Consider the following 70,203-nt stretch of genomic DNA (forward strand, 5'->3'; position numbering starts at 1 on the left):
CAAAGCAGATGACAAAGGAGAACATAAAGGACATGTATAACAAAGATTTAATATCATGCTTTTTTATATTTAAGAATAACTAAGGCATTGCAATTAATTTTAAACTAACTGATACCCGCATGTTATGTTGTAATATTTTATCAATTTTTTTAACCAACGTAGATAATCAACACATATGACGTGAATTATTATAAGAGTAAATTCCAATGACAACTCCTAAAGTCATGAGAAAAGATGACAACACCCCATGCTCTTAAAATGTAGACATAAGACCCCTATTTTTGTTTAGGTGGCAATGAAACTATCACATTGAATACTATCATTTGATAATCTATTGAACCTTAGACAAGATTTGTATTAGGGATACATAGAGTTATATAAAAGTAGCTAAATGTCTTTTTTCTTACTAAATATAGTACGTTGTAGATCCTTTTCTTGATATAGCTCTTAATGGAAGTAAATAGCATGAATATTCCTAATTAATATTTCACTTCTTCCTATGTAAGGAGTCCTTGAATTAAGTATACTTAAATAGATTGATAACTTTATATACATTTTTTTAATTTTTATTTAAAAAAATTTATCAATATAGCGAAACTAATTTCAAGTTATCTCTTAAAAGAAACCACATTTAATCAGGACTTTTTTTTATTCTTTTTTCTTATTCCAAAAGTTATTAAAAATAGAATTATTATTTTTCCTACCATGCACAATTTTATATTTTTAATGTTTGGTTTATTAACTGATACCATCTTAATCTTCGCTCACCTCATTCTACATTTATTCTCATATCTATCTTTAAGAAGTGGCCTCAAAAGTCAAAAAAGAAGAAAAGTAATATTTTCGGCTGTAAGAATATTTTAGAACTTTTATTATTTATTGACCTTCTCGATCAACATATATATATGATCAAATAAAAACTTATAAAATTTGCATCCATATATAAGATAAAAATATAAAAACTGTGGCTCTTGTGCACTAGTTTTTATTATATATATTCTCTTACCGTCCACATGCAAGTATTGAGGCAACAAATGGGGCAACAATTCCGCTGCCAATTTCGTCTAAGGATATTGCTAAGTAGATACCCTCTCCTGTGCTGCCAATTCAAATGAGGCAACTCATGTGCTGATGCTGGGGCCAAGTTTGGTGGCGAACAGTGCAGCCCGTGCCTCAGTCGATCTGCAGACTCCTCCATCTTTTTTGTTTGATCTCTTATATAGAGATGTTACGGGATCTGCATTTCCCGGATGGATTGTAACGGACCCTGGTTAAGATTTTAACATATGCGACATCACTTTTTCTACCCAAAAAAAGAAAAGATAAGATAACCTCTCCAAATCACAGCACATGACTGGTGATGATCAGAAGAAGTTTCCTCCCTAAGGATTCTTTGTTATACATTATTATTATTATTTATTATCTTGCATTGTATAATATGTATATACATGTGCTAAACGAAGATGAAGAAAGAACATACACAAGCATGTGGTCTGCAAGCACGTGTGTTATCATCATAATTTTAATTCCTTTATCCATTCTTTATTATCTTGCCTTGTATAATTTGTTTCCATATGAATGACACGTACGCAAGCTTGAGCCAAATCAGGTGTTAAGTCAACTTCTTGTCACATTTATTATTGAAAGTTGATAGTATGGTGAAAATAAAAGGAATTTCATTAAAGAAATTAAAGCATAGTGTATTATATTGTAAAAAAAAGTAAAAAAAAATTGAATTATGTATTGTAATTTTCCCTTTATATTAACAAGATTTTGTGAATGTCTATATAGTTCAACTCTGACTTTATCATAAAATTCATTAAATGATACACACATATATTATACAAACTATAGTACCCAATAGTGTTTAAAATATATATATATATAGCACCCAATTCACGTAAACTAATTCATACAATCTTGACACGTGATTTTCATACTTATATTAAATTAAAATGATTAAATTTTGGATATATACAACCCTAAGTCAAATAGTATATACTTAATATAAATGGAAAAATATAGATTTGGCCTTCTAGGTTTGAGCACTTTTCAATACTTTTTCTATCATTTTTCTGTTTTTATCTTTTACCTTTAAAAATGTTTTTATTTTAATCCTTCCGTTGCAAAAATTGTTAAATGTGGCTGAGTTGGAGCCACATATGCCGCCACATGTACAACACATTCCACATCAATAGTAAAAAAACAAAAAAAGGAAAACTCGATAGTCAAGTCGTTCGGCTTCTTGCCTTCTTCTTCCGATCAAAAAAAAAAAAAAAGTTTCTTGAGCTCTGCAATTTGAAGAGCCTAAATACTATCCCTGAAATCTCCACCAAGCAATGCCTTCCTTCCACGACGAAGCATCGGGCGGGGCCGAAGGAGGGGGGTCGGTGGTGGAATCAGGGACGAAGTGGAGGGCGGTGAGCAGGACATGATATTCCAGAAAATGGTCCCATCGAGACGGATTGGAAAGGTCATCGGCAAGGAAGACTGACGGATATTGAAGATTCGAGAAGACGCCAAGGCCACTATCAAAAAAAAAAATGACGTACTAGGCCACTATCAAAATTGTTGCAGCCATTGTTCAGTTCTCTCCCTCTCTCTCTCCTCCTCTTCTCTCTCTCGCTTTATGTGTCTTCCCTCCCCCACCAATTACGACTCAATTCCTCTTCGATAAAATAGCATTTTATAGGAAGCTTATGATGAGATGGGGAGTGTGAATCAGAGTAAACTAAGCTGGGCTTAACTTCAAACTTTGTTATCAAGATCAAGGCACTGAAATTAGGGGATTTTCCGGCATTTAGTGTTGAATTGTTTAGATATTGGTGAGTTGTTCTCCAATTGAAGCTGCGAAGGATATCTATTGGATATATCCTCTGGCTTGGAATCGTCGATTGTGTTGGAGCCGAAGAGAAGAAAACACTAGGTGTGTTCGTTTTTGGGCTCTAGTGCTTCCAAAGCTCCATATGTGGCTGAGGTGAAGAATCCAATCAATTCTTCTTCGAATGTCAGCAAAAGAAAGTTCAATGTCGGAGCTGAAGAAGAAAAAGAGGACGTTGTTAGTGTTTGGGTTCTTGGTCCTGCCTTCCCCCAAGAAGTCAATTTATTTTCCATCATTGACTTTTCTTTTTCTTTCCCCTAATATTGACATGGAATGTGTTGCACGCGTGGCGACTGATGTGGCTTCAACTCAGCCACATTTAATGGTTTTTGTAACGGAAGGATTTAAATAGAACATTGTTCAAAGGTAATGGATGGAAATAGAAAAATAATTAAAAAAATGATGAAAATAGAAAAATGCTTAAATCTAGAGAACCAAATCTATACTTTTCCATAATATAAACAATGATATAACACATAATGCGATAGATTTGTTAATTTTACTTAATGACTAAATCAAATTACTATTGACATGCAGAAATTACATCCACCATCCATATTACTTTATGTTTACGCTATATATGATACGTTTACCATTAATATTTATCTAAATTAACTCTTCAAGCCTATAAATTTCCTTTCACATTCTAAAAGGAAAACCATAATATTATGAATGGCCAATACCTCTATTTTGGCATGATATTTAGATAATACTAGGCAGAATATCCACAGTTTCCGACAAAAACATTTATCTATTGATTGAACCTTAATTAATATGAACATAACCTATCATATAAAGTACGATATGAGATAACTAAAATAAATGGTACATTGGCTAAATATAAAGATAGTAGAAATTTTATGATATATGGAAATGGTTATAGTATTCTCAAGTATAACGATAGTACTCTCAATTTTTCAAATACAAAAAGACACGTATAATTTTTAAAGGAATGATGATATTAGTTAAGTTAAAAATTTTAATTGATTTAATAAAATGATCTTTCTTTGCTTAGATATTTATCATAAAATTCATTACACCGGCAAGGTCACCCACACCACATCAGAGAGAGCCATCTCTATTTTTCTTTTTTCTTTGCTTAGATATAACAAAAGTACTCTCAATTTTGCAAATATAGAAAGACATGTAAAATTTTAAAGGAATGATGATATTAGTTAAGTTAAAAATTTTAATTGATTTAATAAAATGATCTTTCTTTGCGTAGATATTTATCATAAAATTCATTACATTGACGAGGTGGTCTCCCAGACCACATCAGAGAGAGCCATTTATGTTTTTCTTCTTTCTTTGCTTAGATATAATGAAAGTACTCTCAATTTTTCAAATACAAAAAGACATGTAAAATTTTTAAAGGAATGATGATAGTAGTTAAGTTAAAAATTTTAATTGATTTAAGGGTAAATTACATTGGTGATCCAAAATTTTTTACAAATGTTTCAATATGGTAAAAAAAAATATGTTACTTGATGGTACAAAATGTTTCAAAGTTGTTTCAATATAGTACAAACCGTCATCTCGCCATTGACGCCGTCAAGCCGACGCTGATGGTGCAAAACCGGTTTTTGTGGGACGTTACATGATAGTGCAAAATATTTTGAAGTTGTAACTTAATAGTACAAAATGTTTTACGTAAGTTACATGATGGTGCAAAATTTATAGTCTTGTAAAAAACGGTTTGACGGCGTCAATGGCGAGATAACGGTTTGTACTATACTGAAATAACTTTGAAATATTTTATACCATCAAGTAGCAAAAAAACATTTTGTACCATATTGAAATATTTGTAAAACTTTTTAAACTACCAGTGCAATTTACCCTTGATTTAATAAAATGATCTTTCTTTGTGTAGATATTTATCATAAAATTCATTACACCGGCGAGGTGGTCTCCCAGTCCACATCGGAGAGAGCCATCTCTGTTTTTCTTCTTTTAACAATTAAATTCTAGATTCCTTTTGGAAAAAAAAAATTATTGGTGAAATATCATGTTAGTAAACTAGTCCATATGGCACCTTGTAACCTGCCATGTCAGTAAGGGCAGGGTAGTAAGCATTCATTTTAAAAGTAGAGGGTGTCGTTGTCTTTTCTCGAATACTCATGGATGTCGTTGGAATTTATATAAATAGAAAATAAAGGCTTGTCCCGAATAGATATATTAACTATGAATTATGAGTGAAAGATGAAGAAGTGAAAATTATGTTGGTAAATAAATACATACTCTAATCTGATAAAAAATGCAAATAACATATATATATATATGTATGTATATAGTAAAGCAGCGTATAATATGTATAGAGAAATATCGTGCAGGAGTAAATGTGCAGAAAAAACTAAAACAAATAGATGATATGTATAAAATAAATATTCACTTCAACTATTTATAGGATATTTAGTGCAATGAATTTGAAATAAAAATAACGTATCTCAAAGAGTTCTTGTAAAAGTATTAAGAAGATTTCTAATTTTTCAAGAAGGCACTTAATTTTCATACAAATAATATAGACATATTTATAACTCGTTGAATCTAATAAAATTAAAATAGAGTAAAAATTCATTTAACTGAATGTTAAAGGACACTTAATTGTATATCAATTTATACAAATAGTATAAAGGTTTTATGATTTGGAATTTGCTTTTATATATTGTAATTGTTGTTGGGAACTGGTGTATACACAAAAAAATGATTATTTATTATTTTATTCAACACTGTAATAGAAGACCTTGTATGTTCCATAACTTAATAGTTTCATGCCACGTCGCATAATAATATTATGTCATTTTTCACATTGTGATTTGTGAAATCTTCATGAACTACTCAACCATAAGTTTCATGCATATTCTTTTTTTGATTATATATATGGACACCATGAGTCTAGTGTCACGGGCTTGCTATTTTATCTAGCGTTCCCTACCCGTGCGACCCTAGAATCGGTTTTCTAGGTAGCCTTCCCCTTCACAGAACTTCTAGAGAGAGAAACTAGAGAGAGAAGCTCTGGAGAATGATACTTGTATTGCTTTTTCAAGTGTGTGTACAAATGAGAAGGCGAGGTCCTTATATAGGCATTTGGTATTTAATGTACATCCAACTACTTCTACCATCTACCGGTATAAATGCAATTATCCTAACTACCGATATTAATTACAGAAGACTCGGGAGACTTCTAGAAGGTTTGGGGACCGAGGCTCTCTAGAAGACTCCATCGCACGCATCCCCTGGCAAACCTCAACAACTTCGGGCTCCCTCGATCATCTTCGATGTTAGGAAGGTCTATTCGTAACATTCTTCCCCACCTATTCTAGCGACGCCCTCGTCGCATTCTCTGCATAAAAAGCCTCAATCTGCTTTGTGAACTGCCACAAGTCTTCTGCGGGTTCCCAACTTGCCTCACTCTCGGGTAACCCCTTCCATTTGATGAGGTACTCACGCTTTGGCTTGCACCAACGTTTCCTCACAACTCGATCAACCAAGATTTACTCGACATCCTGGTCTTATGCCGCCTTAGCCCCAATTGGTGCACGCGAGGACTTGGCTCTGCTTGGATCTTCCTTGTCCTCCTGGAACGGCTTTAGCATACTCACATGGAATACCGAGTGGAGCTTTAGCTTCTTAGGGAGTTCCACCTTGTACGCCACGTTACCTACACGCTGGAGGACTTGGAATGGGCCCTTGTATCTCCGTGTAAGGCCCTTGTACACGTCCTTGTGTCGGAGAATGTTGTGTAGCTTCACCAACACAAGGTCGCCCACACTATACTCGACGTGGCGACGCTTCTTATCGGCCCAATTCTTCATTCGCTTCGTCGCCCTGTTGAGGCAAGATCGTGCCAAGTCCGCCTCTTCTTGCCAATTCTTGGCGAGCTTGTATGCCGCTGGGCTATTCCCCTTGTAGCCCGATGCCACCGTACTTGGGGTTGATGGCTGCTGGCCCGTCACAATCTCGAAGGGACTTTTGTCGGTGGACTCGCTCCTTTGTAGGTATAAGAGAATTGTGCTGCATCGATCATCGTCGCCCAATCCTTTTGCGTTGTGCTCACGTAGTGTCGTAGGTACAACTCCAAGAGTGCATTCACCCTCTCCGTTTGGCCGTCGGTTTGAGGATGGAGACTTGTAGAGAAGTTCAAGCTCGTGCCCAAAAGCTTGAAGAGCTCAGTCCAGAATCGCCCCGTGAATCGAGGATCACGATCGCTCACTATCGTGGTCGGCACGCCCCAATACTTGACCACGTGCTTCATGAAGAGTCGGGCTGCCTCTTTCGCTAGGCAGTCCTTCTTGGCCGGGATGAACGTCGCATACTTCGAGAATCGATCAACCACGACCATCAACGTTTGACATCCCTCCGACTTCGGAAGGTTGACTATGAAATCCATCGAAACACTCTCCCAAGGATGCTCTGGAATGGGGAGAGGCTCGAAGAGTCCTGCGGGCGACTTTTGCTCTGTCTTGTCCTGTTGGCACACAAGACAAGTCTTCACGAAAGTCTCCACATCATCCCGCAGTTGGGGCCAATAGTACCGCTTTTCGACGAGTGCCAAAATGCGGTGAATCCCTGGGTGACCAGCCCACTTTGAGTCATGGCACTCCCGTAGAATCTCCCGCCTGAGGTTGTCATAGGGCGGCACGTAGACTCGACGACCCTTGGTGTAAACAAGGTCGTCCTCGCACCAAAATTGCCATGACTTCCCTTTGCAAGCGAGCTCCAAGAGAATGCGGGCTTTAGCGTCATGCTGCAGCCCTTCCTTGATCCGACCCAACAATGGACTCTCAAGTCGGCTGATCGCGGCGAGCTCCACCGGTCGACTCAATGCATCAACCACGGCATTGGTCCTCCCTGGCTTATACTCCATCACGAAATCGAACTCGGCTAGGAAATCTTGCCAACGAGCTTGCTTCGGGGATAACTTCTTTTGCGTCTGGAAGTAACTCGTGGCAATATTGTCCGTCCTCACAACGAACTTTGAGCCCAAGAGATAGTGCCTCCAAGTCCGGAGATAATGCACCACTGCCGTCATTTCCTTCTCTTGGACCGTATACCGCCGCTCCACGTCACTAAGCTTGCGGGACTCAAACGCGATGGGGTGGCCATCTTGCATCAGCACCCCGCCGATAGCGAAATCCGAGGCATCCGTCTCCACCTCGAACGGCTTCTCATAACAAGGCAACGCGAGAACGGGCTCATCCGTGATAACCCGCTTCAAGCGATCAAAAGTTGCTTGACATTCGTTTGTCCACTCCCAGGCTCGAGCCTTCTTCAAGAGGTCCGTGAGTAGCACGGTGATGCTTGAGTAGCGCTTTATGAACCGTCGATAATAGTTGGCGAGACCTAGGAACGATCGCAACTCTGTCAACTTGGTTGGCGATTCCCACTTCATGATCGAGGCCACCTTCGATGGATCCATTCGGACCCGACCCCCACCAACGATGTGGCCGAGGAAAGGGACTTCCCTCTTAGCGAATGCACACTTCTCCCTCTTCACGTACAAGGGGTTCTCCCGAAGCACCTTGAACACCTGTCTCAAGTCCTCAACGTGGTCCTCGAGTGACCGGCTATACACAACGATATCATCAAGATAAACCACCACAAATCGATCAAGGAACGGGTGGAGTACCTTATTCATGTGGGTGCAAAAAGTGGCCGGTGCATTAGTCAGCCCAAAAGGCAAGACGAGGAACTCGTAGGAACCGTATCGCGTTACGCATGCGGTCTTAGGCTCGTCCTCTTCCGCGATCCGCACTTGGTAGTACCCCGACCGCAGATCCAACTTAGAGAACCACTAAGCTTCCCCAAGTTGGTCAAAGAGATCTGCAATCAACGGTATAGGGTACTTGTTCTTGACCGTTAGCTTGTTCAGTGCCCGGTAGTCTATACACATCCGTAGAGATCCGTCGTGCTTCTTTTGGAAGAGCACCGGGGCACCGAACAGGGCCTTCGAAGGTCGGACATAGCTAGCATCAAGCAACTCCTTAAGCTGCCTCCTCAATTCCGCCAACTCTGGCGGTGCCATCCGGTAAGGAGCCATGGCGGTGGCTTAGCATCGGGCACCAACTCGATCCGGTGATCCACCTCCCTCTTAGGTGGAAGCTTCTTCGGAAGTTCCGTCAGCATCACATCCTTGAAGGAATCGAGGACTTGGGCGACCTCCGCTGGTACGTCATCTCCCGAGGCCGCATCCTCATCTACCTTCAAGGCCGCAAGGTACGTGACTTTTTCTTTCTGGATCCCTCGCTTCAGTTGCATGGCCGACAAGGTCTTTTGCCCATTTTTCATCGACCGCTTGACCGGCACCACGCATTGACACTTAGCATCCAACACAGAGATGCAATCAGCGAATGGGACGAGTAGTGCATCGATCATGTCGAGGAAATCCATCCCAATAACAAAGTCGTAGTCATCAAGAGGGATTACCTCAATAGTTTCCTTTCCACTCCACTGCCCGATCCGGACATCCACGTCCTTAGCAACTCCACATGTCGGGACTTCTTCGAAATTCACCGTCTTGAGCCGCCCCCTTGTCCTTTCAACGCGAAGTCCCAGTTTCTTCGCGCCTTCTTCAGAGATGAAGAGGTTAGATGCTCTTGTGTCAACGAGAGCACTAAATGCCTTCCCATCAATTTCAACATCCGCGAACATGAGCCCCTTCGACCGATTGGCCTTCCTGGTTGTAATGGAGCTAAGGATACGCAGCGAGCCCAACCACGTCTCCTCTTCATTTTCCTCATCGGCTTTCACCAACGCCGCGAGCTTGGCTTTGGTAGGGCATTCTCGAGCCATGTGCGGACCATCGCATAAGAAACACTTGAGCATCCGCTCATCCTTCCCCTTTGGCTTGCTCGACCCCGCCTTGTCCTTGAAAGTTGACTTGGTCGTTTTGCCACCATCGAATCGGTAGGACTTCTCTTTATCTCCCCCACCTTTGGGCTTGCCCTTCTCTTTCGAGTCGGACTTGCTTGATGAGCGGAATTCCACCAGCGACTCCGCCGTCGACATAGTCTTGTGCAGATCTTGCACACCGTGGCGTTGCAGCTCTTGCTTAGCCCACGGTTTTAGCCCATCCATGAACTGGAAGAAGGCTTCTTTGTCAGTCAGCGACGGAATCTGAAGCATGAGTTCCGTGAACTGCCGCACATACTTCCGAAGTTCACCCTTATGCTCCAAGCGTCGAAGCTTGGCGCGAGCTTCATCCTCCGCATACTCAGGGTAGAACTGTTGGTGGAATTAAGCCTTGAACTCCTCCCAAGTGTTGACCGTGTTGCCACTTCGATTGTCGCACCTCCGACGCCACCATAGCAAAGCGACATCCACAAGGTACATGGAAACCATCCCCACACGGACAGCTTCGTCCTCTACTCTCGTCGCACGGAAGTAGGTCCCCATATTCCATATGAAGTTGTCCACGTCCTTGGCCACCCTAGTTCCCTTGAACTCCTTGGGCCTCGGGACATCTGGACGCGCGCTAAATTGACCCATGCCACCCCCATTGACACGAGTCCTCCGCACTTGCACGAGCTCGGCCCTGAGCTCATCGATCTCAGCACGCGTGGCCGAGACAAGGGCTTCAGCGTCTCGTCCAGCTTGGTCAGCTCGTCCACTGCAGTGTTCAAGGCGCCCTGCATACCCTCTTGAAGCTCCTCCAAGTTCGAGCGAAGCTCTTCTATGCCCTTGGACGCGTCCTCGGTCTTGCCTTGGACGTCCGCCATGACAACCTCCATCTTTGTCATGCGGCCCTCAAACGAACTTAGTGGATCCCTCGAGTTTTCCCGCTACTTCTTGGACTTTGCCCTCGTCTCATCGATCACCACCTCCGATTGGTTAGAGGTTGTCATCGCCTTAGACCTTCGCTCTGATACCACTTGTCACGGACTTGCTATTTTATCTAGCGTTCCCTACCCGTGCGGCCCTAGAATCGCTTTTCTAGGCAGCCTTTCCCTTCACAGAACTTCTAGAGAGAGAAACTAGAGAGAGAAGCTCTGGAGAATGATACTTGTATTGCTTTTTCAAGTGTGTGTACAAATGAGAAGGTGAGGCCCTTATATAGGCACTCGCTATTTAATGTACATCCAACTACTTCTACCATCTACCGGTATAAATACAATTATCCTAACTACCGATATTAATTACAGAAGACTCGGGAGACTTCTAGAAGGTTCGGGGACCGAGGCTCTCTAGAAGACTCCATCGCATGCATTCCCTGGCAAACCTCAACAACTTCGGACTCTCTCGATCATCTTCGATGTTAGAAAGGTCCGTTCGTAACACTAGCAAAACAAAATAAAAATTGGGTCTGTTTAGCAATAAAAATTTTTTTTACTCTAGTTTATTCTAACGGGGTAAAGACAAAGCCCCCGGTCAACGTTTTTTTTATGGGCCCCAATTGTTTGAAAATTATTTTTTGTTTTTCTCTTTGCTTCACCAAATTATTACCGTTGGGTAAGGGCTCCCTGCCCAAGTGTCATCGCCCGAGTTCTCCCTTCCCCCACCTTTCCTCTTTCTGGTTCATCTCCAGATCAAGCAGTCGATTCATGGGGCCCACAAAAGAGGCATCCGGTAGCTTGTCGCCTGGCGTTTTTGCAAACACATGGGCCCCACCAAAAAAAAAACTAACATGGAGTTTTGCCTTTTGCTAGTTAAAATCAAGCATAGTGAAAAAGTTTTTTGAAATCACACATGGCAAGCGGATATCAGTTAGTTCAAAATTAATTGCAACCCCTCAGTTATTCTTACAAAAAAAAACATGATTTTAAATCTTTGTTATACATGTCCTTTATGTTCTCCTTTGTCATCTGCTTCGCTTAACTTCTATTCTTCAAATTTGGATTTTTAAAGAGCCGAGTGGCTCACTAATGACTCCGACTTCTATTGATGTCACCATTGATAGTTATTGCCATTAGTAAACATTATCAGACTCTTTTTATAAGGACTCATTTTATAAATTACAACGGTGATGTAATAGGAATTTCGGAAAAATATTGTAGTTTTCATATTATTTTAATACTTTAACTGTTTTCTGTCACTACAGTTTTGGGAAAATGGAGTAAGCGTCGTTAAAAATAACAATTCTCCATCGAGATAAATAAGTTGGCCATAACCATTGAATCTATTTCACAGTTATCCTATTATTACGATATTTTGTGCATATTAGGAAAATTAGCAAATGGGCCGTCATTATGGCAATTATATTACGCTGCAACGTACGTGAAAATGCATGAGACTAGACCATGTACGTAATCATTGTTGCCGTGTATAATTTACTGCAGTTTGTCGATAAAATAAGCCTTTTTTATGTTTCTTTTTTTTTGGTGAAACGCAATGGACTTTCCAGCAATAATGTTGATAATATGATAGGTATATTACACTGATAGTCTAAAAAATTTTATAAATATTTTAATAAGATATAAAAAGTTTTTTTGCTATTTGATGGTACAAAATGTTTCAAAGTTATTTCAGTATAGTACAAACCGTCATCTCACCATTGACGCCGTCAAGCCGTCCTTTACAAGATCTGTAAATTTTGCACCATCATGTAACTTAAGTAAAACATTTTGTACTATTAAGTTACAACTTCAAAATTTTTTACACCATCATGTAATGTCTCACAAAATTCGATTTTGTACCATCAGTGTCGATTTGACGGCTTCAATAGCGAGATAACTTTGAAACATTTTGTACTATACTAAAATAACTTTGAAACATTTTGTACTATCAAGTAGCAAAAAAAATATTTTGTACCATATTAAAATATTTGTAAAATTTTGTAGATCACCAGTGTAATTTACCATATGATGCTTCCATTATCAATTATAATATATAAAATCAGATGGTATGTCTTTCATGTAGTTATTACATACATATATGAAAACCATATAAAAGTAGCGAAACCTCTATAATACAATCCTGAAAAGATAGGAGGGAGGGGGGAGAGAGACACGCAGAGACAAAGCAACAATGGCGGGAGAGGTGGAGGAGGAGAAGAAGCTGAGCCACGTCGGAAGAGCGATTCCGGGGATAGCGGCGTTGAACCCGAAGCCGAGCAAAGGCTTCACTTCGAAGGCCATTGACTACATCGAGGAGCTCATAGTGAAGCTCATGTACGGCCCTCCCCGGCCCCTTCACTATCTCTCCGGTAACTTCGGCCCGGTTCCTACAGAGACTCCTCCAGTCACGGACCTCCCCATCACAGGCCACCTCCCTGTAAGTCTTTCATCAAAAACCCGACTTCCTTATCTTTTCTTGGGATTTCTCTATGATGGCGGCAAAAGGGGGACGTTTTTTACGTTGTTGTCGTTGTTGCTGCAGGAATGCTTGAATGGAGAATTTGTGAGGGTCGGTCCCAACGCCAAGTTCGCCCCTGTGGCCGGCTACCATTGGTATAGATGATTTTTGAACTGAACTTACCCACTTGACGATTTAAGATTTTCCCCTTTTTTTGTGAAAAGGGTAAAACCTTCATTGATCCTTTGCTGCTGCCTGATGCAGGTTTGATGGAGATGGGTTTGTATCCCCTGCTTTTGCGATCCAATGCTGTACCGAGAAGCTACTACATCTATTTCATAAATTGCTTGCACACATTGAATTAACACTCTGGATTTTATTTGTGACTGCAGGATGATTCACGGACTTCGCATCAAGAAGGGGAAGGCAACTTACGTATCCCGCTTTGCGAAGACATCGAAACTTAAGCAGGAGGAGTTCTTTGGGGGTGCTAAATTTGTAAAGGTATGTGTGACCAAGAGAAGAACAAGGGGCCCCGTGTTGGATATATAGCTGGTCAGCTTTTGGAACTCGTACTTATGGATCGTCATGAATTCGTTAATAAATCATATCGTATAAAAGCTCTCCCTCCGTGGCTTCACAGGTCGAATGTGGTTTAGAGCTTTGATATATCTCAATTAACTTTATAATTTGCAGCTTTTCCTATTCGCCTTCCCCCGTTAATAGCATAATCTGAGCCTCTGAAGCCTAATTAGGATGAGAACCAAAATTGGTGTTTCCGTGATATTGGAATAAACTTCAATAGCCGACTTGCTGGTTCAGAGTCCTCATAGCAATGCCCCTTCTGCAGATAGGAGACCTCAAGGGGTTGTTTGGGTTGCTTATGATCAAGTTGCAAATATTGAGAGCGAAACTGAAAGTCTTAGATGTTTCGTATGGAACTGGGACAGGTAGGTGTTCGGAATTTTTCATGTCAAGCACCATCAAGAAAGAGTTTTTACACTATCATCCCGATTTGTCCAATTTAATAGCTATATGATATGATACAATATCTTTCGCAGCTAACACTGCTCTGGTATATCACCATGGGAAACTTCTGGCTTTGCAAGAGCTTGATAAACCTTGTAAGGAATTCTGTTCCCTTACATTTCCCCGCTAATAGATGAGTTCCTAAAAGTACAACTAACGGATCGATGGGAAGTAAATTTTCCTCTATCGGGACATCGTGCAGATGCTCTTAAGGTTTTGGAAGATGGAGACCTGGAAACTCTTGGGATGATGGATTACGACAAGAGACTGGTGCATGCTTTCAGTGCACATCCCAAAGTTGACCCGGTAACAGGTAATATATATCTCATCAAACGTTTTAAGCGTGAACATTATCATGGTTAGAACAAAGTTTTGATGCATAAGGCCTTTAGCGCAGGTGAAATGTTTACTTTCGGTCATGCACAGACGCCCCCATATGTCACGTACCGTGTCATTTCGAAGGATGGTTTCATGCATGACCCGGTACCGATTACTATACCAGAGTCCATCTTGATGCATGACTTTGCCATCACTGAGAATTATGCCATTTTCATGGATCTTCCGTTATGTTTCAGGCCCAAGGTATGGCTACCTTATTTTGCAAGCAATTTCATGAGACTTACATGTATATTTGTACTTCAAAGATGAAATGAAGAGGGAAGAACATGAGTTGGGACTGTGGGAGAAGAATCAAAAGATTTACACACTTTAAGTTTCAAGACAAGAACAAGATATATTAATATTTATATCTTTTTCAGTCAATGGTGAAAGAAAATAAGTTGGCCTTCGCTTTTGATGCTACAAAGAAAGCACGGTTTGGTGTACTTCCACGTTATGCAAAGAACGAGCTCCAGATCAGATGGTTCGAGCTTCCAAATTGCTTCATATTTCACAATGGTTCATCATTTACACTCTCCTTTTTATATTTACTCCAAAGAAAGCTTTCTTATACCTACTTTTGATATAATTGAAATGCAGATTTGTTCATTTCTTCTAATTTCTGTTTGACAAAATTCCTTGACTTTACTAGCCAATGCATGGGAGGAGGAAGATGAAGTTGTTCTCATCACATGCCGTGTTCTGGATCCAGATCTAGAAATGCTTAATAACTCTATCAACGAAAAAGTCAAGCATTACCAAACTGAACTGTACGGGCACCGATTATTATTCCATGTTAGCTAAGCTTTCCATTTTCTAGAGTAGGGACTGATAACATTACTCTTCTTTCGTATCAGGTACGAGATGAGATTCAACATGAAAACAGGTCTAGCATCGCAAAAGAAGTTATCCGGATCTGCCGTTGAGTTCCCCAGGATAAACGATACCTACACTGGCAGGTGCCGCCCCGATGCTTTCTTGGCCATTCATGACTATTATTGATCATATTCTAGTACCTTTACTGCATTGTATGAATTTCTTTGATATTCAGGAAACAGAGATATGTCTATGGGACAGTCTTCGACAGCATTGCAAAGATTACTGGGATCGTAAAGTTTGATCTACATGCGGAACCAGTGGAAGGAAAAGACAAGATTGAAGTTGGAGGGAATGTTAAAGGGATCTTCAAATTGGGAGAAGGTAGATTCGGTTCGGAAGCTGTTTTTGTCCCTCGAGAGGATGGCATTGCTCTCGAAGAAGATGATGGATACTTGATATTCTTTGTGCATGATGAGAAAACCGGGTAATTTCTCTATACCTTGCGGGCCTAGTTATTGAGAGAGCCAGTCACCTGGAAGAGTATATAATGAGTATCCGAACTTCTTTTGACTTTGCAGAAAATCATATGTAAACGTAATTGATGCAAAAACAATGTCAGCTGATCCCGTTGCTGTGGTAGATTTGCCGAGTAGGGTTCCATATGGGTTCCATGCATTGTTTGTGACCGAGGTACGAACAAATTTAATACTTCCGGTATTTGCTTTCAATGAACTCCTTTCTGCTGTCAGTATTGCGTTCACTATTTTCACGCAATCCTTACTGGTGTTTACTATTTTCACTCGATCCTTTAGTTGACGCAAAGGATGATCCTTTAAACGATTAGGGCCATTAATCTCTGTTCGCCTCATATGCGGTTCTTCAAAGTCTCCCATCAGGAAAAAGTTACATGCGATCAATCATTTCATAATTCCATCTATTCTAGTTTGCTGTCTTAATGTTTGCTAAAAAACTAGACCATCTTCTGTAACAGGAACAACTTTTAGAGCAAGCAAAACTTTGATCTGCTGCTCGTGTGCAAGGGCGTGTTCAAAGTTGATCTCTCGTGTTGACTATGCTCTATTTTCTTACCCACCTTCCACGAAAGACGATTTCCCTCTTGTTGATGTAGCTGTGCATCGTATTATATGTTGTTAGCACCAGGTAGTGGGTGCCATTGATATATAACTTGTAAAAGCAAGTGTTAAAAGTACCTTAGCATTGTATCTTTCTCTTCTAATATATATGCAAACCTTTTTTCTTTAATTATTTCTCTTTATGTTTTTGTGGAGGGGGAAAAAAATTAGAGATGAGAAAAATTCCAACCCGGAACTGAAGTATGGGCTTTTGAAAATTTTAACGATAATTTTTTCGAAATATTACCTCCACACCTATGATTGATGGAAAATATATTCCCTTCTGTTAGTATCTTAATAAAAATTAAACCGAACTGTTGGATGGACCACCCCCAGCCATCACCAGACCATCGTCGGCTCCATCCTCCAAGCTCCAACAACGGTAGGGTGGTCGAAGGGGATGGATGCAACCGAGGCTAATGGGACTTACATCCGGTTGCGGTTAATTTTCATTGTGGAGGGGGCAGGTTTTACCCTAATCACAGTTGAGGTGGCCTTTATATTCCAAAAAGTTAGTTTAGGTGATAAAACTTTACCGAGACTACAGTTTAGGTGAAAACTAGTTGGCTTTGTTTGGTTTTGAATTTTTTTTTTTACTCTACTCCACTTAACTTCACTTATCTTCAATTTAACAATACAATTATTACTTTTCTCTTTTTCTTCAATTTTTTTATCTTAACTATCATTCAATTCAATTTTTAATACTAAATTTTTTCAACTATTCATTATTTTTTTTCACAATTCAACAACATGATTATTACATTTTCTCAACTATTCATTATATTTTTCCACATTTTTTCATTAATTCAATAATACAATCATTACTTTTTTTATTTCATCATATCCACCTTATTATTGCAATCCCAATTAAATATATATATATATATATATATATATATATATACACACTTATAGTTGGAATGAAGTGGAATTAACTCAACTCCACTTCCAAACAACCCCGCATTTCTGACAAGCATGGGCCTGAACTTTGTTTAGACAGTTCACTCGGGCCTCAGCAAGGGCTTTAGAAAGTGTGGCCAATCTCGGCCCCATCCTAGGATGACGTCCAATTAAAAAAATAATAAAAGCCCAACCACCCATCCCAAATACGATAATGGGGATAACCACTAATCTATATAGTGGTAATCTATTTTGAAGTAATCTACACATAACCACAAGAAATATTACTAGTAATTCACCAGACGGGTTCCATAGCTAATGACTATCATAAGCCATCTTTGAAGCAGCCTGGTCGGTTTCCCAGTACGGGTGTAGCTGGATGTTGAGTGCCATTTCGATCTCGGCTATGGCTATGTTGGTTTCCATATTCTCGACTTGCTTTATGTTCAACTTCTGCAGACCTTTAGACAGGCCTTCATGCAAAGAGTCATTTCATCCGTTGCACGAGGTTGTCATCTGTAACCGAATTCTATAATATTTGATTACTTATATTGGTTTTGAAAAATACTAATTCGTTGATGATGATTGCTAAAATTTTCTCTTTAGTAATCTTCATGTTAACTATCAACAAAAAAATATTAAATTCTATCAAAGACGATGTAACACAGTGATGCACATTTTTGCCTTGTAATAAAGAAATTCCATGTTCGATATTCGTCATAGAACTATCTGTGACTCTTTTTTAGTTATTAGGATTTTATTCTCTTGTATTAGGCCAATGGGCATGCCTTATAATCGAAGAAAGAAAATATTAGTTGAGTTAGCACTGTTAAAATACTTTTTTATATGTTTGCCAAAGAGAAATATTTATATAAAAAATACTGAATCTCTATATTTTTATAAATAAGATTAGCAAAGTCAAATGAGTAAAATAATTAAATCAAAATTAAGATGACAAATAAATTCTTTTATATATATATATATATATATCTAAAAGGACTGTTTTAAATTTTAATATCAAAATTATAAAAGATACTTTGATTTTTGGAATCCATATTTTCTAAACAATAATAGATTATTCCTAAAATTTAGAGATTTCAACTTAAAGAATTATATTTTTAGCATTTTTGTTAAATTTAGTTAATATTTTATAAATACTTGTGATATAAATTTATTAATTATTAAACTAGTAATTTTAGATGCTTTAGAAACAAATAAAATCCAAATGAGAGGCATATATTGTATTTGTCTCAAAATAAGAAGTTTAGAGACAAATGTTATAATTGCCTCTACTTCTTATCTATTATATTTAAAGAAAAACTTTATTCTATAACTGCCATTATTTACCATAAAGTTAAACCTTACTACCAAAAAATAATAATGGAATATCTCCTAGTATATTTCTTCTTTGAACCTTCATTCGATCTTTTAATAAATATTATCTTTTAATTGAATCAGCCATGGAAAAAAAATTCCGACGGATTGTGTCGAGTCTTGTGTTTTTCAATATACTTTTATGCCTGTGCAATGGAAAGCCAGAGTCTAGAAAAACTTTCCAGGGTTGCACGTATAGTTACACTAGACCACTTTAACCCCACTAGATGTCCAACTTTCATTTTCGTTATAAATTAATGGATGCTACAGAGAAAAATCGAATTTCACCGATATCCATATTTTTATAATTAGACACTTATCACCATTTTTTTTTTTTTGCTGAGTGACACTTATCACCATTATTTCTGCTTTCGTGTTAGAATGTTAGGCACCGCAGGAGCACATATTTGAGGGCTGGCGATTGAGGGCGACATTGACTGCCTCTATATCTGCGGAGGTAGTCTCCTGAGTCCTCACCATATAAAAATGTTCTACATGCTTATTACGCTGTTTGGTGATTGAGAGACCAGGCACATAGATATCATTACATATTCATTAAAAAAAAAATTATCTCATTGTTTGGTAAAATAAAAAGAGAACCATGGGTATGTCGCTAAAACAAAAGGAAGAAAATATAGCAATTGATAGTTAGATAGACGGGCTTACTATCACATAAGGAAAAATACATCATAGCACAACTTTTTTACTTTTGTGTAAATTTATCACAATTTTTTAAAATTATACTATATAGCACGTCGTTAAGAATGTACTGTCAATCATAGTACAACATTTTGCTTTTTATATCAATTTTATCACAACCTTTTAAAATTACAATATATAGCACATCATATAGAGTGCAAGGTCAATTATGGCATGACGTCAAATTTTTCATGAAAAATTAAACATAAGATAATGTGACGCACCCGAGGATGAATAGTGGATCTAGACTCTTACCACATGTGAAATAACTCATATTCCGACCCGCTCGGTGCCCTTTCACCCACTTGACTCCCTCACCATCAATACTTGAATCTCATTGTTGCTTCTTCACACACCTCCCACCTCACTGCAACCTCAAATTTCTCTTCGGTTCAGCGCTTTACTCTTTCTCCCTCTCTTCACCCACGAGCTTGCCAGTCTCTCTCTTCAAACTTCTGCCTCTTTTGTTCCTATAGAAGAAAACGAATTAAGGTTTGTATTTCATTTGACAGGTATGAGCTTCCCTTTTTCTTTCTAATAATTTTTCATCCCTTATTCACTATATGAACCGCAATAAGTTCAATATGTGATTTTTTTTATTATTATATTGAAGGCTTGGTTGCTTTCAGAAGGAGTAACTATGTATGTGAAGAGGCGGGAATGAGTTTCGAGTATTGATAGTGAGGGAGTCAGGTGGGTAAAAGAGCACCGGGCAGGTCGGAATATGGGTTATTCCGCATTTGGCAAGAGTCTAGGCCCATTATTCATCTACATGTGCCCCACATTGGCTGTCTATTTAATTTTGATGAAAAATTTAACGTCAAACCATAATTGATATTACATCCTAAACGTTGTACAATATAATAAAATTTTAAAAGGTTGTAATAAAATTGACACAAAAATAAAAAGTTGTGCTATGATATATATTTTTCCCATCACGTAAGGAGTGCTATTAAACATACACACAAATGACTGATTTTATAGTTTTTAATTAATTATTCTCTGATGATATTCCGTTTACATTGAACATGCGATAGATTTGTTAATTTTACTTAATGACTAAATCAAATTACTATTGACATGCAGAAATTAAATCCACCATCCATATTACTTTATGTTTCTGCTATATATGATACGTTTACCATTAATATTTATCTAAATTAACTCTTCAAGCCTATAAATTTCCTCACATTCTAAAAGGAAAACCATAATATTATGAATGGCCAATACCTCTATTTTGGCATGATATTTAGATAATACTAGGCAGAATATCCACAGTTTCCGACAAAAAATTTTATCTATTGATTGAACCTTGATTAATATGAACATAACCTATCATATAAAGTACGATATGAGATAACTAAAATAAATGGTACATTGGCTAAATATAAAGATAGTAGAAATTTTATAATATATGGAAATGGTTATAGTATTCTCAAGTATAATGAAAGTACTCTTAATTTTTCAAATACAAAAAGACACGTAGAATTTTTAAAGGAATGATGATATTAGTGAAGTTAAAAATTTTAATTGATTTAATAAAATGATCTTTCTTTGCTTAGACATTTATCATAAAATTCATTACACCGGCGAGGTGGTCTCTCAGATCACATCAGAGAGAGCCATCTCTGTTTTTCTTCTTTCTTTGCTTAGATATAACGAAAGTACTCTCAATTTTTCAAATAAAAAAAGACATGTAAAATTTTTAAAGGAATGATGATATTAGTTAAGTTAAAATTTTTAATTGATTTAATAAAATGATCTTTCTTTGCGTAGATATTTATCATAAAATTCATTACACCGGCGAGGTGGTCTCCCAGTCCACATTAGAGAGAGCCATCTTTGTTTTTCTTCTTTCTTTGCTTAGATATAATGAAAGTACTCTCAATTTTTCAAATACAAAAAGACATGTAAATTTTTAAAGGAATGATGATATTAGTTAAGTTAAAAATTTTAATTGATTTAATAAAATGATCTTTCTTTGCATAGATATTTATCATAAAATTCATTACATTGGCGAGGTGGTCTCCCAGACCACATCAGAGAGAGTCATCTCTGTTTTTCTTATTTCTTTGCTTAGATATAATGAAAGTACTCTCAATTTTTCAAATACAAAAAGACATGTAAAATTTTTAAAGGAATGATGATATTAGTTAAGTTAAAAATTTTAATTGATTTAATAAAATGATCTTTCTTTGCGTAGATATTTATCATAAAATTCATTACATCGGCGAGGTGGTCTCCCAAACCACATCAGAGAGAGCCATCTCTATTTTTCTTCTTTCTTTGCTTAGATATAATGAAAGTACTCTCAATTTTTCAAATACAAAAAGACATGTAAAATTTTTAAAGGAATGATGATAGTAGTTAAGTTAAAAATTTTAATTGATTTAAGGGTAAATTACACTGGTGATCATAAAAGTTTTACAAATGTTTCAATATGGTAAAAACAAATATGTTACTTGATGGTACAAAATGTTTCAAAATTGTTTCAATATAGTACAAACCGCCGTCTCGCTATTGACGCCGTGAAGCAAACGCTGATGGTGCAAAATCAGTTTTTGTGATACGTTACATGATGGTACAAAATATTTTGAAGTTGTAACTTAATAGTACAAAATGTTTTACGTAAGTTACATGATGGTGCAAAATTTACAGTCTTGTAAAGAACGGTTTGACGGCGTCAATGGCGAGATGACGGTTTGTACTATACTGAATAACATTGAAATATTTTGTACTATCAAGTAGCAAAAAAAACTTTTATACCATATTGAAATATTTGTAAAACTTTTTGAACCACCAGTACAATTTATCCTTAATTTAATAAAATGATCTTTCCTTGCGTAGATATTTATCATAAAATTCATTACACCGGCGAAGTGGTCTCCCAGTCCACATCAGAGAGAGCCATCTCTATTTTTCTTCTTTTAACAAATAAATTCTAGATTCCTTTTGGAAAAAAAAATTATTGGTGAAATGTCATGTTAGTAAACTAGTCCATGTGGCGCCTTGTAACCTGCCATGTCAGTAAGGGCAGGGGTAGTAAGCGTTCATTTTAAAAGTAGAGGGTGTCGTTGTCTTTTCTCGAATACTCATGGATGTCGTTGGAATTTATATAAATAGAAAATAAAGGCTTGTACCAAATAGATATATTAACTATGAATTATGAGTGAAAGATGAAGAAGTGAAAATTATGTTGGTAAATAAATACTTACTCTAATCCGATAAAAAATGCAAATAATATATATATATATATATGTATATAGTAAAGCAGCCTATAATATGTATAGAGAAATATCTAACAGGAGTAAAAGGCAGGAAAAACTAAAACAAATAGATGATATGTATAAAATAAATATTCACATCAACTATTTATAGGATATTTAGTGCAATGTATTTGAAATAAAAATACCGTATCTCAAAGAGTTCTTGTAAAAGTATTAAGAAGATTTCTACTTTTTCAAGAAGGCACTTAATTTTCATACAAATAATATAGACATATTTATAACTTGTTGAATCAAATAAAATTAAAATAGAGTAAAAATTCATTTAATTAAATGTTAAAGGACAGTTAATTGTATATCGATTTATACAAATAGTATAGAGGTTTTATGATTTGGAATTTGCCTTTATATATTGTAATTATTGTTGGGAACTGGTGTATACACAAAAAATGATTATTTGTTATTTTATTCAACATTATAATAGAAGACCTTGTATGTTATTTTTCACATTGTGATTTGTGAAATCTATATGAACCACTCAACCATAAGTTACATGCATATTCTTTTTTTGATTATATATATGGACACCGATGAGTCTAGCATAACAAAATAAAAATTGGATCAGTTTAGGAATAAAAAATGTTTTTACTCTACTTTATTCTAACGGGGTAAAGACAAAGCTCCCTGTCAACGTTTTTTTTATGGGTCCCAATTGTTTGAAAATTATTTTTTGTTTTTCTCTTTGCTTCACCCAATTATTACCGTTGGCCTGCCCATGTGTCTTCGCCCGAGTTCTCCCTTCCCCGACCTTTCCTCTTTCTGGTTCATCTCCAGTTCAAGCAGTCGACTCATGGGGCCCATCAGGAAACTTGTCGCCTGGCCATTTTGCAAACACATATGACAATAGCGAGATGACGGTTTGTAATATATTGAAATAATTTTAAAATATTTTATATTATTAAGTAGCAAAAATATTTTTTGTACCATATTAAAATATTTGTAAAATTTTTTGGACAATCAGTGTAATTTACCATAATATTATGAATGATAAGAAAATATATGATACTTCCATTATCAATTATGATATATAAAATCAGATGGTATGTCTTTCATGTAGTTGTTACATACATATATGAAAACCATATAAAAGTAGCGAAACCTCTTATAATACAATCCTGGAAAGATAGGAGGGAGGGGGGAGAGAGACACGCAGAGACAAAGCATCAATGGCGGGAGAGGTGGAGGAGGAGAAGAAGCTGAGCCACGACGGAAGAGCGATTCCGGGGATAGTGGCATTGAACCCGAAGCCGAGCAAAGGCTTCACTTCGAAGGCCATTGACTACATCGAGGAGCTCATAGTGAAGCTCATGTACGGCCCTCCCCGGCCCCTTCACTATCTCTCCGGTAACTTCGGCCCGGTTCCTACCGAGACTCCTCCAGTCACGGACCTCCCCATCACAGGCCACCTCCCTGTAAGTCTTTCATCAAAAACCCGACTTCCTTATCTTTTCTTGGGATTTCTCTATGATGGCAGCAAAAAGGGGACCTTTTTTACGTTGTTGTCGTTGTTGCTGCAGGAGTGCTTGAATGGAGAATTTGTGAGGGTCGGTCCCAACGCCAAGTTCGCCCCTGTGGCCGGCTACCATTGGTATAGATGATTTTTGAACTGAACTTACCCACTTGACGATTTAAGATTTTCCCCTTTTTTTGTGAAAAGGGTAAAACCTTCATTGATCCTTTGCTGCTGCCTGATGCAGGTTTGATGGAGATGGGTTTGTATCCCCTGCTTTTGCGATCCAATGCTGTACCGAGAAGCTACTACATCTATTTCATAAATTGCTTGCACACATTGAATTAACACTCTGGATTTTATTTGTGACTGCAGGATGATTCACGGACTTCGCATCAAGAAGGGGAAGGCAACTTACGTATCCCGCTTTGCGAAGACATCGAAACTTAAGCAGGAGGAGTTCTTTGGGGGTGCTAAATTTGTAAAGGTATGTGTGACAAAGAGAAGAACAAGGGGCCCCGTGTTGGATATATAGCTGGTCAGCTTTTGGAACTCGTACTTATGGATCGTCATGAATTTGTTAAGAAATCATATCGTATAAAAGCTCTCCCTCCGTGGCTTCACGGGTCGATTGTGGTTTAGAGCTTTGATATATCTCAATTAACTTTATAATTTGCAGCTTTTCCTATTCGCCTTCCCCCGTTAATAGCATAATCTGAGCCTCTGAAGCCTAATTAGGATGAGAACCAAAATTGGTGTTTCCGTGATATTGGAATAAACTTCAATAGCCGACTTGCTGGTTCAGAGTCCTCATAGCAATGCCCCTTCTGCGGACAGGAGACCTCAAGGGGTTGTTTGGGTTGCTTATGATCAAGTTGCAAATATTGAGAGCGAAACTGAAAGTCTTAGATGTTTCGTATGGAACTGGGAAAGGTAGGTGTTCGGAATTTTTCATGTCAAGCACCATCAAGAAAGAGTTTTTACACTATCATCCCGATTTGCCCAATTTAATAGCTATATGATATGATACAATATCTTTCGCAGCTAACACTGCTCTGGTATATCACCATGGGAAACTTCTGGCTTTGCAAGAGCTTGATAAACCTTGTAAGGAATTCCGTTCCCTTACATTTCCCCGCTAATAGATGAGTTCCTAAAAGTACAACTAACGGATCGATGGGAAGTAAATTTTCCTCTATCGGGACATCGTGCAGATGCTCTTAAGGTTTTGGAAGATGGAGACCTGGAAACTCTCGGGATGATGGATTACGACAAGAGACTGGTGCATGCTTTCAGTGCACATCCCAAAGTTGACCCAGTAACAGGTAATATATTTCTCATCAAACGTTTTAAGCGTGAACATTATCATGGTTAGAACAAAGTTTTGATGCATAAGGCCTTTAGCGCAGGTGAAATGTTTACTTTCGGTCGTGCAAAGACGCCCCCATATGTCACGTACCGTGTCATTTCGAAGGAAGGTTTCATGCATGATCCGGTACCGATTACTATACCAGAGTCCGTCTTGATGCATGACTTTGCCATCACTGAGAATTATGCCATTTTCATGGATCTTCCGTTATGTTTCAGGCCCAAGGTATGGCTACCTTATTTTGCAAGCAATTTCGTGAGACTTACATGTATATTTGAACTTCAAAGATGAAATGAAGAGGGAAGAACATGAGTTGGGACTGTGGGAGAAGAATCAAAAGATTTACACACTATTTAAGTTTCAAGACAAGAACAAGATATATTAATATTTATATCTTTTTCAGTCAATGGTGAAAGAAAATAAGCTGGCCTACGCTTTTGATGCTACAAAGAAAGCACGGTTTGGCGTACTCCCACGTTATGCAAAGAACGAGCTCCAGATCAGATGGTTCGAGCTTCCAAATTGCTTCATATTTCACAATGGTTCATCATTTACACTCTCCTTTTTATATTTACTCCAAAGAAAGCTTTCTTATACCCACTTTTGATAAAATTGAAATACAGATTTGTTCATTTCTTCTAATTTCTGTTTGACAAAATTCCTTGACTTTACTAGCCAATGCATGGGAGGAGGAAGATGAAGTTGTTCTCATCACATGCCGTATTCAGGATCCAGATCTAGAAATGCTTAATAACTCTATCAACGAAAAAGTCAAGCATTACCAAACTGAACTGTACGGGCACCGATTATTATTCCATGTTAGCTAAGCTTTCCATTTGCTAGAGTAGGGACTGATAACATTACTCTTCTTTTGTATCAGGTACGAGATGAGATTCAACATGAAAACAGGTCTAGCATCGCAAAAGAAGTTATCCGAATCTGCCGTTGAGTTCCCCAGGATAAACGAGACCTACACTGGCAGGTGCCGTCCCAATGCTTTCTTGGCCATTCATGACTATTATTGATCATATTCTAGTAGCTTTACTGCATTGATATTTGATCGTTAATCTAGACCTCTAGAAGAATCCATGTCGGCTTTTATGGTGATATCGATATGTCATCCTGAAACAGTTTTTTTGGATTTGATCATCACACGGGGTTGTCTAAGTCCAAGTTATATTCTAAATCGAGAACTTTGGCATTAATATAAAAACTCAGCCATTCTAGCGTAAGATTGCCTAGTCTAGCAAACTTCTTAGAGGTACTACATGCTTGTAAGTGTGAGCCGATGGTCGTATGTATTGTATTTTCTGTAATATCATTATCATTTTCTTCGTAGATCAGTCCTTCCGATCAACTGCAACCTTGTTTTCCTTGTTCTTTGTCATTCCAATTTTATCTCATTGTATGAATTTCTTTGATATTCAGGAAACAGAGATATGTCTATGGGACAGTCATCGACAGCATTGCAAAGATTACTAGGATTGTAAAGTTTGATCTACATGCCGAACCAGTGGAAGGAAAAGACAAGATTGAAGTTGGAGGGAATGTTAAAGGGATCTTCAAATTGGGAGAAGGTAGATTTAGTTCGGAAGCCGTTTTTGTCCCTCAAGAGGATGGCATTGCTCTCGTAGAAGATGATGGATACTTATTATTCTTTGTGCATGATGAGAAAACCGGGTAATTTCTCTATACCTTGCGGGCCTAGTTATTGAGAGAGCCAGTCACCTGGAAGAGTATATAATGAGTATCCGAACTTCTTTTGACTTTGCAGAAAATCATATGTAAACGTAATTGATGCAAAAACAATGTCAGCTGATCCCGTTGCTGTGGTAGATTTGCCAAGTAGGGTTCCATATGGGTTCCATGCATTGTTTGTGACTGAGGTACGAACAAATTTAATACTTCTGGTATTTGCTTTCAATGAACTCCTTTCTGCTGTCAGTATTGCTTTCACTATTTTCATGCTATCCTTACTGGTGTTTACTATTTTCACTCGATCCTTTAGTTGACGCAAAGGATTATCCTTTAAAAGATTAGGGCCATTAATCTCTGTTCGCCTCATACGCAGTTCTTCAAAGTCTCCCATCAGGAAAAAGTTATATGCGATCTATCATTTCATAATTCCATCTATTCTAGTTTGCTGTCTTAATGTTTGCTAAAAAACTAGACCATCTTCTGTAACAGGAACAACTTTTAGAGCAAGCAAAACTTTGATCTGCTGCTCGTGTGCAAGGGCGTGTTCAAAGTCGATCTCTCGTGTTGAATATGTTCTATTTTCTTACCCACCTTCCACGAAGACGATTTCCCTCTTGTTGATGTAGCTGTGCATTGTATTATATGTTGTTAGCACCAGGTAGTGTGTGCCATTGATATATAACTTGTAAAAGCATGTGTTAAAAGTACCTTAGCGTTGTATCTTTCTCTTCTAATATATATATGCAAACCTTTTTTCTTTAATTATTTCTCTTTATGTTTTTGTGGAGGGGGGACAAAATAAAGATGAGAAAAGTTCCAACCCGGAACTAAACTATGGGCTTTTGAAAATTTTAAAGATAATTTTTTGAAATATTACCTCGACACCTATGATTGATGGAAAATATATTCCCTTCTGTTAGCATCTTAATAAAAATTAAACTGAACTGTTAGCATCTTAATCACCATACCATCGTCGGCTCCATCCTCCAAGCTCCAACAATGGTAGGGTGGTCGAAGGGGATGGACACAACCGTGGCGAATGTGACTTACATCCGGTTGCGGTTAATTTTCATTGTGGAGGGGGCAGGTGCTACCCTAATCACTGTTGAGGTGGCCTTTATATTCCAAAAAGTTAGTTTAGGAGATAATACTTTCCCGAGACTACAGTTTAGGTGAAAAAGGTGTTTCACGTAAACAGATCAAAAATTGTTAAATCCTCTTAAACTCTGTGTCTAATTATCATCCTATACATACTCGCCTATGCACGATAAAGCCCTTGGATGGTAGGGAAATTAAAACAAGCGCCAATATGACTATATGAGTGGCTATAACGAAGTTCAAAACGAGGCTTTGTTTGGTTTTGAATTTTTTTTAGTCTACTTCACTTATCTTCAATTTAACAATGCAATTATTACTTTTCTCTTTTTCTTCAATTTTTTTTATCTTAACTATCATTCAATTCAATTTTTAATATTAAATTCTCTCAACTATTCATTTTTTTTACAATTTAACAACACAATCATTACTTTTTCTCAACTATTCATTACATTTTTTCACATTTTTTCATAATTTAATAATACAATGATTACTTTTTTTTTTATTTCATCATATCCACCTTATTATTGCAACCTCAATTAAATATATACACACACAGTTGGAATGGAGTGGAATTAACTCAACTCCACCTCCAAACAACCCTGCATTTCTGGCAAGCATGGACCTAGGATGACGTCCAATTAAAAAAAAATAAAAAGCCCAACCATCCATCCCAAATACTATAATGGGGATAACCACTAATCTATATAGTGGTAATCTATTTTGAAGTAATCTACACATAACCACAAGAAATATTACTAGTAATTCACCAGACGGGTTCCATGGCTAATGACTATCATCAGCCATCTTTGAAAAAGCCTGGTCGGTTTCCCGGTATGGGCGTAGCTGGATGTTGAGTGCCATTTCGATCTCAGCTATGGCTATGTTGGTTTCCATATTCTCGACTTGCTTTATGTTCAACTTCTGCAGACCTTCATGCAACTAGTCATTTCATCCGTTGCACGAGGTTGTTATCTGTAACTGAATTCTAGAATATTTGATCACTTATATTGGTTTTCAAAAATACTAATTCGTTGATGATGATTGCTAAAATTTTCCCTTTAGTAATCTTCATGTTAACTATGAACAAAAAAATATTAAATTCTATCAAAGATGATGTAACACAGTGATGCACGTTTTCGCCTTGTAATAAATATATTACAGGTTCGATATTCGTCATGGAACTATCTGTGCATTTTTATTAATTATTATGATTTTATTCTCTTGTAATAGGCCCATGAGCCTGCCTTATAACCAAAGAAAGAAAATATTAGTTGAGTTAGCACCGTTAAAGTACTTTTTTATATGTTTGCCAAAAAAAATATTTATATGGAAAATACTGAATCTCTATATTTTATAAATAAGATTAGCAAAGTCAAATGAGTAAAATAATTAATTCAAAATTAAGATGACAAATAAATTCTTATATATATTCTGAAAGGACTGTTTTAAATTTTAATATCAAAATTATAAAAGATACTTTGATTTTTGGAATCCATATTTTCTAAACAATAATAGATTATTCCTAAAATTTAGAAATTTCAACTTAAAGAATTATATTTTTAGCATTTTTGTTAAATTTAGTTAATATTTTATACCATGTATTACACGGTTCACTTACTTCTTATCTATTATATTTAAAGAAAATTTTTATTCTATAACTGCTATTATTTACCATAAAGTTAAACCTTACTGTCAAAAAATAATAATGGAATATCTCATAGTATATTTTTTCTTTGAACCTTCATTCGATCTTTTAATAAATATTATCTTTTAATTGAATCAGCCATGGAAAAAAAATTCTGACTGATTGTGTCGAGTCTTGTGTTTTTCGATATACTTTTATCCTGTGCAATGGAAAGCCAGAGTCTAGAAAAACTTTCAAGGGTTGCACGTATAGTTACACTAGACCAATTTAACCACACTAGATGTCCAACTTTCTTTTTCGTTATAAATTAATGGATGCTATAGAGAAAAATCAAATTTCACCGATATCCCTATTTTTAAAATTAGACACTTATCACCATTTTTTTTTTTTGCTGAGTGACTCTTATCACCATTATTTTCTGCTGTCGTGGTAGAATGTTAGGCACCGCAGGAGCACATATTTGAGGGTTGGCGATTGAGGACGACCTTGCTGCCTCTATATCTGCGGAGGTAGTCTCCTGAGTTCTCACCATATAAAAATGTTGCACGTGCTTATTACGCTCTTTGGTAACTGAGGGCAAATAGATATCATTACATATTCATTAAAAAAAATAAAAATGATCTCATTGTTTGGTAAAATAAAAAGAGAACCACAGTATGTCGCTGAAACAAAAGGAAGAAAATATAGCAATTGATAGATAGATGGGCTTACTATGTCATAGCATAACTTTTTATTTTTGTGTAAATTTATCACAATCTTTTAAAAATACACTATATAGCACATCATTAGAGTGTAATGTCAATTATGGCATGACGTCCAATTTTTCGTGAAAAATTAAACAGAAGACTAATGTGACGCACCCGAGAATAAATAGTGGATCCAGACTCTTACCACATGCGAAATAACCCAGATTCCGACCCGTTCGATGCCCTTTTACCCACTCGACTCTCTCACTATCAATACCCGAATCTCATTCTCACTTCTTCACACACCTCCCACCCCATTGCAGTCTCAAATTTCTCTTCAGTTCAGCGTTTCGCTTTTTCTGCCTCTCTTCACCCACGAGATTGCCAGTCTCCCTCTTCACACTTCTCCCTCTTTTGTTTCCATAGAAGAAAACGAATTAAGGTTTGTATTTCATTTGACAGGTATGAGCTTCCCTTTTCTTTTTAATAATTTTTCATCTCTTATTCACTATATGAACCGCAATAAGTTCAATATATGATTTTTTTTAATTCTATTGAAGGCTTGGTTGTTTTCAAAAAGAGTAACTATGTTTGTGAAGAGGCGGAAATGGGTTTCGAGTATTGATAGCAAGGGAGTCAGGTGGGTAAAATGGCACCGAGCGGGTCGGAATATAGGTTATTCCGCATTTGACAAGAGTCTCCACTATTCATCTACATGTGCCACGCATCGGCCGTCTGTTTAATTTTGATGAAAAATTTAACGTCATGCCATAATTGATACTACATCCTAAACGCTGCGCTATATAGTAAAATTTTAAAAGGTTGTGATAAAATTGACACAAAAGTAAAATGTTGTGCTATAATATATATTTTCCCATCACATAAGGAGTGCTATTAAACATACTGACTAATTTTATAGTTTTTAATTAATTATTCTCTGTTGATATTCCGTTTACATTAATACACACAAATGACTAATTTTATAGTTTTTAATTAATTATTCTCTTATGATATTCCGTTTACATTAATACACGGACTATTTGATAATACGACTAATTATAAAAAAATTTCAGTGTGAACCCTAATATCCGGAAGCCAAATTAGGCCCCGACTAATCTAGTCGAGCCGAGTCGACCCACTAAAAGGTAAAGTCCTCCCAACGTGGATATTCTGCATTCACAATGACTCGAATACGAGACCTTGTTTAAGCAGAATAAGTGTTGAACCATTTAAATCAACCTACGTTGGTACTAATTATAAAATTTTAAAGGATGATGATATAATTTCTCTGACTCGAGTATATAAATAAGGGAATTAAAAATTGCAGTTTTTTAGCAGATGATGTCCATATCGAAGGGGATGACAATGGCCGCTGAAACCAGTTCAAGTTGATATAAAATAAGACAATGAATCTGAATTAATAATTTATATAGTGGTAGTTGCACGCGCCTGTTTACTAGATAAAATCTCCATCATAGGGGGGGAGAAGAGTGTGCCTGTGCAGCAACAATGGCGGAAGAGGTGGAGGAGGAGGAGAAGAAGAAGCTGCTGGGCCATGACGGAAGAGCGTGGCCGGGAATAGTGGCAGTGAACCCGAAGCCGAGCAAAGGCTTCACTTCAAAGGCCATTGACTATGCTGAGAAGCTTATAGTGAAGCTCACGTACGGCCCTTCCCAGCCTCTTCACTATCTCTCCGGTGACTTTGGCCCGGTTCCTGAGACGACTCCTGTCTCTAACCTACCCATCACAGGCCACCTCCCCGTGAGTCTTTTGATCGATCAATCAATCAAATCCAACGTTTCTGCAACTATGATGACTTCCGTATCTATTTTGTGGAAGTTCTCTGTGATGGCGCCAAAAAGGAAATGTTTCTGATGTTGTTGTTGTTTTTTCAGGACTGCTTGAATGGAGAGTTTGTCAGGGTTGGTCCCAACGCCAAGTTTGCCCCCATCGCTGGCTACCATTTGTATGGATGATTCAAACTTTATTTACTCAATGGTTTAAGCTTCTTCGATTTTGATAGAACAGTAGCAGTTAAAGGCTCTAATACACAGGGTTCTTTCTCTTGATAAGAAGAGTTTTCCCCGATTGTTATCGTACATAGGAAATGGTGAAGTTTCACTGATCCTTTTGGTGCTTCCTGATGCAGGTTTGATGGAGATGGGTCTGTAATCCCCCGCCTCATCTAAATTTCCTACTCGCTAATATATTTTTGAAGCAACACTCTGGATTCGGATGATTGCAGGATGATTCACGGACTGCGCATTAAGAATGGGAAGGCAACTTACGTCTCCCGCTTCGTGAAGACTTCGAAACTTAAGCAGGAGGAGTTCTTCGGGAGCTCTAAATTTGCCAAGGTATATGACCAAGGGATGAGATGAACGAACAAACTCATATCTAATATAATATAGGCTGTTGGGATCCTCCATTACTGTCATGCATCGAATGTGGTTTAGAGCATTGTTTCATCTCGGTTAACTTCATCCTTTGCACCTTATCTTATTTCCCTTTCCCCGTTAGTAGCATGATCCTAGTCTCTGATGACTGATAAATACGGAAATAAAATTGAGGCGTTTATGATAATAGGATAAACTTCAATGGCTAATTCGCTGGTTCAGAGTTTTCATGATCGTGCCCCTTTCTGCAGATCGGAGACCTCAAGGGGCTATTTGGGTTACTTATGGTTGGTGTGCAAATATTGAGAGCAAAACTAAAAGTGCTAGATGTTTCATATGGAACTGGAACAGGTGGATTTATACACTGTTTCTTGTCAAATTACGATCAAGAATTTTGCTCATCGAGCCGATTTTCCCTAATTAAACGGCTATCTGGTATCTTCTTTAGGTAACACCGCTCTTGTATATCACCACGGGAAACTTCTATCATTGCACGAGTTTGATAAACCTTGTAAGATTTCTGTTCTCCTACGCTTTCAGTTCCTAAAAGACCAAATAACAGCTTCATGGGGAGTTCAATTTTTCTCTTCGAGGGGCATCCTGCAGATGTGATTAAGGTTTTGGAAGATGGGGACCTCCAAACTCTTGGGATGATGGATTATGACAAGAGACTTCTGCATCCTTTCACTGCACATCCCAAAGTCGACCCTGTCACTGGTAATGTCCGTCTTATGAAACAGCCTGAAGATCAAATTCATCATAGGAAGAACAAGGTCTGATGTTAATCCCCTTAGCGCAGGCGAAATGTTTACTTTTGGCTATTCACAGATGCCCCCCTACGTCACATATCGTGTCATTTCAAAGGATGGTTTCATGCATGACCCGGTACCGATTACCATACCAGAGTCCGTCATGATGCATGACTTTGCTATCACTGAGAGTTACGCCATTTTCATGGATCTTCCATTTTATTTCAGGCCCACGGTATGGCTAATCTATTCTTTAAGCAATTTATGGAACCTAACATTCAAAAAAAAAAAATTTGCATTCTGTGATGGCTTTGCTAGTCCAAAGAATTGTGAAGTAGGAGAACATAATAAAAATGGAGGACGAACGTGAGATGGAATGACAATAGACAAAGGATAGTTTCAGTTTAATGTTGAACATTTAATGTACAAACCATAAGCCCTTTTTTTCTTTGGTAAAATAAGATGATACTGATTGATGTTTCAATTTCAGGCAATGGTGAAAGGAAATAAGCTGCCCCTTGTTTTTGATGCTACAAAGAAAGCACGATTTGGTGTACTCCCGCGTTATGCAAAGACCGAACTCCAGATCAGATGGTTTGAGCTTCCAAATTGCTTCATATTTCACAATGGTTCATCTCTGTCACTCTCCTTCGTATATTTGCTCTAAAACGAAGCATTCCTATACTTACCCTGATAAAGTCGTAAATGCAGAGTTTTTTTTTTCCTTTAATTTTCATTTTATTTTTGTTTTTCTAATATTGCTTCACTTTGCTAGCCAATGCATGGGAAGAGGAAGATGAAGTTGTTCTCGTTACTTGCCGCGTCGAGAATCCAGATCTAGAAATGCTTAATGGAGCTGTCAAAGAAACTGCTGAGAGTTTCCGAACTGAACTGTACGGGAGCATTAGTTATAACCCCTCGTTAGCTAAACTTTTCATATACTTGGGAGGAGACCAATAACAATCCCTCTTATTTTGTATCAGGCACGAGATGAGATTCAACATGAACACAGGTCTAGCTTCACAAAGGAAGTTATCGGAATCTACTGTTGATTTCCCCAGGATAAACGAGGCCTACACTGGCAGGTGAGGGCCCCTATACTTTCTATGCCGTTCATGACAATTGTTGATCGAATTCGAGAACCTTTACTGCAACGGATATTTGAACTTTAGCTCTAGACATTTCGAAGTATCGCTGTTGACGGTAATATTGATCTTGAAATCTAATCTCGAAACGGTCTTCTTTGGGATTGATCATTTGAGGTTGTTTAAGTATGAATTGTGTTCCAATTGAGGGCTTCGGCGTTAACATAAAACTCAGACAATCATTTCTATGATACAATTATATTTTTGTCCATAATGAGTCTTATGACTTGTTTTCCCCGTTGATCTGCGCTCCGGTTTCATATCATATGATTTTCTTTGATTTGCAGGAAACAGAGATATGTTTACGGGGCGCTCATAGAAAGCATGGCAAAGGTTGCTGGGATTGTGAAGTTTGATCTACAAGCAGAACCAGTGGAAGGAAAAGAGAAGATTGAACTTGGAGGGAATGTTAAAGGGATCTTCAGATTGGGAGCTGGAAGATTCGGCTCGGAGGCCGTCTTTGTCCCTCGAGAACCTGGCATTGCTATCGAAGAAGACGACGGATATTTGATACTCTTTGTGCATGATGAGAAAACCGGGTAATTTCTCTCCCTTTCAGCCAATTCATTCAGAGAGCCACTTAACTGAAAACAGTATATAATGAGAATTCCAGCTTTGTATGACTTTGCAGAAAATCATCTGTAAACGTGATTGACGCGAAAACGATGTCAGCTGATCCCGTCGCCGTGGTAGATTTGCCGAGGAGGGTTCCGTATGGGTTCCACGCATTGTTTGTTACCGAGGTCTGTACCACTTCAACAGATTCCATATTCGCTTTATTTGATTTCGTTTCTGCTGCTAGTATTTGCGTTCACGGGTTTTACTCGATCCTTTCCGATGTTCACTAGGTTTTATCTGATCCTCTTCACCTATACTCAGAGCGAAGAATGAACTTCGATCGAATTACTCTATTTTCGCCTCTTCATTCAATTGCTTCTTTATTCCTTCTGGGAAAATTAAAAGCGTTCATTCATAGTTCACATCTGTTCTAGTTTCCTGTTTTATGTTTCCTGAGAAACTACATTGTCTTTTGTAACAGGAACAACTTCGACTGCAGGCGCATGTTTGATGTGCTGCTCATGTTAATGTTTTTACGTGAATTTATCTCCCTCGTCGAATATGTACCATTACTCGCCCATGTTCCAGGCAAGCTGTTTCCTCCCTCTAGGGGTCTTCGTGGCTGGTGGAGTCGACCATGCGACCTCTTATTGAAGCATGTCAAGTTGACGTTTACAGTAAAAGTCAGGGCATACTTGCGGAAATCGAACATACGAATATCTTCTTTGTGGCATTTTGGCGAAGTTTATATCTGATTCAGATTTCCGAGCCATTAAACAGGTTTTACATTTTAAGGAATAAGCTAATAGGATTGATAACCTTACATGTGCGCCTTTCCAGTCTTGGACTCGAAGCCATTCGATTGACGGTTATTTATCCCGGAGACATGTAAATGCGAATACTTTTCGCAATTAAAAGGAGCCTACTACTTCTTTTATAGCCTGTTTGAATGGCAAGGTCCATGAGCTTCTTTTAAATCTATTGGTGCTCTAGGACACGTTGCCATACCCGGATCTGATCCACAATGGCGAGCTTAATTACGTGGGAGACGATTGCTCGAATGCCAGAGGATTAAGATCAAATAAGTGAACCATTCAGGGTCAAGATAAATCGTCACATTAACAATCTTTGAATGGAACAGGAACGCATTGAAAATAATCCCAATAGCCTTTTTGAACTACCAATACGTAGCCGACCATTTTACTAAATCCTTGCCCAAGTAAGATATTCCTTCAAATCAAACCAATCGATGATTGTATGATTTGCATTAGTGAGGCACGGCTCATGAGAAGAGAATGCGCTCTCGGCATAAAGCCAAATCGTACGTCCCGTATCGGTAATTTTTTGCATACAAGCAAAATTGTCGATTCTTAGACCAGTAGATGTTGGTTAAACCATGCACAAAAAAAAAGTGCAGTGGTACGCAATGAGAAGAAAAATCAGAAGATATGAATGGCTGAAAATACTTCTTTTCAGTGGTATAAATCCCTCAGAATGCCTAGTATCTACCGCACATGGAATAAGAACCAATTGGTTCCTCAACCTCTGCAAAATAGAGAGGGAGCACCAGTCATTTTGGTTCACAAAAATTCCACGCAGATGTTCAGATTACTAAATAGTTCCTCATAGGGATAATTCCGGTTCAAGAACTCGAATCAAGCCCGGGAAAAGCAGAATCATCTGGTGGCTCAGTTGGGTTTCAAGAACCAACAGAAACAAGCACATGCTTGGAGGTGAAATAACACGGCAAATGAATGAAACAGACATTCCTGGATGGACAACATCAACTAGTTCAAATTGTATGATAATGAGAAATGTTTAAATAAACAAAACTTGCGGCGGATGGCAAATCCATATAAAACTGTTTAGAACCCTCTAGTACTGAGGACAACTGAATGAAAAAACCCAAACAGAACTGAAATGCCATGCGGGGACAAGTTCTCAAGCAACAATACCAAAATTCGACTACGACCTGAAATAGAGATGCTCCTTGGAGAAAAATTACGCCTTGAGGCGGCCATAGAATTTCTGCTTCTCCTGGGTGGTCTGGAAGCGGCCATGCCCAAACTTGGAGGAGGTGTCGATGAACTTGAGCTTGATCTCCTCGAGAGCCACCCTAGATGTCTGCTTGAGGAGGGACTGGCGGAGGGTGACGACCCTCTTCTTGGGCCCCACACAACATCCCTTGATCAGGAGATAGTCTTCATTCACCACACCATAGTGAGGGAACCCACCCATGGGAGTAATGTCCTTCTCGGTCCTATTCAACCAAAGTGTGTTAAAAACTTCAAATTCATAAACAGGAAACAGGAGAACCTTTGGTTTTACAAATGACTTTAAGCATGGATTTTTGGTGTCAAGAAAAGATGATCTTACCGGTCAAACTCAGTGATGGCAGTGTGTGACTCCTGCCCAGCCTTTCCAATCTTGTAAACCTTCTTGTTCATCTCAGTCCTGTGGTGATAACCATTTTGACCAGCCCTAGCGACTGTGAAGGAGACTCTTGCAGGGTGCCAGGCACCGATACAAGCCACCTTCCTCAGACCCCTGTGGGTCTTACGGGGAAGGCGAGTGACTCCCCAACGGGTCACAACACCCTCATAACCCTTACCCTTAGTCACACCGATGATATCAATCATCTCATCCTTCTGGAAGACAGCATCAATAGGGACTTGCTTCTCGAAGAAGCCATAAGCAAAGTCCACCTTCTGGGCAATGGTTCCACCATTCACTTGGATCTCCATCAGATGAGCTTTCTTCTGCTTCAATCCCTTCATCTTCCTAATCTGCAACACATTAATTACCAGGAAATATCAGTTTTTAATTTAATGGAGCTGTAATATAGACGAAAAGAAGCAAGTGCAAGCAGACTGTACAATTCAAAAGGATGCATACCTGGGTGTGAGCAAGAACCCTGATGACAGTAGCATACTTCTTCAACTTCTCGAGCTGGGCTTGGATGTTCTTCTTTCCCTCATCAGTCTCGAACTTCTTGGAGTACTTGATGAAGGCCTTCTTCTTGGATTTGCACCAGTTCTTGTAGAACCTACGCCTCACCTCCTCGCTCAGGTGCTGTGCCCACACGGTGTTCAATGAGCGAAGACCCTTGGGGGTCTTAATATAACCCACGACACCAACAATCACCATCGGAGGTGTCTCAACAATGGTAACAGCCTCACAAGTTTCCTTCTTGTGAAGCTCTGCACAGGGAGAGAGAGAGAGAGTGATCAGAGTTTCATCATGAAAGCTTCAAAGGTTCAAAAGATAGGCCATAATTTCATGTATAAGTTCAATCTATCTGCCCAACCCAATACAACTATGCTGCAATAGATATGTAATAGTAGGCCTAAAAGTGAAAATTTGATAAACAAATTTCACCAGAGAAGGCCCCCTATGCATTTCTTTTGGTGGACCTACTGACCATTCACACAGAACAACAGCCATGAAGACTAACATGTGATTGGCTAATTGGCCACCGAAAGGAAAAAGAAGCATGCAGTTATAATGTAAAGCTAGCCGACGAGAAACCTTGAAATTATACTAAATTATTTGGCAAGGAGCGTATGTTCACTACATTGTCACTTGCAGTGGAACCCAGACAATTTAATTTAGGACCATGGAGAAACAGTAAAAATAGGCTTATGCAGAAGAATGCTTACTTGATCCAGGCTTTTCGACCTCTCTGACAATGTGAGTCATCCCGGCCTTGTAGCCCAAGAAAGCAGTAAGCTTGCAGGGCTTGGTCGGGTCATCCTTGGGGAAAGCCTTCACTGCATAAGTCCAAAGAACACCAACACATCCATTCAATCAAACTGTCAATTGAACAACGCAAAGGAACAAGCTTTGAATATCATGTAGGTGAGAGATGAGAAAAGGGCAATCCGTACCTTTTCCCCTGTGGCGGGAAGCCCTCTTCCTTGGAAGGAATCCAAGGGACCCGTGCCTCGGATGCTCAAACTTCCGGTGAGACATACTTCTCCTCCTGCACACAGTCGCATCAACATAATCCAATCAAGCTCCCCAAGAGAAACATGCGAATGAAGAAGAACATACACAAGAGTTCCTATCACAGTTCCAATCTACGAATACCAATTCGAAGTACAATGATCTATTGCAAATGCAGCAGCTCAGACAAAATCAAAGCAACGCAGGGATTATAGATCTATTTTTTTTTCCCAACTCTCTCTCAAAGCATCAGAAGTGGCGGCGGACAGTGAGACTGACGACGCTCAAAGCTCCATTTTCCCTCCCAAGCTGCTGCAACCTCTGGCAATAACCTCCGGCAGAGAGGGCTAGAGAGAGAATGAGAGCCAGCAAGCGAGAGAGAGAGAGAGAGAGAGAGAGTACCTCGGCTGCTGCTGCCTGCGATACGAAGAGAGAGCAGGGAAAGGCTCGAACTTCGAATTTATACCCTTCTCTCTGTCTTCGGTGACGCCAAAACCCTAGCTTAGGGTTTGGAGGTCCGCTCCTAGGCTTGGGCCTGAGTTTTGGGCCGACTTCTATGGTGGGCCAACTGTGTGGTCTTGGGCCGGATTTTGGGCCAGCGGGTGGAGTTGTCAGATGATGGCATCGTAGCGGGAATTGCCGTTGAATTCGAAATTTGAACCTTTAAATTGAACCGCTCCTCCCCGAAAGGGCAGTCTTTTCGCCTGAACGGAGATATGTGAAGCGATTCATTTCTATCGAGAAGATCGTAGCTCTGATCTCTGATTCAGGTGAGTGTATGTTGATGAGTTAAAGCTACCGATTCGATCTTCTCCATCTCCGTTTCCGATCCAATTTCCTCACCCAAGTTCTGGTCTTTGAGTCTTCAGGAGATGGATTTTCACGGAATGAAGAGGAAGCAGTTGCAGAGCCTCTGCAAGAAGCATGGGATCCCCGCAAATCTGAAGAATTCGGAGATGGCGGATCGGTTGTCCTCCATTTTTAAGGTGCCCGCTAGTTAATTTTTGTTTGGCAGTTGGATTTTTTTCGGCCAACCATTTCTCGATTTAGGAGAGGTGCTTTAAGCTATACCTTTTCCGTGCAGGAAATTGAGAAGCCGGAGGGCGGGGAACGATCCTCCCTGAGCGATGTGCAGGAGATTGCTCGTGAAACCGATTCGAAAGACATGCCCCAGCGAGCAAAGAAGGTCAGGTTTAGTCCCGAGGATGAAACTTTTATATTTATCAGTTCAGATGTAGAAAGCACTGTGGTAAAGAAACGGTCGGGAAGGAGGAAGTACGGCAAGAAACTAAACCAATCAGCTTTGGTTCCTGAGAGTTCCAAAGAAACTGAAGATTCAGTCGGAAACACTCGAGTTCAAGCAGCTCGTACTAGGAGAACAAGAGCAGGAAGGGCAGCTGGAGTTAATAGAGATGCAACTGAGATTATTGATCTTCCTGACGACGCAACTGCAGTCGGTGAATCCAGCAGTGGCAGGGAGCCAACCGGCAGGCAGCAGAGGCGTGGGGGACGGGCGATGGTAGAAAAGAATATGGAAGTTGGTTTGGAGAAGAATTCAAGAAAGAGATATTTGGAAAAGGATGAAGGTTGCAATGGCAATGACAATGGCACTAAAAGGCTCACAAGGCAATCAAAACCAAGTGTGGTGAAGAGTAAACTCGAAAGTACTGGGAGAGCCACTCGATCGAGGGCTTGGTCTCTGGAGAAAGCTCCTGCCATGGAAGGGGGCAATGAGGATGTTCGAGTTCAGGCAGAGAGTGAAACTGGACATGTTCTCCAACTTGGGGAACGTCCGGGAGGTTTAGCACGAAAGACACGGAATTCTATTGCATTGTACAAGGATTTAGACACAGTTTTGGTTTCTGATGCAGTAACATGTAGGAAATCCTTACCCCTGAGCATCTCCAGAAAACGGGAGGATGCTCCTGTTGCTGCTGCTCTAATAGGTGAGAAAGTAAATGGACTTGCAGTGGAGAAGAACGTTAAGGAAAGGTTGAAAAATTCTGTTACTGAAGAAGGAAGCTCGGAAAATACACTTGGTTGCAATCCTGTTAGCAGGGAAGTACTTCCAAGGAGATCGAGAAGACAAAGTGTAATGTCTCGTCTTCTCATTAATGGAGAGTTTTCAGTTGAGAAAATAGCCTATTCTTTGAAACAGCACGACCCAGTTGCGAAAGAAAGTACTCGTGCCAATCCAAACGAACCTTCAGGCAAAGCACACATGAGAGGGTCCAAAAGAAATTCTCCAAAAGTTTCATCCCTTGTGCCTAGGAAGAAGATATTAAGAGCAACCACCAAAAAGCAGAAGAGAGTTTCCAGAATGGAATCAGTCGAAGAAGTTGCCGAGCCTGAGTCTGAAAGCACAGTAGCCCCCATTGAGCATATGAATCTCGATGTCAAGTTGAATGTACCAGAGACAGAACTTGGAGAAGAAGTCACTGATGTCACTCAGGCTTGTCAGATCGAAGCTAGTGCTATTAAAGAAGTTAGTTTTATGGATGTCAGTGCTCAAAAAGCAGAGGAAGAACGGGTTGCTTCTGAATCAGATAAATCTCTGGTAACAGAACATGTGGAATCAAAGACAGCTTGTGGTGAAAATAATGAAGATGAGGAATTGCTTATGGATAATAGTGAAGATTACTCAAATGAAGTCGGCAGTCTTCGTAAATGCAACTTGGCTAAAGTTAGTGATGCTGTTTGTTACAAACCTGCAAGTCACATGAATAGCTGGCGTAAGCACGTCATTCACTTTGGTATTCTTGAATAACTTTGTTATTGGGTTTAGCTAATTGTCGGTTAAAATGCTTGATATTTTGCAGGTGAACTTTCGTCTGCTACTTTCGGCTCTGAGAGGGGATTAGGAACTGAACCTTTTATTGTAGAGCAAGAAATCTGTGAGGATACTATTGAGGTAGATGATCACTTAGTTACGGGTTCTAGTAATCATGTCCGAGGGAATGGACAAAATTTCCAGTCTCAGGAACTAGTTCTTGCGGAACAGAAAGATGAACTCAGAGAGAACAAAAGCTCAGGAAGAAATTCTGAAGAGGTGATCAAGCCAACTGAGGACAGAGGTTATCTCGATTGTAACAAAGCAGAGGAAAGTAGCATTAGTGAGCTAGAGGACATTAATTCAGGGCTTCCACCTGCAGTCCCTGAATCTGCAAAAGGTACATGACATAGTCTACCCTTTTCCAAAGAATTTGCTGTTAAAATAATCTATGTGTTTCCTAAAATTTTTTACTTTGCAGAATCAAAAGTGACAATTTATCGTAGCATGTCCTGCTCCTCTATGCTCGGAGCAAAAATGCATATCGAAGAATTTGAATGTGCCAGTCTTGAGACTGAACTGCCACAGGAAATTCCATGTGGGGCGAAGATTGACTTAAATAATGCAGTGGAAGTAATGAATGCAGGGGATGAGTTGCCAAATGTTCAAGCATCGGTAGCTGCTGAGGAGCCTGTTGATAAGGGTGGAGAGTATGAAGTTATAGAGGAAAATGGGGAGAAGGCTCCTGTTGAGAATTCCAGGGAACCTGAAGATAGAAGGATGGTCAGGAGCCCTCATGAGAACGTCGAAAATATTACAGATTCTGTTCTTTCAAAGCAATATGAAGGTAAATAACAAATTCTCAATTTGCCTTGTCTTTTTGCCTATGTAGCTGTTTTGTTTTAATTTAGGTGTTGCCCTTTAAATAAATTTATGCTTAAATGATGTTATTTGGTAAAAGTTTCCTCTTAATAAGTCCTTATCAACTTTAGATACAGGGGTAATGCTCTATTTTACTTGCTGTGTTTCTCAATTTTTGAGTCACAGATGATAAGTTGAATAGAGAGATTGGAGGAATTTGATTTTCTAGAATAACGGTCAGTTTTAGAATAACTGTTTGACTAAATTCACTGATATGGTCTTAGAAGTAGGCACAGAGAAGCAGATGAAGGCTTCCAAAGTAGTATTTTCAGCAGAAGTAACACCAAAATCTGAATTCCCTGTGGCCTTCAAAGAGCCTCTCACTCTTGATCTTGAGTTGAATATCCCGGAAGTTGCTAATTATGAATCCGGACCGGAGATAGAGCCCCTAGAAGTTACTGATAGTATTCAAGGAAATGGATCTCACACTGAAGCTGGAGCAGAAAAAGAACTCCATCCCGCGTGTTTGAAGGCCCGAAGTTCTGCTGAAGAGGAATGTGATGCATTACAATCAAACCAACCTCTGGTCACTGAACCAATGGACTCAAAGACAATTATCAGGGAAGAAAATGGGAGTGAGGAAATGCTCCAGGATTTCAGGGAAGATAACTTGAATGAAATACACAGTCTTCATGTAGATGAGTTGGTCGAGCTACAGGCGGTGGTGCATGTTGATAAACTCGGAATTGCTTCTTACCCCATGGCAGCTCCAGTGGATAGCCCAGGTAAGCCAACTTTGTGATCTAACTACAAGCGCGCATCATATCAATCATAGCCATCAGTTGTGAAGTGCTTGATATTTTGCAGGTGGACTCTCTGACACGGAACAACTTGTTGTGGAACAAGAAACGTATGCAAGAAATATCAAGTTAAATGGTCATTTAACTGTAGGTTCCTTTGATTCTATCCAAGGGAGCCCAGGAACTTCTCCATCACTGCAGTCAATGCAGGACCTAGTTGAGGAATTTACGAAAAAGAGAAGCTCGGGTGAAAGTTCTGGAGACATGATTGAGAAAGCTGAGAAAAGAGACGGTGACAGGAACAGTTCTGAGAAAACAAATCTTGCTGATAAAGAAGGTATATCACATGATCTTGCTCTTCATATGCTTTCTTTGAGAATTGTTGTTGAAATGGTCAGTTTGCATCCACAATTTTATTGTTCTGTGATTTGTTTGCTGTAAATCTCTGTTTTCTGAAGTTTCTGGATTTGCAAGAGTAAAAGAAACGACAGATGAAAGCAGTCCATGGTCCTTTGGGTCCAGTGGTGAAGGGAATCTCCTAGAAGATGAATGTGATAGTCATGAGAATGCATTGCTTCCGGAAATTCCATGTGCAAGGGAAATTAACACAAATGGCGCAGTGGAAGCAAAAAGTGCACAGAATGAGATGCAAAATGTTCGACGAACATTGGTAGTTGCTGAATTGCATGCGTGTGAAATAGCAGATGAGAATGGTCAAACTGCTGAAGATAAAAAGCATGAAGCTTTAGAAGGAAATGTAGACAATTCGCCTAAGGAGATTATATGGAAACCTGTAACTGGATGCTCAGAGAACAACGATGCGGTGATGATTGTCACCCCTACTAAGAATAGAACTGCACCTGAAAAGAGTTCAATCTCGGATGCCGTTGTCTCAATGCAAGGCAAATGTGGTAAGTGGCAAATTCCTCAATCCTTTTCCATGCAATCAAATTCCTATATTTTAACTTACAAAGTGCTCCGGAAATTCCTATAATTTCATGGTCATATTTATGAAGTATTCCTGTGAGTCTGAAGTATGAGATCTCCCAGAATATCTTCCTTTTGCAAAAAATAGTTTGTTTGAAGTCCAACGCTGGAAGTACAACTAAGCAGTTTAGATGATACTGAACCTGTTTTCTTGTAAACAGATCACAAGGATGATATTTCAATTAGCAAGACTGCAGAGGAAAAGGGTAGTCAAGAGAAGAATAAGGAGGAGATAGCTAAAGAAGAAAATGAGAACGACAAGGCGCCCAATTTTGCTAGAGAATTTTTTGGTTCTGTGGAAAAGTGGCCTATAAAAAACTGGCAAACAGATGGAACGCCTATTTCCTGTTCAAGAAAGTCAGGATTGGCTTTTCAGATCGAGGAGGACGAAAAAGTAAATAACTTGATGGCAGCAGAGGACAACCAAGTTGACGTACATGCTTCTTCTGCTGCTGCTTTTCAATGTAAGATAACTTATGATATTCTTCTCGAGTTCCTTCTTTTCACTTGTATTTTCCCACGTCTATTCCACTTTGGGCAGCTCTTGTGAATGTTTGAATTCCCTTGTTTTCTTCATGTGAGCATTCAATTACTTGGGAGGATAGTGAGCATGAGGTTGGTCCTTTTTTCCTTTTTTCATGGAACAATTTTTAGTATAAGAGTTGTTCACATAAGGTGTGCCCAACTGCAAGGTCTATTTTACTTTAGATGCAGTGACTCCTGGGATATCTAGAGGTTGTATTGTATAATTATTATGATTCTGGATTTCCGCATGAAAACTGTTTGTGCAGATGAAGTCTCAGTCAGCGGCGATGAGGATGAGAATGTAAGTCAAGGGCAGAACAAAGAAGAGATAAAGACAGAAGATGGGAATCAAAAGGGATTCCATCTCAGGAGAGAACCAGTAAATATTGAGGAAGTGTGTTTAAATGAAGATCCTTCTGCTGGTGGAATGTCCCTTTCTTGTTTGGGGAAGTCAGGATCAGGATTTAAAATTGAGAAGGCAGAAGAGTATGACTACTCAGAAACTAGAAAAGCAAGCAGCTGCAAAATTCCAAGTGCTGAAGAAAGGAGAGTCGATGAAGACGAGAATACTTCTGCTGATTTATCTTTGCAAGGTGAGAGGTTCTTCATATTAGCTTATTTCATGATCTCAGGGATCTCCACCACTCACTTTTATAACTGGATTTTGCCATTCATGAGTTTGGTTTTCTGCAGCTCCTTCTGATTTTGGCGATATGTTGTTATCTTCATATGAGCTCACTGTTTCACCAAACAAAGATGTACATGAAGGTTGGTGAACTGATTGTAGTTTATAAGTTATTAGCTCCCAATTGGTCATGAATACCGACATAATTCATCAGTAAATTGATGTATCCTATGCATGGTATTTTTTCTTATGCTGCAGATGAGAGAGACGAGGGAGATAAGCAACACTCCCCTGATTCTGATGAGGCAAACAATATAGGCCAACAACTAGAACTGAATGCGGAGAGAACATCGAATCTAATTACTGTGGATACTGACTCTTCAATCTTTCCACCAGAAGAACCAAACAAGCTTTACAGTCCAGAGCTTCTCAGGAATACACATAGCTGTGATGAGACTTCTAATGAACTCCACAGTGCAGAAACAGTTGAAAAAGCTTCATTTAGTAAAAACTTTTCTGCTGGGGACAATGTTACTGACTCCGAGTTTTTTGATGAATTATATTCAGAAACTAATGCAGCTCAGTTCAATAACAGTATGGATATGAGTTCTTCCAAGAAGTGTCTTGAAGTTGGTCTGAATATGGAAAAGCAAACTGTTCGATTGGCAGAAAATAACAAGATGGATCAGGAAAAGGAGGCTGAAACAGGAGAAATGGCCCTTGCAGTTTATCCAGAGAAAAATGCTGTTACTGCTTCCGTTGGACTCGAGTCATCAGACAATAAGATAGCAAATGCTGGAGATAATTATGAAGCAGTAGGAGTAGATGCTTTCCTCGCAAATTTAACAGGCATCAGCAACATTTCAGATGAGAAGGACGGGATGATGGAGTGCTATAGTGAAATGAACATCAGTAGCATTGGAACCGGTGAGGAAGAAGATGCACGAGTGGAGCAGAAGAGTACCATGTCTCTCGATGAACTCGCCGTCAGGGAGACAAGTGACAAGCATGAGCTTCCCTTGAATGGTTTGAACAGCTATACCCAGCGGGACAAAATAAACATCTCTGCAGAATACAGTTCATTTACCTATGAGACGCTGAACAAGGACACAGATACCATACCGAATATTGGTGAGAATCATAGTGGCTATAAAACTTAAGTCACAGTTGCTTAAGGATACCTTTTCCATTCTTAACTGTCTTGTATTTTTCCCGTTGGATTGATATTACTCGCTGACTCACCCTTTGGCTTGTCTCTCAAAATCAGAGGAAAATGAAGAAATGCAAAATCCGGCCATTGAAGGTGGTGGAGATCTCGAAAGTAGTTTGCCACCTTGTGAAGAAGTCGCTGCTCTAGAGCAATTCATAGGCTTCGAAACAGCTTCTCAGGAGCAATCTGTGGGTGATGAAACAGCTCCTAATGGACAATTCATGGGCAATGAATCAACTGCTAAGGAGCAAATTTCTGTTCTGACCAAATCATACATTGGTCTCAGAACTTTGACGATTACCAAAGAGACCAGCGATGAAACTTCCACATTTAATGCTGGCTCCTCATCGAAAAGGGGAAGAGAAACAGATTTCACAGCAATTTCACGAGTCAGAACTTCTACAGAATGCGGTATGTATCTATTGTTCGATTCCATACCCTACATTGACTTTTAGAATTTCAGACAGTAATTCGCAGCTCTTCACTATTATTATTTTCATCTGCAGAGAATAAAACTTCAGACAGTGATTCGCAACTCTTCACTAGCAAGGAAATCGGTCTGTTCCTTGGTGGCAAGACAGATGGGCCTGAAGGGTTGGTTTCGAAGGCCATAGAAGCTGATTTCGTGAAAGAAGATATTGTGGATATTAAAGACAAGTCACAAGATGCAGATATGGCCGTGATTATCCCGAAATACAGTGATCATGACAGTTCTGAGGATGAGCAAGTTGAGGCTGAAGACATATTCGAGCACAAAACAGAGGAAATACTCGAGGCCAGAAGCAATGATTCTGTTGCTGCTGCAGAAGAGCTCCACATTGAAGCTACTGGAGGAACATCAAACGAGCAGGAAGATGATGATAATGATGCTTCTGCGATGATACAAGAGTACATTGACCGTGAGAAGGAGAGAGGTGCCTCAATCGAGACAGTGAATCCATCTCCTTCTGCAAATAAGGAATCATCACAAGAATGTGAGTGGAGCACCTCTACGACCATTTCCATCGTGGAAAGTGCAGAAGTTTTGGTTTCGAGGGACGAAACCAAGCACCAAGAAGTTGCATGGCAGGACGAAGCGTTCAAGAGTAAAGGTGCAAATTTTTTCATCTATATTTTGCTTGGATATGATCAGCTTGTTTTCGGTTACATAATGACTGTCACTAATGACTTTTCCACGCGTTCTTTGTAGATACTGCCCTGAGCGAGAGTTCGCTGAAGAAGACGAACTTTTCGAAGACACTGAGGAAGTTGCCGAGTACTTTTGACAAGATGAAGGAGAACATTTATGGGAATACAAAGAGGGAACAGCTCGGTGGAAGCATCACCGCAGGGAAAACATCGACCAAGGGGAGGAGGGCCTTGGAGGAACTGCACAGGAATCAGAGTCAGCCGCTCCAAGGCAATGACTACTGACAAGAAACTAGACTCTCGGAAGCATATCTCATGCCAAACTTAATGAAATGTCTTGTTAACCCACTTGTTCATATCTTTAATTAATATTTTGTAACATTACTTAGAAGCAAGCCTGTAATTGTATGTTTGATTGTAGCAACTGGGTTGTGTCATTTCCATGGACCAAGCACTAGAGCGAGTTTGTTATACAATGATGTAGATGCTTTCCTTGTATTAGTTGTTACTAAGTTTGGTCGCTTTAAGAACGAAAGCAATCGGATCACTGCAATACCATAAGACCATCCAAACTGTGACAGAGACTAAGAAGGCATCAAGCGCGCAAAGATGCAACATTACAATATGAGAAATAGCTTTTATTTTCCTTGCGGAGTACATATATCTCATCTTCACTCGGAAATCCATTAGAAAGAATCAAATCAAGAGGTAAACATATATCAATTGTGTCATGTAGCAGTTTCTCTCTCCTCTATATCTACAACATGCACCCGGCAAAAGGGTTCTCGGGTTAAGGTTGCCCTAATCTTTGGACGAAAAATGCAACCTGTTTATAAATAACAATTAATGAACTTACCATAAATCTATCTCAGGTTCTCAATTACAGTCCAAGCCACAGACTTCTAATACAGGCCCATCTTTGGAGACGAACGGGTTGATTCGGACCCACAGGAGCGAGAGAATTGAGGCGAGAAGGACAGACCACACGGCGATGATCGTTGGGAGACGGTCTTGTTTCCCCATCAACCCCTTGAGGAAGGGGTAGAGGTGGACGATAACCCAGAGGGCAAAGAACAGCTTCCCAAAGAGTGGGCCCCACGAGTCATATCCATTGTTGATTGCATCTGATACCCCAACTATGACCCCGATTATGTTCAAGATCAAAAGTGTCATAGGAGGGATCAGAAGAGTCGTCCACTTGAAGAGGTAGAGCTCGGAGAACTCCCCGTCATCCCCTGCCTTGGAAGTGACAGTGAAGTTTGTGTTTACACCCGCGAGGACCTTTAGGAGGCCCTGAAAGAGGGCGAAGAGATGGGAGGAGACCCCTCCGATGACCCAAAACTGCTCATTCCTCCACCAGTCGTGAATCCCAACCCCACCCCACTGCATCTCAAGGATGCCCGTCGCTGCTATCGATATGAAGAGAGCCATGAAGATTAGACTAGCATAGTTGCTTATCTGCAGAAACACGAGAGGTTGCATAGGTGAATAATTGCATAATAGGTGTTATTTTGTAGTTACAAATCCGTTTTCCAGACGGCGGTATGAAAATTCGAAGAAAAATGCATAATAGGTGTTATTTTGCGCGTGGAACTCACCTCGGGGACTATAAACTTCCCGGTAAGTAGGCAGACCGCTGGAAGGGTGCAGTAAGCAATCAACGGAATAGAAGTCAAAGGGTAGACAACTGAGTTTATGTAAGAGAATCTCTCCAATCCTTTAAGACCGCATCCATAACCATACCATATCGGGCAATGCCTGCTCAGTAAAATCTCGACTGACCCGAGAGCCCAACGGAGAACTTGGTGTAGACGGTCTGAGAGATTTATTGGGGCTGAGCCCTTAAAAGCGGGCCTCCTGGGCATGCAGTACACCGATCGCCAGCCATGGCAGTGCATCTTGAAGCCCGTTAAAATATCTTCAGTCACCGATCCATATATCCATCCCACCTAAACCAAAGTACATAATTAGGGGTAAAATATAACGTTGTTTAAAAAATGACTTCATTTGGTTCAGGAAAACAGGTTTTCCAGTTTTCCCTCTTCTTTTTTTTTTTTTTTTTTTAACTTTTCTTTTCTGTAAAGATCAAAAAAATGGAGAAAGAATGAGATTATCACATTGTACACTCTCGAAAAAAGCAGCACTGGGATCATAGGTTAAATGGGTGTATGAAATTCAATACCTCTTTACCCCATTCGGTTTTTTCTTCATAGCCACAACTAATGACATGGACAGCTTCTTTCAAGAGCGATGCAGAGGAAGCTCCTTTCAGAACACCGCCTTCTTCCATTAAGGTCGAGGCTATAAAAACCGGTGACTGACCAAACTTCTTTTCAAACTTCACCCGGGGCATCAGCAGAGATTTTTCATTATCAAATCCTACAAGGAATAGAGATAACACAGATTACGCAATTATTAAACTTCAAAATTCAAAGATTAATTTCAAATTGACAGTTCAATCTAGGAATCTATCAATACCTTCGATTCCCTCCTCGATGTTTTCAAGTGCATGAATCTGCTTCGAAGACTCACGGTGCTTCATCTTCTTCTTTTTCTCATTCAATTTTACTTTTCTACCCTTCCTTCTCGATCCACAGCAAAAGAAGCACCAATTAGGCCAACAATTACAAGTCCTAGTGGGAGGTTTCTTCTCTACCGGAGCGTCATATCCGTACAAAGCTTGCCTCCTAAACACACAACCTGTGCCGACATAAATTGGCCCTTGGATCCCATCTAACCCTTTCATATTAATCTGCAATTTTATGGCAAAGAAAGACAAGTCATCTGCATTTTGCTGGCTCAATGCATTAGTTCATTTGCAGACCAGTTCTTGAACAAACTGTAGGCGCAACATATGGCACTTACATCAAAAAATACGACATTGCGATTCGAGTACCGATCGTGGCGATCGATTCCATCGAACCTTTGAGGAAATTGCACATAGCATATCTTATTCCCCGAGGTGGGGTCCATCATGAAGCACATGGCTTCTCGGAGGGCCTTGCTGTTGTTTATGTAGTGGTCGCAATCAACATTGAGCAAATATGGAGAATTCGTGATCACTGCGGAGACCCGCACCTGGTGATCAATCAATTAAATAAACCCGAAAAGCCGAAGTTTTCAGAACAAAGTTTACAGTATCAGTAATAATTTAAATAACAACAAGAAATCTTTAACAGGGAAAAGTGTCAGGGTTCATACCAGAGCATTCATGGCCCCAGCTTTCTTATGATGATCGAACCCTGGTCTCTTCTCGCGAGACACATACACTAGTCGAGGTAATTCATTGCCTTCAACATCACAAACCCCATCTTGACCTAGGAAGACCTGAATTGGAATTGCCGCGATGTGAAAAACACTTTAGGAAAAAAAAAAAATAATTGCATTCAGAGAACAGTTATTTACCTGAATCATCCCAGGATGATCTTTAACGTTATTCCCAGGCCATGGGGTCGCATCTTGCATGGTCCAACCCTCCTCTGGAACCTTCTGCGCCATTGCAACTAACCCATTTATTCGAACTTTGAACTCTTCGTATTCTCTCTACAACATATAAAGATTGAAGATGAGGGAGAAGGCACTTATGGCATAAATATTCTATAGATGACATTGTTACCAAAAGATTTGGTTTCCGAATAAAGCAGGTCAATTGACTTTCAGGTTAGATCTATGATAGTATTCATAACAAGATTGTATGGCTAAAATGAAATCTATATAACATTGAATATTTACCTTCATTTCACGGCGTTCTCTAACAAATGTGGGGTCAACTTTGTCCTTCAAGTAGTCAACCTTCTGAGCAAAGTACCACTCAGGAGCCCGAGGCTCAATGTTAAACCTCTTGCAGAAAGGGACCCACTTCCTTGCGAACTCCGACGTCTCAGAGAGGGCTTCAAAAGTTAACATGGCAGCGCCATCATCAGACACATAACAAGCAACTTTGTTCACAGGGTAGTCCACAGCCAGGATCGAGAGAACAGTGTTTGCAGTGATAAGGGGTGGTTCCTTCATAGGATCAACTGTGCTAACAAATACGTCTACATCAGCTAACTCACATGGCTTTCCCTCTTTCTCATACCTAGAGGAAGATATTGCATGTCAGTATAGATAGATTAAATATTACCAGAAGCAATGGTTAGTTTTGCTCCCAGTTAACAAAGTCTGGAATAGTTTTATCAGTTTAATCACTGACAGTGGACTTTTTCTGGAATAGATTCTCAGACAACTGAGGATTGGCCAACATACTTCATGAACCAAGTTTTGTGAAAACTATTTCAACAAATTTTTTCGCTTCTCTTCTTTGGTTTTCCCCACTTAGTTGCCAAGAAGAGATATTAGGAGACCGAGAAATTCTCCAGCTTCGCAGAAGAAAGCAGAATCTTTATTAGAATAAGGAGGAGGACACTACCTTAATGATAGACGATCCAGGTAAGTTTCCCGTTCAACCGGATACCATTTTGGGAATTGGTCCAATATCCAAGACGCAGCAAACCATATCTCACATATAATCGATGTTAGCCACAAGCCATACGCATCGTTCACGGGGTGAAGAATTCGGTAATGGAAGAAAAACCCAAGAATCACGAGCCTTAGAAATATTATTATCCTGTAAGGATTTATCTTGCTCGAAGTTACCGGTAGCTTCCTAGAGAGTGGCTGTCTGCCTTCATCCATCCTAAAATTAAAATATAGAATCATATCAACCACGAGAAAAGGATCAGTCAAAAAGTATATATGAGTAAATTTTTCTCCTTGCTAGGTGATATTACCAATTTCCTACACAGTGAAGCAGTAGTAGAACTTACATAGGCAAATCGGGATCCCCTGATTCTTGTCCACCGTCATTGCCTGCTCCTTCGTTCTTAACAACCTCTAGTTTCTTGATCTGCTTCTTCTTATACCCCTCCATCTTCTGCTTCCATGCAACGGTTCCATATCCATAGACAGCTAAGTCTTTGTTTGGATCCAACGTTCTTGCGTTAACTGAAATATTTCCATTACTTATATTACCAACCGTACCAACATAAAGAAAAAGAAAACAAGAAGGCTCCAAGGAGTGGAAAAGTGCAACTCACAAGGCACGGAAGGGTCGGGATATGCCGTGGGGCAAATCCTTGATCCTCGACCCATAAACGGAGGGATTATTAAGGCATGCCTATCTGAGGAAATCCCAACATCCTGCAAGAAAACAGAAGCTTCATTAAATATATTTCCAGTGCCTTCACTAACTAGCTTAAGGTTAGCATCAGCAAGGAATCAACATTTAATGAAACCTAAGTCGGATGGTATCAACTCACCTCATGGCCATAGGTCAAGAGAGGAACTTCAGGGACAACAGAGGATGCATCAAACTCGGATGGCGTAGCAGTCCCAGTAACATGGTAGTGCGACCCGCGGCCAGCATTGAGGCGAGCAGAAAGAATAGCCTCCGCAACATGACGGGGATCATCACCACCCATGATATCAAACTCGTTCTCCAAGTCATCTGTATCCTCCTCTTCTTCGTCCCATTCAACCCTTGGACTCCCTAAGTTTCCCAACATGTCAGCATACATAGACAGTTTATGCTAAACTTATCGAAGAAATCGCCTTCCTAGGAACGAAAAGACACACCTTTGATACGCTTATATCGGGTTTTGCATTGAGGGCAGGCTTGATTGCCCTCCCTTCTCTCATACTCATAGCAAGTCCTGCAAACGGGGAAAGCACACTCATTGCAAGCAACGAAGGGCTCCCCGTTCTCTGTGAACTCTATTTCATCACTACAGATCTGACATACTTGTGCACTTAGCTCCTTCACAGAGTTCAACTGCAAATCCAATATTAGCCACCCACAAGGTTAACATTCACCAATAACCAAGATCATTGCAAACTTCACAAAGCCAAAATTTGGCCCCATGAGCAGAATCACAAAATCCAGGAAATTCAAACATTTACTTAGCTAAAGACTGGAACTTTTCATGAATTTGCAAGAAAAAATTCAGATGCCAAGCACATTTGAGAGCTGAAGAACAACACCCAACTTTGAATGCAGGAAAAAAATAAATAAATAAAAGAGTGGGAAGCTTCAAGAACCCATATAACAGATAGCAGCTGGAGTTGAAACAGGAGTTGTTCCAGTGGAAAAAGGATGAAATTTTGAGAGCACTTACTCTTCCAACCTCATCAGCGTTGATGAGAATGAACTCATTTCTGTTGTGAGAACCGGCAACCAGCCTGCCTTTGGTGTCCATCTTCACCTCAGAGCTCTTGAAAATTTGCAGAAACAATCACTCAACCACTTTGATCACTTCCTTTGCAGAAAAATCACTGCTTTGCCCCTTCATACACATTACAAGAGACCTCTCTCCCACATCTCATTGCATACACAATGGCCAGAGAGCATTGTTTTAAGGCAGAGCTGAGGAAGCTGAGATAGAGGGAGAGGGAGGAGAGGGAGGGAGAAAGGAAGAATGCTTGCTGGAATAAATTAGGCGTGGCAGTAGCAAGTTAATATATTGAGGAAGTATTGTCTGACAGACTGAGTAATTAATAATTAATTATTTCTGTTAAGAAATGGGGATTGAATTTCTTTTTGTGTACTCATTAATTAATTGGATTCTTTTCTTGAAAGGGTCCTGCTGCTTGGTTGCTAACAAATGGGGCTCTCCCTCTGCAAATCTTTGTTTGGAATCTCTGCCCGTGAAACGAATTGATGTTTTGAGGTAAAGAATCTGGGAGGGTCCATTAACCCTTTCCTTTTAATGACCATTAACACGAGAACTACAGACAAAGTGAGGGAGATTATTGTATTAATTAAACAGAGCAGAGGACCACATTAGCACAGATGAATGTAATGTCTTTGTCTTGTGGGCACAGTCGAATGTTATTACTTTTCTTGTTCATCTCCTGTTCCTGCAAATGGAAGCGGAATTTTTAAGCCAAAGTTGAGATTTTGAAGGGAGACCGAGACTCTTGACAGGCGGAAGAGGCGGTGACGGTGCTCCGTCTGGCGGAGGTGAAGGGTATTTTCGTAATTGGGGAGCCCTCCAGTCCTCAAGTGAGTAAGAGTGAGAGGTTCCCTTCTCGTCTCTTTGCTTGTGTCTATCTCGAGACAAAACTCACGGGACAAAACGAAGAGGTGGGGGAAGAAAGTACGAAAAAGCGGGAGGGAGATGGGGAGGGATCACGTGAGATGGGAAGGGATGGGAAAGAGGAGGATCATGTCGTGTCGTACGGTCAAAGTGTCGCGGCATTTTTTTCCAGAACAATATACGCAGGAGTCCCAGGTTTAATCAGGTTAATTCCACTCGACAGACAAGTTCTTTACTTTTCATTTTTCATTTTTATTAATTTTTTATTTTTCAATTTTTTTTAATCTATACTAGGGGAGATTTATAGCATTAATATGGAAAATCCCACTTACGATAATTAAATACCAAATCTCCTGGCTCTAAATAGATTGCAAGTATTTTTCTTTTCATTTATTGATGTTCATTATTTTTAAAATTTTTTCTTTGTTCATTTTGTTTTCCAATATTTTAAATTTTTGACATGAATATATGTGTCAAAATGACACATTGTCTTTCATCGTTGGATCTCCTAACAAGGAGTCCCGATGTTGGAGAAGAAAGATTCGTTACAGAGACAGCTTTTCTGGTGAGATCCGTTGAAGAGATAGTTCGAGAACTCATCTTATAAACATAAAATTAGTAAAGAAAAGAAGCTCAAGAATTCAGGATCGAGATGAACAAAATGAGTTTGAACGATAGCCAGTGTTATCAGCCCCCTTGAGATTCCAACTAGTGTAGGGTAGATCAGGCGTTGCTAGCGTCACCAACCCCTCTCTTTGTGTCTCACTCTCGGTTTAATGTCGCCCTTTGTTTTATTTTTTATGAATTTTAAGTTTAGGAAAAAACAAAAAAGATCCATTACACTATGCTTGGCCTGTGAATCTTCCTTGTCATCGAAAAAAATCCATTACAACAAATAAAAATTACATCAAGAATTCAAAAAAAGAAATTAAACCAAATAAAGGCATTGCCAAAGAAAATTTACTCTAGAAACTTTAATTAAAAAAATCGTATTTCTAGATAAAGAAAAACTGGCGACTACTTTCACCCAAAAATAAATTGGCGACTACACGTGCCATATTTTAAGGCGTAAATACTTAGTATCACATGAATTTCTCTAATTCTAAACTCTCAAGAAAGAAATCAGTGATATTAATTAAATATTCACAATTTTAGTTATTATATATATATATATATATATATATATACAAACGTCTCATCAAATTAAAGTACCTATATTTGTTCACCCAAAAGAATACCAATATTTGAACTTTTCAATACTTTTTTCGGTGTACGGACTTTTCAATACGTAAAAGTCATACACCAATGAAGTACCAAAATTATAATAATAACACTTTTAGTTATCAAAATGAGTATTTCATGTATCGACAAAGTATTAAACACATTTGAATTAAAATATTAAACATTTGAAACATTTAGTATATCAAGTACTAAAGAAATGCGAAAACTAGAATGCAACTTAGGAAATTTTTAATTATCAAAATTAGTATATGCGTGTATTTGAGAAATACTAAATATATGAACTAAAGTACCAAATATTGAAATCAAGTACTAACCAGATATTGAAATGAAGTACTAACCAAATATTGAAATTGGACATGTTTTATACTTTTTCTTATTATCAAGATTAGTATTTAAATGTACTTGTGAAACACTAAGGTTATACAGTAAAATAGTATATTCTTGAAAAATTTTAATACTTTTTAATTACAAGACAATGATTTAAAAACAAATTTTTGGTACTCCTTCAACTTAAAATTGTATTTTTATTATTCGATTTTTAAAAACAATTTTTTTTTTAAATTCCAAACAAAAAATTAAATTAATAAAAGGAGAGGAAGAGAGATTGCGATGCCGATTTTAGTGGGAGAGGAAGAGGGTGGATGCACCATCACTAGCGGCTAGCACTTCTCGTCAAGGGAGCCGACGGCCTTTGGTGACACTAGTAACCTCAGAGAGGGGATGGACACAGGCAATGTCCCACCCGAGCCGACCTCCCTCTCAGACATCCTACTCGCTCTCTCCTGTCTTCTAATTTTTAAGATTTTTTCATTTTGTTATATTTAGGGAAAAAGGTGTCACCGGCTTTTCAGGTGATGGCCGGTCAGCGACAGAGAAACTAAAAACGTGTTCTGGCGACATTGTGGCCATGGCAAAACCATTCCTCCATCTTATCTATGTGTAACTTTTGCTGAGGTAAAGGGCTGTTCATAAGATTTATAGTATACAGCGGAAAATTGAGGAGGAAAACATACTTTAACACTCTGTTTGGCTACGATTCATTAATGGGAAGGGAAGGAGATGGGAGTGGAAATTTTAACCAGTATACTTGATAAGGGGAAGGGAACGGAAGGGAAGTTTTAACCTTTTCTGGATATAGTTAGTAAGGAAAATGGAGGGGAAGGTGAAATTTTTTAAATCAGAGTATTATATTATCCTTCGATGTGAGCTTATTAGCAAAAAATCATAGATAATTTGGTCTTTTAGTTTTAATCCGAATTCTTTAATATTTTTCACCTTCATTCAACCCCCTCATTCCCCTCAATTAACCAAACAAAAGTGAGTCTACTTCTGCATTGGTAACAATAAAGTCGTAGTCATGATCCTCGGGGCATGATGCAATCACTTATTATATGGAAAGACCTCTTGTTTTTGTAGGACAAAAATGAAAATTTTAAAAGGATGCGTAATATGAAAAGATTAATTTATTGGATTGTATGAGTTGCTGACACAACTACCAAATATATAAAGAAGTCCATATATTAAGTTTTGCTTTTGCAATTAATATTGTTTATACTTCGTATTGAACTTAATCTTAGCATAAGTAGCCTTAAAGTACTCTGGGACACTTGGATGCAATTATTAGGAAAGAAGCTTGCTTAGATGTGCAGCATTTTCTCATATTTGTTTTCCAATAGGACATGAGATTGTCTCTTTAGATCATTCTTCTCTTCAATCAATGATAGGGATGTCTTAACTTTGAGAGCACGACAGGGGTGTCAATATCTCACCTTTTTTGTGCCATTTTCGGTTGGCAATTTGCAAGATGTTGATCTATCTACTTAGTGCCCTGGTATATATATATATATATAGTTAAAAAAGAAACTAAAATGTGATCCTAGATTCAGATTGTTAACGAAGGGTTTAAGATAAACTCTTCCTCGAGCTACGGCCCCCTTACCACCAAAAAAAAAAAATCTTTCGATTGTCTCCAAACAGTTGCAAGGATATGCGTATGCCAAGACCCTATTGATTGTGAACAATATTACATGCGCGCGAACTACCAAGAATAGTACTCTAGTGGTTAACAGGCTTACTCACATGTAGTTTAGTTGCTCCAAAATTCCTAGTACACTATCAAAAATAATTGTTAATTGTGTGCTTTTTGCTTTGAGCTTGGGGGGACATCAACTTTTGTAGACTATACTAGGCATTTGTTGGTATTACGATGACTGAGCTAATGCTTGCGCTGATTGTTCAGTTTGTCTGATATGTTTGCAATCAAACAAGAGAGTCCGGACATTATGTAACGGGGGCAGCAAGATCGCCATTACTGCTGCCCATCATAATTTACTTATCAAAAAAATATTACATGTGCTCGTATGTAATATGTTCATATTTAGTTAATTGTAGGATAATAATGTCTCAAAATGGAAAAAAATTTGTATATAATGGGTATATCTCGTGATACGGATCACATATTAACTGGTGTGCAAGCATTGCATGCAAGGATATGCCAACACCCTCTTATTTGCAGATATTTACTAATTTCTTGAATGCATCATAGCCTACCGATGCTTGCTTTACAAGATGCAAAACCTAATGGATGATGTTAGGGTCCTCACACTCTAGATGCTTCCCTTCCACGGGGGCGTGGGTGTGTTTGGATTTAGAATTTTTTTTAACTCAATTATACTTATCTTCAATTTAACAATACAATTATTATTTTTTCCCTTTTTAATTTTTTTAACCATTCAATTCAATTTTTAATACTAAATTATCTCAACTATTCATTACTTTTTTCACAATTCAATAACATTTATTACTTAATTATTACTTTATCTCAACTATTCATTATTTTTTCACATTTTTCTCATAATTCAACAACACAATCATTACAAATCAATTAAAACCAAACTCAACTCAAATCAACTCTAATACCAAACACATTTAAACTGTGTCCCATTTATCTCTCTATTCATATTAAATGTGGGCATACAAAAATCTCTATTGGTGACTATTGAAAAATGTTTCATGGTGCCAGCTTACTTCCACCATCCAGTTTATTTTTCACCCGAACATTACTTTCAGGATTAAAAAGAATAATTTTTCACATTGTAAACATTTTATTTGTACATCCATTTGTACTTAATTATATATCATACAGAAATAATAAATATGTTGCCTTGATCCACAAATATGTATGTAACTGATGCTCAAAGCGAATGTGTTATTGCAAGTTATAATTGTTTTTTCTTCTGGTGGTTTTATTGCGAGTTATACTTGCTTGATAACCGCTAGTATCTTCTTAAATTAGGCTATTGAACTCGTTTGTTGCACTGATTTTATAAAGAAAATTTATTATGAAACATTAGATATTATAAGACAATTATTAATATTACTTTATAGTTTATATTAATATATAGAAAATAGAAATTTTGTTCTTATACTATATAAATTTTAATACGATAAGTTTCATGCCCACGCTAGATAATATCAATTAAAGAGCTTACAAGCAAATAATTCATGTAAAATATTTCAAAGACATGATCCCAATTATCAATTCAATTTGTAAGAAAATAATTATAAAACCCAAAAAAAATCCTAGCTAGTTTATTATTAATGAAAGATTAACAATCATAGAATCTATAAAATTTTAACAATAAGTATTTTCAAATGTCTTTTTTCTCACTCATATTTTATATGTCAAGTTTTGTAAAATGACTAACCACTTCGATGAGAGATTTACTTAATTTAGCTTTTATAAGGGTAATAATGATTATTAAAATTAATTAAGTAAAGTTTAATAATTATTAGTATATCTTTAAAATTATGTATATTTATTTACTAATAAAATAGCAATTGCTTATAAAACAACAATAAGTGATTAGAATTCTTTTTTAATATTTCTTTTGGATATATGTTCTTTAATTACAATAATAATTAATATTATTCAATTTTTATATAACATACTAATTTATTAAGCATTTACAATTGTACCCCCATTTTAATAGGATGGGATACAACTTTATATATATACTAGCTTTTTAACCCGTGCAATGAACGTATTATTGGTCAGAGTGGTTATTGTTAGATGGATTTTTAAAAATTTTGACATCACAATTGAAATGTTCATTGAGTTATATATATTCTTAAATTGAAACCATTCAGATATTAATGTATATAATAAAAAATTAAGAATAATTGAAAATGAATTTATAATACTAAATATGGATGAAGAAAATAATATTACTTAGAAAAAATATTATATTTTCTTAAATATCAAATTTTAAAAAATTGTAATATATGACTTCCATATATTTTGTAAAAATGGAAAGGTAATTCATCAATTGTCATAAATTCTTCTCGCAAATTCTTATATTTAAACATTTTTAAATTGATTTTATCTTTCATTTTTTCAGAAATGTTTAATAATTAAATATGGTTATTTTTAGTTACAAAAAAGGAAAGGCAAATCATCAATTGCCATAAATTTTTCTTCAATATTTAGATATGCTTATTGCATGTAGAAGATTTTCTTTTAGTTACTAATTATGTCGGAAATTTTTTTTATAGATATGTTAATTTTGAATTTTTTCTAAATAAAATTTGAAATTACATTTTTTTAAATCAAGAAATGTGCTTGTATAATAAAATTATTAAGTATAAAATGGTTTATATGCATTTACTAATTTATTATTAAATATGATAAAAATACAAAAAGAATAATGATTGTGTTGTTAAGTTGAGAGAATAATGGAGTGAAATGGAGTTGAGTAAAATTTGAACTACTAAACCAAACGGCACCTATTTTTTTGAAATATTTATTCCATCAAATTATCTTAGAGTCTTTGCTTGAGGTACTTTTTTTGGGGTAAACTCTAGTATCTGGAAACCCAATTAGACCCCGACTAATCCAATTGAGCTAGGTCGGCCCGCTAAAGGGTAAAGCTCTCCCTGCTTGAGATACTTTGATTTTGAATTGATTAAGTGAATGCATTTATTCACCTTTTAATTAATTAATGGGAATCCACCAAAAAATTAACTAAGAGAAAGACACTTTTGATCCTGAATTTTTAGCATTTTTGCCATTTGTCTAAACTTTTCTTTTTTGTCATTCTTGTCCTCAACATTCCATGTTTTGGTCTACCCTCACTTTCTGCTAAAAAATGATTATGTAGATTTTGAAGCCAACAAAATGAAATTATTTAATATTTTTTAAAATAAAAATAAATTTTCTAAAATTAAGAAAACCAAAAAGCAAAAAATGGTGAGTAGGGAGCAAAGGGCCGGAGAGAGAGGGAGGGGTTGTGAGCGTCAATCAGTGGCCTCCTCTCCACCCCCAAGGTCACAAATGGTCCCCACACTACCTCCGAGGTCATTGACACCTTATGAGGATGCAGATGACCTCGGAGGTAGATGGGGGCTATCAGTCCATGGTCGATGTCCCTAGAGCTCAAATGGACCAAATCTAAATCTTTAGATATTGATTGATTCAAGTAGCCGACACCCGCCACCCCACCTCCAAGGTTGCCGATGTCCTCAGTGGGCCCCGGCAACCTCTTAGGTGGGGTGGAGGCCACCCGCTAACACCTTTATCCCTCCCTCACTGGTAATTCCTTGAGCTTAAACCATTTCTTTTGTCCTTTTTTTATTCTTTAATTTTTTGAAAAGTAATTTTTATTTAAAGAAAAAGTTAAAATTCACATTAGCATCTGTTAACGAAAAAAGTTATGGTAGAATTAAAATGGGCAAAAATATGAAAGGTTGAGCATAAGAATGACCCCAGAAAAAAGAAAAGGTTTATGACAAAAATGACAAAAACTCCAAAGATTAATGAGGACCAAAAGTGCATTTTTTTTCTTAATTAATTGACTGAATTTATATTTTAATGGCCATAAATATCAACATTTCTGTTTTTTTAATGGTATAATCGGGTGTAACTATTTCTAATTAAAAATTAATTAATTAAGTGGATATATTACATGTACATTATGTCTTCTATTTATTTTAACCTAATATACAATCATTAAAAATAAAATAGATCCAATAACAGTTAGTTGAAATGATTCGTCGCTTGTTTCTCTTAAATATGATTTTGAGTTCGAGTCTAATAAAAGGAAAAATATATTGATTCGAAGAATTTTGTCCCTTAGGTCAGCCTACCTAGCTCGAATTGAATTAATCGGGATCTATTGGATTTTTGAATATTAGGGCACGTACCGAAAGGGAAAAAAAAAAGAGAGATTGAAGATTCTACTTCAAGGTTTTAGAAATTTATAGTTGTGATAAAGATATATAGAACTAAATGGTCTATCAAATAAATCTGTCACTCAAAAAAAAAAGGGTAAATTACAAAAAAAAACCCAAGTTTTGTAAAATGTCTCAATTTTGTCCTAAATTTTGTTTTGTAACAAAAAAAATCATAAGTTTTCTAAAATGTCTCAAAAATGACATCCGTTATAACTTCCGTCAATTTTTGCTGCTGATGGTGGGTCCCTTTAACAGTTCACGTAGGTCACACGTAGGCTAGTGGGTCCCTTTAACAGTCCACGTAGGTCACACGTAGGCAAAAATTGACGGAAGTTATAACGGATGTCATTTTTTAGACATTTTAGAAAACTTATGGTTTTTTTTGTTACAAAATAAAATTTCGGACAAAACTGAGACATTTTACAAAATTTTGGTTTTTTTTTTTGTAATTTGCCCAAAAAAAAAACTTTCCCAATTAAAGGTCACTGTCAACCAGCATCTGAGTCCACAATAATAGAGCAGAAATCTTCAAACATCCAATATATGTGGTCGAAATCTATGTCGAAGTTTCTTTATCTTCATTGATTGATCAAAATAGAATATATGAATATGTTGAATGCAGCTAAATGATTGCTGTGGTTGAATAGAACATACAGCTTTTGGTTAAATTACACCAGACTTTCGTTTTCTCGTGAATTGCTGCTGACTTCAGAAAATGATTCCTCTTCTATCAAGATTATAAATTCAGCAAGTTCATTAATTCTACCTATACGTAAATTAGCATAGAAGCGCAAACTCAGTGTAAAAGACCCGGATTAGCTTAATATTTAGAGGGTACCAGAAAATTCGATGCAGCCTTAATTTTATGTTTTCCTACTCGAAATCTTAAAGATTTTGATTTTGAAAAAGAGTGGTATAAATGAGACACACCTTTTGACTTTGTATGAGTTATTTTATTTTATTGTGGAAAAAACTTTGTATAAGTTATTTTGTTTTGTTGTGGAAAAAAAGTAATATAAATAGAGCCCGCTCTTTAACTTTATAAATTATTTTGTTTTGTTGTTAATAGAATTAAGTTAAAGTAGGATTTTAAAATCCTACTCTCAAATCAAACAAGTCATAATATTTTCATAATGGTCGTAATTTACATTTTGTTTCTTTTGACTGAAAATGCTATTAAATTTCACTCCTTGTTCTGAAAGAAAAGTAAAGGCCATCATATCATAACCGTGGGTAAAAGGGACAATAATGGGATGCCTGGTGGAACACTTGCAAGGAACTTGCTGCATGCTGACAAGGTTTCTTTTATACAACTCAATCGACTTCTCACGCATAATCAACTTTGCTCCATCAATTCCTTCATGGAATTATGAAAAATTGTTCCAACATCCAACTCTCTTAGGTAGTTTCCACTGCAAGAAAAGAGATCTATTAGAGCAGATTGGGCAAATTAAGGGCAGATAATTGATTGTTCTATCAGAATTGCTTTCTGCTGAAATGAAGGTGAGGAAAATTTGATCTCTCTTTTGATCATTCCTTGGTTATTATATAACGTTTAGTAATAGAGTGTGGTTAAACTCCACTCCACTCCAATATTTATATATATATATATATATATGTAAGTGGGATTATAATAATTAAATTGATGAAGAAGATAAAAAAATGATTGTGTTGTTGAATTATTAGAAAAGTAATGAATAGTTAATAGAATTTAATATTAAAAAATTGAATTGAATGGTAAGAAAAAGTATGTGATAATATTTATTTTATATTGAAGAAAAAGATAAAAAAAAGTAATTATTGTATTGTTGAATTGAAGAAAATGTAAAGTTTGTTGAGGTCCGATCGATATATTTGAGTTGAATTCACTTATGAGTTAGTCTCACTCCGTTTGGTTTGTGAGTTATGTTTTTAAAATTTTAACTCTAATTTTAACTCTACTAACTATATAACAAAAATCAATAACACAATTATTACTTTTCTCATTTTTTCAATTTTTTAAACCATTCAATTTAATTTTTAATACTAAATTCTCTCAACTATTCATTACTTTTTCAACAATTCAACAACACAATCATTACTTTCTCTCAACTATTCATTACTTTTTATATTTTTCTCATAATTCAATGACACAATCATTACAAACCAATTACCATCAAAATTCAACTCTATTTAACTCTAAAAATATTATCATTCTCCATAGTGATCGATATAGTAATTACATAATACTGCAATCAAATGTTTAACAAGTTTGTGTAAATTTGGGTTATGTGTGTTCATGTCATATGTTAGGTCATCATATGATTATTATCTTAGTAGTTTTAACGATAAATTAATGAATTAGGGAGGCCATACCTGCATAAATACGTGTAAAATGAAAATGAAAATTACGAAGAACATTAATTTATATATATGGAGAGCGAAAAGTAAAAGCCACCAAGATTCGAATCCAAAAGATTATATTTAGAACATGTTATAGACGAACACTCGTATATTTTACAAGCGGTGAAATGCATAACAAAAATGTTAATCACTAAATAGTAGTAATTGGTGTCAGATCATAATCTTATGTGTCCTTCGTATATTAGGTTTGTTATTGTCTTATGTTAGACGATTTGCCGTGCATCCATTTCAAGATTAGAAATGTCTGATGATTTTTTAATATTCTTTTCTTTTCCTTTTGGACAGGAATTAATGGTTGTCAATTCAAGTTTTTTTTTTTTTTTTGTGGATGAGGATCTTTATAAAATTTCAACCCACCAAATGGCATGTCCTATAGAATAGGTAGCTAGGGACAATCATGGGATTTTGAAGGCGACATAAAGCTACAACTTACAAGTTTGGTGATCGAGGCTTTTTTCTTGTCACAAAACTTGAAGGCACTCATTGTCTGGAGATCATATGTTTCAAACTCTAATTTGAAAGAATCATTACACAATGAAACTAAATTTGATTCTCTATCATGCTCTCATTATTTCTTCAATTTAATGAAAGTTAATTCAAGCATTTGAAATGTGTTAACACGTGGTGGATCGTATGAGTTGAAAAACAAGGTGAAGTCATATTGACGAGAACTATATATCACTTGTGACATAAAATAAAAGAAGAAATATATGTATTCCTAATAAATTTTCAGGAGAGATATATGTGGCTCATCTTCCTTGGACATATTTATTGTAATATTAGCTAGTGTAACGTACCTGTTAAATAAGATTTCCAAATAACGACGTTAACATGCCAGTGAATTGTTATATAAAGAAATTTCTGAATCATCTGATCTTGGAAATGACATAGAGAACGTAAATTTACCTAGATCCTAGATGTGTCTAGTGTGTACATCTTTTTGCAATATAAAGTCTGCAAATTCCAAGAATAATAATCATAAAGGACACAGTCATGTGTTTAACTTTGGAATCTACTTCACTTTTCATAGGACACTGACATCCTTGTTCGGCTGCTATCATTAGCCAATTGGAGAAGTTATCACATATGATTGAGTGCACTTCCACTAATTGGACTCGTGTCTAACCTCAATTTGCTCAAACATTAGCAACTAAGTACTATGATCACACGCATTACAACCAATCTCTCGTTATATAAATCTATTAATCTTGTTAATTAAGTTATTTATTAAACTGACTTTTCTCCACCGGGAGATGTTCAAATGAGGTTTCGTAATGAACAGAGAACCCTAAAAACCTCATTGGGTCACTTGAGCTGGTCTATCGCATTGCAAATCAGGTGAAATTCTACACCCATTTGTTAGTTTAACTAATTCTGGTGGGTGCAAACACTTTCAAAATTCCCCTGCAAGTGTGACCGTCTCCCAAGAATAACCCGTTAGATGTTGACCGCGAGTATGAAGATATATGATCCCATGAATTGTGTGGTCTTACGATAATGAAGAAGCTTCAATCATTGAAAAAAGAAAAAGAAAAAAAGGAATTCGAACCATTAATATTGTGCATAAAACAAGAAGGGATATACATCGAGGACTCGTGAACTTGACCCCAACCCAACCATAACTGATACTTCGTTTTCTATAATATATATATATATTATTTATTTATTTATTTATTTATACTTATATATAGTGTGGGTAATAATACATTAATACTTCTTTCTCAATGGCTACATAGTAGTTATAATAATATTTGTTAAGTTAGTTAATAACCAAATTACCACTTTCTAGGTTTTTACATCAGTGACCAATAGTAGGCCGTGTTTGTGCATATCATTTTAGCTGGCTCCTCATATCGATTCCTAGGTTAGATAAAAATGTTGAAACCGAATAACTGAATCCCTAACGGGGCGTTTGGTTGACGAGATAGGAATAGAGGGGATTAGAATAAGGGGAGTTGGAATTAGAGAGGGATTAAAAATAGAGGTTGAGTCAGGTTCATGTTCTTTCAAGCCGGTATATTAAGAGAGTGGACTGTTTGATTATCTGAGTAATGGGACCTCAATATATTGCTCTATTTAACATACAATTCGGAAACCATAACCCCTCAAATTGCACTTTAGTGCCTGAGGTGTATGTAACTCTAATTCCGCCCATCGTAGAATTAGTAATTACCGTTTTGGTATCTACATATTAATGCTCATATTTTACCGAGATTTCAAGAAGGCACATTGTCTTAAGTTTTACTAGATCACTTAACCGGCCTTATTAATAGGATAACACATAATACATAACGTGATATACATATGTCGGGCCACATCGTTGAAATAAAATTCAACAAAAAATACACATACATACGAAAAATCTATCTGGTGCAATTCAGGGACGGCTCGAGGGGACGAAGGGGTAGTCACCCTCGTTAAATTTTCTACGCTCAAAGGAAATTTATATTTTATTGTTTAATTCTTAATAAAATTCCTTGGGTTCACCACTCCTCTAATCGGGAAAAATTAACATTTTATTTGTCCCCTCAAAAAACTCGCCTCACCTTAATTCAAATTCTGAGTCTGTCCATGGTGTAAAATGCAACAAAGCATTGTAAAAGTGACTCTTCTGAGCATTCGTACCGGTCCCATTGTCTTGACAATACATACTTTTATTTTTCGTATTCGACATTATTCCCACAATAAAAAAGGTCTAAGAAAAAGGATCACATGAAGAACACGTGAAATATAATCGATGACTCCAAATTATCTGGGCGTGCATTGAGCAGTTTTGTACATTGTACTGAATCATACAAGTCCGTGGTGTTTGCCATATTTAGTGGACACTATTATTTACTCAAAAGACTAGTTTACCACTTGGAGCTTAACCCATGATGATCCATTGGAAGCAGATTATAGTTAGAATTATCTATCGAGTTTCGCGATTTCTTAAGCTAAATTTTAATTTTTTTAGTTTAATATTTTTCTCGGTGTATACCATGATATTCGAAAGCTTATGGGGTTCCGATTAATTTAATTTGAGACAGATCAGCTTACTAAGTGGTAAAAGTATCTGAATGTGAATTTTTTCAATTCACAAGGAGACTCAAATCGAGAAATTACTAAAGAGAAACAATCGTCAAACTATTTGAATCAACTCACATTAATAGAAAGTTAATTGAAAGATGCATGGGTACTATAAATAAATATCAAACTATTTGAATCAACCTATCAGATTTGTAAAGATAGGTTGGGGGTAATGAGGATTTGATGAAGTCAAAGGTATAAAAGGCTGTTGGAAGGCGGGGCATCAAGTTGTCCCCATATAAAGTAGCCTCCTCAATTTTCATAATACATTTTCTTAACTAAGACTCCATATTATCGATCACCGTAAATTGGTTCATGTAATTTTATAATTTTTTTTTTGGAAAGGGGTTATGATTTGAGGATTGTGAACGAAAAATTTTCACGATTGAGAGATCCACTTTAATATGAATTCGGACCGAAGTAAGAGTGCATTGGATTGAAGAAAATGCCATACTGAATACAGAGACAAAGATGTTGCTTTCAGAAGTACCGCATGGTTGGATACATGATAGAATCAGAGAATCCTTCAACCAAAAAAATAAAAATAAAAATCAGAGAATCCGATATATATATATATATATATATATATATATATGAAAGTAATGTACGTGGTGGGCTCGGTCAGATAGTCTTAGAATGCTCCGTTTATGAATAAAATTTTCTTGATGTTTTAAATTTTAAATTATTCTCAATTATAAAATTTAAAAAATCTTCTGAAATAATATTTCATTTAATAAAACCGAAAATATTATAAAATCTTTTGGATAATATGGTAATCTCCATTGAATGCAATATGAATTTTCTAAATGGAACTTTCTAGGTTTTTTTAAAGTTTTTTAATTTTTCGAATTATTTTTAATAAAAAATATTTTTTAAAAGATATCTCATCTAAAATACAATTTCTTGATTTTTTTAATTTATATATTATTTAATAATCTTATTTTTTAAAAAATAAAATTAATATTTCATCACATAAATATTAACATAAAAAGTATATATTATTATATATTCATACATAATATAGATATATTAATATATGGTTATGTGCAGTGTTATCAGACCCGGACCGACCCGGGCGGTTCGATCGGTCGGATCGGAAACCGGACCTGTGTCCGGTCCGGTTACCTAAAAAACCGAAATTGCATAAAAAAACCGGTGAACCCAGAAAACCGGCCGGTTTTTAAACAAACCCATCAAACCCATTCGAACCGGCCGGTTGATGGGTTCACGATTTTTAAGTGAAATCCGGATCTCCCGACCCGAGCCCGAAACCAAATTCGGTGTTCAGTCGCCCAAACTCAATAGAGCAGGATTGAATCGAAGAAAAAATCGAAAGCTGAAGTCTGAAGGTGAAAACCCTAGTCGGCGATCCTCTTCGATCTTCCTTCTTCTCGTCAGTGTCGTCACTCTCCGGTCCTATTAAGTTCAGGCATCGGCTGATTCGACTCATCAGCAACTTCAATTCGAGGCCGAGCTTCCCTTTCTCAGTCGAGCAACGCAAGATTGGAACAGGTTAGAGCTTTTCCTTTTGTCTCTTCTCGGCTTCTCTCAGTTTAATCTTCGATTCTGCATCTTCCTCCTCCTACTTCAGTATCAGCTGAGTGAAATTGGTGCTGTGAATTAGGGCTCCTTTCTTTGCCCTGCTTCTGTGAATTGGTGCTGAATTGGTTTAGTGATTGATTTCCTGAACAGATCGATGGAGGGGGAACCAAAAGTAGGAGGATTTACTACTAACCTGTATGATTAGAGCATAGAGTGGCAGAGTCACATAACTGCAAAGTACTTGTATTAAGACCCTGCATAAATTTTCCAGTTA

General features: G+C 37.7%; 6 protein-coding genes and 1 long non-coding RNA gene across 12 annotated transcripts in view; 5 read left to right on the forward strand and 2 right to left on the reverse strand.

Moving 5' to 3' along the window:
* The first annotated feature begins 12,783 nt into the window (after positions 1–12,783).
* LOC116189459 (carotenoid 9,10(9',10')-cleavage dioxygenase 1-like) lies at positions 12,784–16,597 on the forward strand. The gene is made up of 14 exons (XM_031519129.1): positions 12,784–13,087; positions 13,193–13,263; positions 13,373–13,387; positions 13,501–13,612; positions 13,959–14,058; positions 14,170–14,232; positions 14,340–14,450; positions 14,535–14,719; positions 14,896–15,034; positions 15,168–15,285; positions 15,373–15,474; positions 15,567–15,818; positions 15,913–16,024; positions 16,326–16,597. The coding sequence occupies exons 1-14, from the start codon at positions 12,842–12,844 to the stop codon at positions 16,353–16,355; spliced, it is 1,656 nt and encodes a 551-aa protein (XP_031374989.1). The 5' UTR covers positions 12,784–12,841; the 3' UTR covers positions 16,356–16,597.
* A 7,236-nt stretch (positions 16,598–23,833) lies between these two features.
* Positions 23,834–28,003, forward strand: LOC116189502 (carotenoid 9,10(9',10')-cleavage dioxygenase 1-like). Its single transcript, XM_031519189.1, has 14 exons — positions 23,834–24,136; positions 24,242–24,312; positions 24,422–24,436; positions 24,550–24,663; positions 25,010–25,107; positions 25,219–25,281; positions 25,389–25,499; positions 25,584–25,768; positions 25,947–26,085; positions 26,219–26,336; positions 26,424–26,525; positions 26,972–27,223; positions 27,318–27,429; positions 27,731–28,003. The coding sequence occupies exons 1-14, from the start codon at positions 23,891–23,893 to the stop codon at positions 27,758–27,760; spliced, it is 1,656 nt and encodes a 551-aa protein (XP_031375049.1). The 5' UTR covers positions 23,834–23,890; the 3' UTR covers positions 27,761–28,003.
* A 4,113-nt stretch (positions 28,004–32,116) lies between these two features.
* On the forward strand, positions 32,117–36,457 carry LOC116188412 (carotenoid 9,10(9',10')-cleavage dioxygenase 1-like). 2 transcript variants are annotated; one of them, XM_031517756.1, is made up of 14 exons: positions 32,118–32,431; positions 32,566–32,636; positions 32,820–32,834; positions 32,916–33,027; positions 33,318–33,417; positions 33,515–33,577; positions 33,673–33,783; positions 33,866–34,050; positions 34,306–34,444; positions 34,591–34,708; positions 34,799–34,900; positions 35,248–35,499; positions 35,592–35,703; positions 36,000–36,457. In XM_031517756.1, the coding sequence occupies exons 1-14, from the start codon at positions 32,180–32,182 to the stop codon at positions 36,027–36,029; spliced, it is 1,662 nt and encodes a 553-aa protein (XP_031373616.1). In that variant the 5' UTR covers positions 32,118–32,179; the 3' UTR covers positions 36,030–36,457. The 2 variants fall into 2 exon arrangements, with proteins under 2 accessions (XP_031373617.1, XP_031373616.1); XM_031517757.1 differs by lacking the exon at positions 33,866–34,050 and having other exon boundaries at positions 32,117–32,431; positions 33,673–33,839.
* Positions 36,458–37,269: 812 nt separating this feature from the next.
* Positions 37,270–39,994, reverse strand: LOC116188413 (60S ribosomal protein L3). The gene is made up of 6 exons (XM_031517758.1): positions 39,866–39,994; positions 39,406–39,500; positions 39,178–39,288; positions 38,414–38,718; positions 37,895–38,304; positions 37,270–37,778 (listed from the first exon to the last, which is right to left on the reverse strand). The coding sequence occupies exons 2-6, from the start codon at positions 39,488–39,490 to the stop codon at positions 37,520–37,522; spliced, it is 1,170 nt and encodes a 389-aa protein (XP_031373618.1). The 5' UTR covers positions 39,491–39,500; positions 39,866–39,994; the 3' UTR covers positions 37,270–37,519.
* A 101-nt stretch (positions 39,995–40,095) lies between these two features.
* LOC116188410 lies at positions 40,096–48,884 on the forward strand. Of its 5 annotated transcripts, none has more exons than XM_031517752.1 (15): positions 40,096–40,233; positions 40,333–40,449; positions 40,548–42,195; positions 42,283–42,633; positions 42,715–43,080; positions 43,379–43,879; positions 43,962–44,231; positions 44,377–44,805; positions 45,043–45,345; positions 45,673–45,999; positions 46,100–46,174; positions 46,290–47,162; positions 47,299–47,652; positions 47,748–48,332; positions 48,431–48,884. In XM_031517752.1, the coding sequence occupies exons 2-15, from the start codon at positions 40,336–40,338 to the stop codon at positions 48,652–48,654; spliced, it is 6,420 nt and encodes a 2,139-aa protein (XP_031373612.1). In that variant the 5' UTR covers positions 40,096–40,233; positions 40,333–40,335; the 3' UTR covers positions 48,655–48,884. The 5 variants fall into 5 exon arrangements, with proteins under 5 accessions (XP_031373612.1, XP_031373611.1, XP_031373609.1 ...); XM_031517751.1 differs by having other exon boundaries at positions 43,385–43,879; positions 44,353–44,805; XM_031517749.1 differs by having other exon boundaries at positions 40,097–40,233; positions 44,353–44,805.
* A 78-nt stretch (positions 48,885–48,962) lies between these two features.
* LOC116188411 (cellulose synthase A catalytic subunit 2 [UDP-forming]-like) lies at positions 48,963–54,853 on the reverse strand. Its single transcript, XM_031517755.1, has 14 exons — positions 54,522–54,853; positions 53,983–54,178; positions 53,667–53,896; positions 53,445–53,547; positions 53,175–53,352; positions 52,778–53,044; positions 52,102–52,447; positions 51,775–51,912; positions 51,571–51,696; positions 51,235–51,447; positions 50,848–51,121; positions 50,552–50,748; positions 49,968–50,318; positions 48,963–49,827 (listed from the first exon to the last, which is right to left on the reverse strand). Exons 1-14 carry the CDS (start codon positions 54,600–54,602, stop codon positions 49,246–49,248), a joined length of 3,282 nt encoding a protein of 1,093 aa, XP_031373615.1. The 5' UTR covers positions 54,603–54,853; the 3' UTR covers positions 48,963–49,245.
* A 14,610-nt stretch (positions 54,854–69,463) lies between these two features.
* The window catches only part of LOC116189078, a 1,474-nt gene continuing 734 nt past the window's right edge, over positions 69,464–70,203 (forward strand). Inside the window, exon 1 of the long non-coding RNA XR_004152312.1 lies at positions 69,464–69,899. This is a non-coding gene — a long non-coding RNA (uncharacterized LOC116189078). The remainder of the gene's footprint in view (positions 69,900–70,203) is intronic.

This window comes from Punica granatum, chromosome 8, assembly GCF_007655135.1.
Source record: "Punica granatum isolate Tunisia-2019 chromosome 8, ASM765513v2, whole genome shotgun sequence".
NCBI classification, from domain to species: Eukaryota; Viridiplantae; Streptophyta; class Magnoliopsida; order Myrtales; family Lythraceae; genus Punica; species Punica granatum.

Coding starts and splice junctions, on each gene's coding strand:
- LOC116189459 (XM_031519129.1), top strand. CDS start 12,842: ATGGCGGGAGAGGTGGAGGAGGAGAAGAAGCTGAGCCACGTCGGAAGA. Junction 14,720..14,895: donor CGTTATGTTTCAGGCCCAAG/GTATGGCTACCT, acceptor TATCTTTTTCAG/TCAATGGTGAAAGAAAATAA. Junction 16,025..16,325: donor ATGCATTGTTTGTGACCGAG/GTACGAACAAAT, acceptor CTTCTGTAACAG/GAACAACTTTTAGAGCAAGC.
- LOC116189502 (XM_031519189.1), top strand. CDS start 23,891: ATGGCGGGAGAGGTGGAGGAGGAGAAGAAGCTGAGCCACGACGGAAGA. Junction 26,337..26,423: donor AAGCATTACCAAACTGAACT/GTACGGGCACCG, acceptor CTTTTGTATCAG/GTACGAGATGAGATTCAACA. Junction 27,224..27,317: donor GTGCATGATGAGAAAACCGG/GTAATTTCTCTA, acceptor TTGACTTTGCAG/AAAATCATATGTAAACGTAA.
- LOC116188412 (XM_031517756.1), top strand. CDS start 32,180: ATGGCGGAAGAGGTGGAGGAGGAGGAGAAGAAGAAGCTGCTGGGCCAT. Junction 32,432..32,565: donor CCATCACAGGCCACCTCCCC/GTGAGTCTTTTG, acceptor TTGTTTTTTCAG/GACTGCTTGAATGGAGAGTT. Junction 34,709..34,798: donor GAGAGTTTCCGAACTGAACT/GTACGGGAGCAT, acceptor ATTTTGTATCAG/GCACGAGATGAGATTCAACA.
- LOC116188413 (XM_031517758.1), bottom strand. CDS start 39,490: ATGTCTCACCGGAAGTTTGAGCATCCGAGGCACGGGTCCCTTGGATTC. Junction 38,719..39,177: donor GGTCGAAAAGCCTGGATCAA/GTAAGCATTCTT, acceptor CTCCCTGTGCAG/AGCTTCACAAGAAGGAAACT. Junction 38,305..38,413: donor GGGTTCTTGCTCACACCCAG/GTATGCATCCTT, acceptor AATGTGTTGCAG/ATTAGGAAGATGAAGGGATT.
- LOC116188410 (XM_031517749.1), top strand. CDS start 40,336: ATGGATTTTCACGGAATGAAGAGGAAGCAGTTGCAGAGCCTCTGCAAG. Junction 42,196..42,282: donor AAGTCACATGAATAGCTGGC/GTAAGCACGTCA, acceptor GATATTTTGCAG/GTGAACTTTCGTCTGCTACT. Junction 43,081..43,378: donor TCTTTCAAAGCAATATGAAG/GTAAATAACAAA, acceptor ATATGGTCTTAG/AAGTAGGCACAGAGAAGCAG.
- LOC116188411 (XM_031517755.1), bottom strand. CDS start 54,602: ATGGACACCAAAGGCAGGCTGGTTGCCGGTTCTCACAACAGAAATGAG. Junction 53,045..53,174: donor GGGGATCCCGATTTGCCTAT/GTAAGTTCTACT, acceptor TTTTAATTTTAG/GATGGATGAAGGCAGACAGC. Junction 50,749..50,847: donor CATCGAGGAGGGAATCGAAG/GTATTGATAGAT, acceptor TATTCCTTGTAG/GATTTGATAATGAAAAATCT.